A 72089-nucleotide genomic window follows, 5' to 3' on the forward strand; every position below is an offset into this window, starting at 1 on the left:
CAGTAGTGTCATCCCCACTGCATTCATTTGTTTGTGATTGATTGTGTTACTGCAGCCGACGCATTTGTTGGGCGATAATCGATTGCATAGAGGTCTTCCGCTGCATTTGAGATCCAAAGCTTGAAGAGTGTCTTCAACTGGTATGGATACTCTTTCCCTTACATTTTAGTATTCAAACCATGCTGTTAATTACTGTATATTTGCATAACTGTATGTTCGAATGTATATGGTGTATTTCAGTCACGGTGAAATTGGAAAGATCCGAATGCACTCATGGATGCTCTTTATTAAGAGATCCTTCATGGTTATGGTTGTTCTTCTTCTTGATCACACTCTTCAAATTCGTCTTGCTCTCTTCTAGCTCTTTCCCTTCATAATCTTCTTCCCTCACGGTCAATAACCAAAATCAAATCACAAAGCAAATTTCGAAAGGAGCGGGTTATACACAAAAGAAAAGCTTAAAATGAACTAACTATTTTTTTTAATTATTATTTCTAGAAGGAATTCAAAATTCTAAAAGACCAATTGCATGGGTCCTCGGCAATGAAGTAGGTGTTGTTAATTCTATGTACCCAAAACAAATGAAATTTATTTAAACTCTAACTACAACTAGAACTAACACGTAGTAATAGTGGAACTAAGAGGTCGATCCTAAGAGAACCACAAATAATTGGCCTTGAAAATGACTATTTGAATTCTTAAATGCAAAAGATTAAATGGGGGGCTTGTTTATTTTAAGAACTAAAGGAAACTAACTAAGCAAAAGACGAGAGTTGATATAGGAAATTTATTGATGAGAGAAATAAGAAAGAGACTGTGAGATAAAATTCAATGGAAATGAAATCTTGAGAATTCTATATAACTAGGCAATTTTATCATTGACTTAATAAGAAATCATGCAATTAGATTATTCAATAGTTCATTAAGAATAAATTCCTAATGTCCTAATTAGCTAATTTTACAATTAACCTTAATCTAGGTCTTAATTGCTTCCTAAAGACATTTCACAATAATCCCTAAATTGCATTGAACTCATGAGTTTTCTTACTATTCCAATCTTGAAATCAAAAGACTGAAAATTCAAGATTGATTACATGAATGTTCTGAATTAATAGATTATTTAAAGAAGAGAGGAAAAGAAGTCCACATTTTCTATTAAAACTACTAATTCTTGCAACTACAATTACAATTTTGTTATAGAATTATGTAATTTTTGCATATTAAAATTGATTAATCTTGATTTGTCAATTCAATCTGAATCAATTTCATTCTAAATCTGAGCAAGAACATTCAAAAGAAAGTAATTACATGAAAGAAAATTCAAGAAAAGTCTCAAGAAAATGCCTAATTACATAGTACCCCAAGAAAAAAGATTTACCTACTCATGGAGATTGAAGTTCTTTAAGCATTCCATTGATAGCTGCATATTGATACAAGTCTGAGTACAAATCGACTTAATCTCACAGAAAATGACAAGAATTGCTCTTGAAAATCGAAATCTCTCTCTAAAAAAAGGGGGTTTTTCTTTTTATAAGTTTTTCTCTCAAGAAAATGATGGATTTTTCTAAAAAAATGATATTTCTCCCTGTCTTTTGAAGAATTGAACTCATTTATACCAACATGAAATCATCGTGAAGTGCGCGGATGGATCGCATCATAATCCGAAAAGAAGAACGAGCATGTCGAGTTTTTCTATTTAATACTCGCTCCTCGACACTCGGCGGTCAATACTCGATCCTCAATGCTCGGGATGCTCTTTACTCGATTGTCTTAACTCGATGGAAAATGAATCAAACGAAACTCGATGACTAGATGGAAGATGGTTGAATACTCGATAGTCTTTACTGGATGTTATTTGACAGTATTTCTCAATGGTTGATGATCCAACAACCTTACTTTATGCTCTCCTGGGTGTTTACTTGATTCTCTTCAATTTATTGATTTTCTTGGTCATTTTTATTTTTTGGGCACAATTTTCTTGTAATGACTCCAAAATGCTTTGGGGATCGTTTAGTCCTATAAAATTAGCAATTAAAGCAAGTAATCAATACAATTTTGGGAGAATTAACATAGAAAATATACATTCTTTAAAAACCTAATACATGGCTGAAGAAATTTTTTCGCCATTTATGTAATTCTTTTTGGGTTCAATATATTTGTAAAAAAGTTAACCCATTTTTCTATATATAAAATCAGTTATTAAACTAAATAGGAACACAAATATTAATATATATAGCTTATTTTTTAAGTGAAAAAAAAAAACTTGAACTATTAAATTATATTTTATCTGTATATATGATATATCCGTAAAATTAAAATCTCAATATCTACATCAATAAGTAACTTTGATAAAGGACTAAGAGATGATGAGTTCAATCCATGATGTCACTTACCTAGTATTTAATATTTTACAAGCTTTATTGATACCTAAATATCAAATGATAAGGTAGATTGTCCCATGAGATTAGTTGATGCGTAGGTAAACTGATCCGAACACTCACACGTATAAAACACAATCATTGTTTAATAGTTGCACTCGACAAATTAGCCATTGAAGCATAAAAACGAAGGCATACATTATATTATTTATATTCATACATGGATTAAGATCATTGTAATAATTTATTTTATCTCAAAATATATTGCATTAAAGTGAACTTTACAACCAATTTTTACACATTAGTGGCAATGTCAGCTTACGTGAATATTATGATGTAAATCAAACGATGTGTCGTGTAAAACTTTCAATTTTTTGATATCAACCATTGTATTAGCGACATACGAATGTGTTAGGGACTCAACTGACATATGAATGTGTTAGCGACTCAACTGACTATGGTTCGAATTCCCTTTTTCTTTTACACTAGAAAAACATTATGAGAGAATTTCAACGTGACATTTTGGTTGGGATGTTTATGTCAATCTATTGAACTAAAATAATGAAAGTTAATTTAATGTTTTTTTTTCCTTTGATGAAGCCAACAATTAACAAATAGGAGTAGTTTCATATGGGCTACAAATAAAGATATTCATGAGACAGGAGCGGGAACGGGAAGCCTCGTCCCTGTCCCTATTTCAATCCCCACCTCCTAAAAATTAAGAATTTTTCATTTATTTATTTTTTTCAAAACAACCATTCTCAACTAACTTAAATTTTCTAAATTAAATGGTCCACTTCCAATACATTTTTAATTTAAAGAACTCTATAACATTTATATTATAACCCAATCTTCAACTTAAATATTGCAACATTTATAGTTTTAAGAATAAGAAAGTCTTACATATTAAGACACTTATATCTTAGAAATGTATTAAAATATGAAAAGTTTGAGATGAAAATTAGAAAATGGCTAATTATTGAATATATGATTTTTGTAATGTATTAGATTTATATATAAACTCACATTATTATGTATATATATTATAAACATATATGCTATACTCATCCGTTGGGGAGGAAGAATAAATTTCCCATCCTCGTCTCCATTTAGTAAATGAGGAGAAAATTTTGTATGCTCCCTCTCTCATTCTCGGTCTATTTAGAGATTTTCTACCTTGTTCAAGGTGGATTCCAATGGACTAAATTGACATCTTAAGTTATAAAGCACACAAAATAAATAATAGAAACAACACTCCCAAACCAATTGAAAAAGCTAATCTAATTGTCTTGAAGATTATTATAATAATATAAGAAAAAATATTTAAAATTACCTTTTAAAAACATATAATTATATAAATAACTCACAAAAAGTAACCAATAACTAATCAACCCAATTCAACTAATATTAAAATTATATCATCAACCTTGCAGAAGTTTTGAATGACAAACTTTTTGATTATTAATACACATTGGTATGTTAATTAATTAATTGGTCGGATAATACATTTTAGATCAAAATATCACTACGTCCTTTAATTAAAAAAGCACAGGGTATTATTTTGTTTTTGTTTTTGTTTTTTAAATTTTATTAATCTAGTAAATTATTATTTAATTAATTCCTACCAAATTAGGGTTCTGACTTTACGAAATTAAAACTCAATAAAACTCGTATAATTACAAATCAGAAAAAAAGGAAAAAAAAAAACAATATACTTTTTTCCCCACGAACTACGAATCCTGAAAACACACAAAACCTCAGATAAAACTCCATCCTTTACAAACACCGTCCTCCTGTTTCCTCGCATAGTTCTCAGGAAAGTAAGAGCCGATTGAAAGACAACCAGATAGAAGCGTAGAAGATTTTCCCAAATGCTGGAATCATGAAGTTTATGGCTTCAAATGCACTTAATTTCATGCAATTTTCGCATCCAATCCTTCCTTCAACTACATCTCTCGGTCGAATTCAGCTAGTTCCATCATGTTCTTCATCGTGTAGCAACCATAGTTCAGCTACCAAAACTCGCTCCAGAGACCGAAATTTTACTTTCCACAAGTTTCGGCAGCACAGAGTTTTCACTCCAAAAGCTTCAAATTCGGACACAGACCTGGTGGTAGCCTCCCCAAATGTAGAGGAAGACGTCGAGTCTGCTCAGCTATTCGAGGTTGTGTTTTCTTCTCATTTCTACGTTTAAATTCTGATTGATGATTCATTAACGAGATACGAGGACCTTAAAGAGTAGTGTGATTTTGATATATGTATTTGGTGTCGGCTCGCCGAATAAGTGGAAGAGGCAGAAATGCTAGTCGAGGTTGATTGAGAGAGTACTTTTCTTCAGTTCCTGAAATTGAAACTTATGTTTAGAAAACGAACTTTTACTTGACGATTAAAACTTAAAAGTAACAATCACTTGTATTGGCGGTCTTCTAATTTTTGACAATGACTCTGTTTGTTGAGAAGACATCATTATGTTTAATGACAAACAACAGATTAGTCGTATGTTTGGCTCTCAGAGATTCAATGCGTGACTGCACATATATTTATCAACAGTCGAAGAACTTTATTTTCTAGGTGGTGACAGTCAATACTAATTTGATTCTCTAACCTTTTGTCATTATTAATCTCATATATGCAAGTCTTGAGTTTTTCAGAAATTAAAGGATGCTGAGAGACAACGGATAAATAAGTTGGAAGAACTTCAGAGGAAGGCGAATTTACAATTAGAAAGGCAGCTTGTAATGGCTTCTAGTTGGAGTAGGGCCTTACTGACCATGCGTGGAAAATTAAAGGGAACGGAGTGGGATCCTGAGAATTCGCACAAAATTAATTTTAGCGATTTTTGGACACTTCTTAATTCGAGCAATGTCCAGTTCATTGAGTACTCAAATTATGGTCAGACAATGTCAGGTAGTCACAGTATATCTTCTTTATATTTTAGAATGCCTGCACGTTTCTTCAAGTTTATCTACAAACAAGAAAAAGAAAAAAGAAAGACTACAATTAGCAAAATGGAAGGGGTACTGTGTAATTACAAATTTCTTGAGCCTTTAACGATATTTTGTTGTAAATTAGCTTTCTAAGACATTCTTGCTGTTCTATGTCTTCAGCAATTGATTGTTGGTTATGTATTCAAGAAGCTTTCTTTCAGCGACCTTGGTAGTAGGGTATAATAGTTGTTTTCTGAAAAGTTTCTGATGGTTGATTGTGATACTTGTGCAGTTATTTTACCATATTACAAGGATGAAACAAGTGGAAGTGCGAAGAATGAAATAATTTTCCGGCGTCATGTGATTGATCGTATGCCTATTGATTGTTGGAACGATGTTTGGAAGAAGTTACATCAACAAGTAGTAAACGTTGATGTAATTAATGTGGATGCAGTCCCTGCAGAAGTCTATTCATCTGTTGCAACTGCAGTGATTTGGTCTATGCGGCTAGCACTCTCTGTTGCATTGTATCTTTGGATTGATAACTTGACGAGACCAACATATGCAAAGTTGATACCTTGTGATTTGGGAGTGCCTAAAAAAATAACTAGACTACCACTCAAGCGCCGTGCACTAGGATCTTTAGGAAAGAGTCGGTAAGTAGATATCCTTGATCAATTTTTTTTTTGAACATTTCCCGTCTGATTAATGTAAATTTTGTTCCATTCCTGGAATTTGGAATCTAATACTTTACGGCTTTTTAACAGGGCAAAATTTATATCAGCAGAAGAAACTACTGGTGTTACTTTCAGTGATTTTGCTGGGCAGGAGTATATAAAGAGGGAGTTGCAAGAGATTGTACGAATTCTCAAAAATGATGAAGACTTCCAAGACAGGGGCATCTATTGCCCAAAAGGAGTACTGCTCCATGGGCCTCCTGGAACTGGTAAAACGCTGCTAGCTAAAGCTATTGCTGGTGAAGCTGGACTTCCATTCTTTGCTGCAAATGGAACGGATTTTGTAGAGGTGAGGTTTGTTGCTCATCCAATTTGAAAAGGCAAGGGGTTCACAAAAAGACTAAAATTAGGGGGAAAAAAAAACAAAAAAGATGATGAAGAAGAAGAAGAAAGAAGAAAGGAAGAGCAACTATAATTTGAAAGGGGAAGGGGTTCACAAAAGACTACAATTAGCAGCCAAAAAAAAAAAAAAAAAAAAAAAAAGTAAGAGCAACTATAATTACAAAAATTTGAGTGAAAAGTACGCATAGAAAAGGCCAGTCATCTTGTTTGCTAAATCCCACGCGGTTTGTTTATATAAACTCCTGGCATTTCCCAATCCTTTTGCTATTCTTTTTTCTTTGTTATGGTAAATCGTAACAAGAAGAAGATGTGGTTATTTGAATACACATTTTATTTAAAGATCAAATGATACTATGACAGTATAAATATTGCATATTGAGGTCAATTGAAAAATGGTTATTCTGCCCAAGTCTCACCATTCTATTTAGCGGTGTTCAGGCTTTTGGATGCAGCATCTGAGTTCGGTCTGGTTACTTTTTCTGAAATGACCTGAGTAGGTTGGTTAATTATAAAATACATGCTGTTGCAACACAAATAAAAATGTTAGATCATCTAGTGACACAAAAACTAAGCTGATGGCTTATGCTAAAAGAAAATTTATAGATGATCTAACAAGTGGAAATCATTAATTATTAATTGGGGAAGAAATGGCAAAATAGGGGTTTGAACACAAGACCTCCTGCTCTGATACCATGCCATGCCACCAATTGACTCGAAAGTATAAATTGATGGGTTATGGTAAATTTAATTATATCAACAGTTTAACAAAAATTATTGTTTAAATGTAATTAATGTACTTGATGAAAGGCAGTGGATTAAAAAACGTTAGCAATTTGTTATTTATTTCCCCAGATGTTTGTGGGAGTGGCAGCCTCCCGTGTGAAGGATCTTTTTGCTAGCGCCAGGTCATATGCACCTTCCATTATATTTATTGATGAGATAGACGCCATTGGTAGCAAACGTGGTGGACCTGATATTGGTGGAGTAAGGAAAACACACTCTTTTCTTCATTCTATTTTCTAAATAATATGTTTTACCTCAAACTTTCCCAGCCGCTTTGTTATTTGGTTTTTCAATTTTTCGGCCATATGCATCTGTGATGACTACATGGAATTGAACTTGAAATTCATTTTATATGTTATCTTCTTATTTCTCAGCTGCAAACAATTCTTGACTTTCCGTTTCTATCTCCCTCTCTCATTGGGTGGTGTAGATTTCCATAAACCGAGAAAGACACGAACTTATTTTGTAAGATTCATAATGGATGCAATCACATCACATATTGGCCTTTTATTCTGTAATCTATTCTCTTGTAGGTTTCAGATTGAGTACAAACTTTACTAGAAGCAGGAAGTGGATGACCTCCTTGATTCTTTGTTCATTGTTCATCATCGATTTAATATATTTGTCATTTTCAATACCAGTTCATGCAATCTGCTAAATATAAATTTTTATGTGGCCTAGAAATATTCATTATTAAAATTTTGTTGTAAATGTGAAGTCTCATAGAATTTCGGCTTTCTTAGGACAAGAAAGTGAGACATTCTGTAGTAAGTGTGAAACTAGAGATACTCATGATTAAAATAAAGCCTGGAAATCTGTGTGATTAGTCACAATAATCAATTTTGCCTTTCATATGTCTGTTCCTTTGCAATCTACATAACATTGGTGAGACCACAGTCAGATATTAGTTTCTCCTTCCTCCGAGTAGGTGAATTTCCAAAACAATTAAGTAGCTCTGAAACTTTCCTTTTTCTTTTACAAATATTTATTTTGTTTAAATATTTTAATTTTAGCATATCATAGGGAAGGGAAGGGAAATGATTGGTTAAGCCATTTGGTCTAACTAATGCACTTGAAACATTCATGATAATGCAGAAGGTTCTCAAATTCTAGTTCGTTGGATTATATTTTGATTATGTGACAAATTTAGTGAAATATGAGATCATTAATCTGAGTCTCTACTACCTAGTAAACTATTCAACCTGACGAAGTTCATATATATAGTTGATAAAGTTGTACTTTTGGGCATGGTGTTTTAGCAGATGAAGCTAAGGTTGAAAGTAATTTGTGATTTGTCTGTAAACAAATCAATAGGATATAGTGAAATCATGTTAGGAACCAAGGTAGTATGGGCTGTCTTTGTCCCACATTGATTAGAATGGGATGACCAATGTGGTAGTTAAGTGGCTTGGCTCTCCCACCCTAAATGCTGGCTTTTGGGGTATGGTTATCTAAGGTGCTCAAGTATCTAACAATGGTGTCAAAGTCGGTTGTTGACGTTCCGAAGTGGAACTGGCAAAGGGTTCTGATTGGGTGTGACCGAGTGAAATACGGCCGGAGCAGTTGTCCGGACGTCAACTTTCCGAGGATGGGGTATTGTCAAGAACCAAGGTAGTATGGGCTGTCTTTGTCCAACATTGGTTAGAATGAAATGACCAATGTGGTACTTAAGTGGCTTGGCTCTCCCACCCCAATAGTTGCCTTTTGGGGTGTGGCTCTCCAAGATGCTTAAGTACCTAACAAATCAACCTTAATGCTCAAACGATAGAAAAATGAGCAACTTGTTAGAAGTTTTGCAGTACTCTTTTTGATGAAATGTCAAGCTGTTATCTTTCTGTATTTGTGGCTGAGAGTTTGAAATGATTACTAATGAATCTGTACATGATTTTGTAACTTCAAATGGATCTATAGAAATGAAGATACTGTAAAGTGGCTTTGTTCTGGAACTCTGCTCTCCACTTAACATGCTTGAACTTGAATATTGATTGCATGCAATATAGATTTATTAGAATGAGCAATGCAGGGTGGAGCAGAAAGGGAACAAGGCCTACTTCAAATATTGACTGAGATGGATGGATTCAAGGTTTCTACTGCACAGGTATGTAGAGAATGTGAATGCGTTGGCATAGGATGGTACCCTAATTGGATATTACCAGCCGAAGATCCTCAGCTACATATGATATGTCCATATTTTAAAATATAGGTTGTTTCCTTTCTAATTTTCTATGATTTATTAATTTAAGTTTTGCTCAATATTCATTATTCAGTCCATATAAGGCCTAAGGAGAGCACTAGTAGTTATTTTGAGGATACGAGAGATTGGAAAATCTAGCTAGTTATAGCCTGCAGAGGTTAATTGAAGCGGAAGTCTTTACTTTTTACATTGTCAATGATGGAAGAAGTTGTGTTGTTATAGAGAGAATTCACCATCTGAGTTTCAATATTTTCCCATTTCGATGTAGTTTTCCTTCTTTTTCTTTCTCCTTAGTCCCTAGCATAGTTTGTATTTCTATGACATTAGTTTCTTTTTTTCATTTCCTGAATGTTCGGTACTTAGTTGAAATTTTTTCATTAACTCTTTGTATCGTGGAAAATATCAACTCTCTTCGGTCAGATCCAAATCACACGAGTTCCCTCATTAAAAAAAGATCATCCAATCAATATTTTTAGGACTGTTTTCTCATTTGTTTTCTCCCTTAAACTTGAAGAGTTAATTTCTGCTTATAGGTTAAATCTGAAATTTTCAGGTGCTAGTTATTGGTGCAACAAATAGACTTGATATTCTTGATCCTGCTTTGTTGAGAAAGGGGCGTTTTGATAAAATTATTAGGGTTGGTTTGCCATCTAAAGATGGAAGATTGGCCATATTGAAGGTATTTTAGATAGTTGGTTTGCTACTAAAGAGTCAGAAAACTATTTAAAATGTTGTGATATCTTATTCGGATTTGTATGTTATTTGTAATGCAGGTGCATGCGAGAAATAAATTTTTTCAGTCTGAGGAGAATAAGGAGGCTCTACTCCAAGAAATTGCTGAGCTAACTGAAGATTTCACTGGGGCAGAATTGCAAAATATATTGTACTAATACACAAATCTTTAAGCTATGCCTATATTCAGCAAAAAAATTTGTGTGATTTTACACTTCAAAGGAGAGTTGAGCTTATTTATATATTTTCAAATGTGGACAGAAACGAAGCTGGAATTTTGACTGCTAGAAAGGATTTGGACTATATTGGACGTGAAGAGTTGCTTGAAGCATTAAAAAGGGTTAGTGCGTGTTTGCCTGTCCCCATTCCCTCCATTCTTTAGGAGCTTAGATATAGCACTTTTCCCCTGGAAAAGGATAATGATATTCGCATTACACTATGTTTTGTTGGGTAGAGGTATTATCAACAATTGTCTACTTGCTCAATGGTTTGCAGCAAAGGGGTACCTTTGAAACTGGTCAGGAAGATAGTACTGAAATTCCGGAAGAGTTGAAACTAAGATTGGCATATAGGGAAGCAGCCGTTGCTATTCTTGCTTGCTATTTTCCAGATACCCACCGTCCATTCATTGAGGTAGTGTTGTCATCCTGTTTCAAAGTTTTATAACACTTCCTAGGTAAAGAAGAAGCATGTTAACTATTTTCAGTCTTATCCTTGCAGACAAATATAAAGTCAATCCGTAGCCAGCCAAATATGCGTTATGCTGAAACTCCAGGGAGAGTGTTCTCAAGAAAACTAGATTATGTTAATTCCATTGTGCGTGCATGTGCTCGTAAGTTATATGTGATGCTTATGCTTTACTTGTATAATTTTCTGTGGGCAATTTTTCATTGGGAGTTTCTGTGTGTGGTGAAATTGAACTTTGGGTAAATTGCATCAACCACCACAAGTAGTTGCAATAATTGCACCCTAACTTTCAAGTGTAAAAATTAAACCCCTAAAGTTTCAGTGTAAAAGTCGCATCCTTAAACTTTCAATGGTCAAACTAAACCCTCAATATATCAAATAGGAGTGTTAAAAAAAAACCGATGACTTGAAAAACCTGATCAACCCAACCCAATCCGTATGGTTCGGTTGGATTATCAACTCATTTGGGTTGGGTTCAAATAAATGAAAATTTGGTTTGGTTCATGGGTCCACCCAAAATAACCCAAACCAACCAAGCTTATTATTAATTTTTAAAAATATGTTTCTTTTACTTATAATATGATTATATATACATCTATTTTTATTTTATTTTATTTTGTTTCATTTTTTAAAATTTATTCTCCAACAACTTCTAAAATTAATTTTTTAGCACTTTGAAAAGAAAATTTCATAATTTAAATGAAATTGAATTACTAAATTTTTTATATATTAACATTTTGCTTATTTTTAGAACACAGATTTAAATAAATACCTCGAACAAACTGAACCAACCCAACCCAACCCTTGGATTGGGTTTATTATTTAATAAGGGTTATTTGGATTGAAGAAACTTACCATCCGAACAATTGGGTTGGGCCTAAATAGTGCTTTCCAACTCAATCTATAAAAAATGTAAAAATCCAGCTGCTTTGGTTGGGTGTGACATGGGGTTGTTTCCTTCACTTTATTTAGGTCTCCCTTTTGCACATAACCCCAAAAACTGTTTGTTTTGGGATCTGATTATGAGTAAGATTCGTAGGAGACTTTAATTAGGTGTTGATAATTCATTTCAAAATGTGAAATTTAAATCAATTATACTTTCAGGGTAATCTCTTGGACGTTGGCATTCACTCTTCAAAATTATGTTAGATTTACTTGTTTATTCACTGGTTTTATGTAAATTTTTAATACTTGCTCTCTGGATTTCTCACAGCACGGGTAATTGAGGAGGAAATGTTTGGGGTTGATAACTTGTGTTGGATCTCTTCAAAGGCTACGTTAGAAGCTTCAAAGTTGGCAGAATTTTTGATTCTGCAGACAGGGATGACAGCTTTTGGTAAAGCATACTACAGGAATCCTGGCGATCTTGTTCCAAATGTTTGTCTGCATAATTGAAGCTTAATACTCTTCAAGTCTTTATGACAGTTATTTTCTGAACAATAAAATATTTCAATAACTCAGTTAATTTGGATACTTTCTACAGCTTGCATCCAAACTTGAAGCACTTCGTGAGGAATACTTGCGTTATGCTGTGGAAAAATGTTTTTCTGTTTTGAGAGAATACCATTCCGCTGTAGAGACAATCACAGGTCATATTGTTTTCTGTAATTCTTTATTCTAGTTTATGCAACAATGGTCGACTGTTGAATGATCTTCATAGTAGTTTAGCTTAAATATCGAGATGCAACTAGAAATTGACGAAGTTGATTTCTTTTAAGTAAGGAATTGGTATCATCTAAGCTCTATCACGTATTGAACATGCAGCATTTGTATTATGCAGATATTTTACTTGAGGAGGGAGAGATTCAAGCTGAGGAAATTTGGGACATATTTGAAAAGCGTCCTCGATTTCCACAGGTGGTTTTTCTTGACTTCAGAAAATGTATTTCCATTATTGGGAAATTATCATAGCTTGCTTACTTTCACATGGTATCTGTTTGATTTTTCTCTTTTGTTTTTCTTAATTGCATATATTAAAAATGGGCAGTCCTTCCTCATTATGTGTTAAATGACTCATCACCCAAAAGCTTAAGTTGATGAGTTGTGGTGAATTTAATATTATATTATTACTCGTACACTACCCCTTACTTGTTTCACCTTGTCAGCCTTCTGTGCGTCCAATTGATGAACATGGAGCTCTGCTGTATGCTGGACGGTGGGGAATTTATGGAGTTACACTGCCTGGAAGGGTTACATTTGCACCTGGAAATGCTGGTTTTGCCACTTTTGGTGCGCCTAGACCTATGGAGGTACACGAAAATCTATAATGCTCAGATTTACTCCATCCATTTTGTTGAAGTACTGATATTCGGATCTGCCCTCTGTGAATTGAACCCTTGTGCAGACACAAGTTGTTAATGACGAAACTTGGAAACTAATTGATGATATCTGGGAAAAGAGGGTTCAGGAAATCAAAGCTGAAGCTTCAGCAGAGGTTGAAGAAGACAAAGAGAAGCCACAGCTTCTGATGGCCAGTCATTTCCTTTGAATGTAATAACAAATTCCTTCATCTGACCCATTTTAGCATTTTCTTTTTCTTTTTAATTGAAAACAAATATTGCAATGAATCATTCAAAATGAGAAGTATATAAAACAGTAGAAATATGTAGAGGGACTAGGTAGCCTCAAAAGACAAACTGAAACTACGAGTCTGTCCTAGTAGAGTTGTTAAGAAGTCATGGCAAATGCTTACATTACATTTTTTGACCAATAAAAAGTATGAAAAGAAAGCTGAACTCTATCCATTAACAACTTCTCATTCATCATTTCTTTCTCAAAAAATATGCTTGTTTGTCTGAGCTTTCTGAACTAATTAAGGGTAGTAATGTTAACATTAATCCTTCACTTGCAACATTATGATAAATATCTTACAAAATAGTGGGTGTAAATCTCCTGGAATTACCCGGCAAACATAAAACTGAAAGTGTAACTTAGTTCATCATCGAAACATTAACTTAGCCCGTGTGAACCTTATCCTGTTATTGTCTTCATGCCTTTTCTCTGTAACACTTAATATCTGTTGCAACTCTAAAATTTCAAAATGGAGGAAATAGCTGTCAATTATTCATTGGAAGGAAAAAAGAGGGAGAAACAAAGAAATTCTTATTTCTAATATGAACTTTGCATTGACCCCATCCAATATCCCTGAAGAAATTGATCTGCCTTTTACATCCCTCTCTCTCATTCCTCTCCGTGTTTGTTGTTGAGAACAAAAAAGAATTGCACAACAAACTATCTTTTATTGATAATGCTGCTAAGCTTAAATAGTAGCTAAACTACATCCACGAAAATAAAGGAGAAAAAATAGCAACCCACTCTTACTACAATTCAGCAAAGTGGAAACAGAAAGCTAAAAATAGAAAACTGTTATAACAAAAAACCTTTCATTCCTCCCTTAAACAAATGCTCAGAAGCAATTAGTTTTCCTCTGAAAATTCACATACTCCCAGCAACCTTCGAAGCTTCTGAAAACTAATAACTTTAAGGGTTTGGTCATAATGTCTGCCACTTTGATCTTGGCTTCCACAATGACCAATTCAGCTACACCATCTTTGTAAGATTCTTAGAAAATGAAACCTCACATCAATATGCTTGCTTCGACCGTGCATAATTGGATTTTTGACAGCTTGATGGTTGAACTATTGTCACACAATAGGTAATGCAACTTTCATCTGGATGGCCCAACTCCTTCAAAATTTCCTCACCCAACCTCCTTGACAAGCACAAATTGCAGACAGCTACAAACTCAGCTTCTGTAGTTGATAAGGTCATAATAGGTTGTTTTTTTGAACACCACGAAACAGCACCTGAACTCATTAAATATTACATACCGATGTACTTTTTCGATCTAATCCAAATCTCAGCATAGTCATCTACTGTATATGCCAACAATCCAACATTTCCTCCTTTTATGTAATAATTCCAATAGTTCACAGTCCCTTTTAAGTACCGAAGTATTCTTTTAGCTGCTTGAAGATGATCTTCCATTGGTTTTAGCCATGTACCTACTTATAAGGCAAGTAGCAAACATCATATCGGGTCTAGTGGCAGTAAGTATATTAAACTTCCCACCAATTGTTTGTAATATGTATCATCAACAGGGACCCCATTTCCAGCTTTACTCAAATTTGGAACCAGGAACAATTGGGTCTGTTCACAGAGTTACTTTCAGCATGCCAAACCTTTTCAAAAACCTATGCATATTTCTTGATATATAAAACATCAGAAACTGTTGTAACACTCTCAATCCAAGAAGAATCGCATTTTTTCCCAAATTCGGTCAATATCAAATTCACCACATGGATTTTTAAAATCAATCATCATAGTTTCATCATCACCAGTAAAAAATTAAATCAATCAACATACACACTTACAATGATAATTTTTCCTTCCAAACTTCTCTTGGTGAATAATGTTTGTTCGCTATCGCACTTTTGAAATCCTTCATTGATGAAATGTGTTTCAATTCGACTAACCAGAGCACGTGGAGCTTGTTTTAATCCATATAAAGCTTTGTGCAATTTGTAAACTAAGTGCTCATTACCCTTCTCTTTGATACCCTTTTGGTTGCTCTACATAAACATCTTCAATTAACTCACCATGGAGAAAAGCTGACTTAACAATCAAGCTGAAAAATATCTCAATCCTTTTGTGCAGCTAGAGCAATAACCATTCTTAACTGTATCCATCCTTGCCATTGGTGCAAAAAACTTCTGTGTAGTCTACTTCCATATCGTTGAGAGTAGCCTTTAGCAACCATCGAGCCTTGTACTTATCAATTTTCCCGTGCTCATTGTTATTTGGTTTTGTAGACCCACTTTACCCTCAATCTTTTTAGCTCCAATTGGTAGTCAACAAGTGTCCACGTTTTGTTCTTCTCAATGGATCTGATTCATTGTCCATGGCAACCTCCAATTTCCATCTTGTATAGCATCTCAAATAACAATGGATCATTGTTGAATCCCTAGTGCCATATGAGCTTCATCCTCTAAAAGACCTTCTCCCCACTAATATAATCATCCATCCATGTAGGAGACGTCCTCTCACAAGATTCTTAATTCCTCACATTTTGCCACCATCACAAAAATGTGATCCTCCTCCCTAACTCCATCTTCTCTATCACTATCAAGTTCATTTCACTCACATTTTCTTCCTCATCTGCATCATCACCATACACCACAAATCTAAGTGTACTGCTAATAAATTTGTTTTGCATCCCAATCCATTGTTTTTCTTCCTAAAAAATTACATCTCTATTCACAAAAACCTTCCACCGACCGGATCATATAGTATGTAACTTTTGATCCTCACTAACTCCCATAACACACAGAAATGCTTTTATTGTCTAATTTGTTCTTTTTTACATCTAGAACATGTGCATGTGCTACACATACCATAAAACCCGAATAATGATCTACTGGGGTTTTTATCCCACTCAAAGCCTCCTCTGTGTGATATCTTTGACCCACCAAGGTAGACAATCTATTTAAGAACATAGATGGTCCAATTTACTACTTCCGGCCAAAAGGTTTTGGGTATATTTTTTTCCGATAGCATTGAACGAACCATGTTCATTATCGTTCTGTTTTTCCTTTCCATACAGCAAACATTCTGTTGCGGAGTATAGATGGTCGTTAATTGCCTTTTGATCCCATTTTGTTTGCAAAATCATTGAACTCAACTGAATTAAATCTCCTCCTCTATCGGTGCGTAAACACTTAAATAGGCAACTCAGCTTCTTCTCAACCAAGGACTTAAAGTATTTGAAAGAGTTAAAAGATTCTGAACTTTTCTACAAAAAATATACCCATGCTTTCTCTGCTATAATCATCAATAAACAACAGAATGTACCTTTGTTGCTATTAGATGTAGGGGTGATTGGGCCACAAATATCTGCATGAATAAGTTCTAGCTTTTTGTGTTGCTCTCCAAGTGCTCCTCTTTGGAAAGGGATCTCGATGTTGTTCCTTTGATACAATCGGTGCATGTAGCATTTAATGCACTAAATTGGAGGAAGCCCTATACCATGTTTTGCACCTGTTAGAGTTCTCAAACCTTTGTAACTCAAATGTCCATATCGTCGATGCCAAAGTGAGATAAACTTCACTTCAGCTTTGTTTGAATGGTACTAGATCAACTTGTGTTTGGAAAGATATTGGGTTTAGCAAAATAAACTATCCTGTTGTTGCCATTTTTGTTTTTGAATAATTAAGCCTTTCTTTGGATGAAATTATTCATTCCCCTCCCTTGATCAAAATAATCAAACCTTTTTCTTGCAATTGTCCTATGCTCAAAGAGATGTTTATTCAGTCTGGAATGTAGTATACTCAGTAACAACATGATTAACTCCTTCAGAAACAACTTCACATTTCCTTTGGCCCATCACATCCATTTTAGTGTTGTTTCCCAACTTCATTGAATGTCGGAAATTCTCATTGAGCTCACTAAACATGGATCGATCACACACACATATGATTAGAACACCCGGAATCAAAAAAACCATGTATCTTCTCTTTTGACTCCATGCAATTCCTCATAGGACATTAGAACCATTTCTTCTTCTTCATCGATCTGCATAGTTTGCTTCTTATTTTTAGGACACTCATATTGGGTAATGCCCAAGTTTTTGGCATCGGTAACACTGCACATTTGCTTTGTTGAAATTTGCTCGACCCTTCCTCTTCTCCTTCTTGTAGCTGCCTCGACCTCGACCTCTTCCTTCATCATTCGTCACCTTCAAGGCTTGCTCCTCTCCGCTTTGGTGCGCTGAAACTTTGTTCATGTACTATCAAAGAACTTTGCAACTCATCAATAGTGAGAGTATCAATATCCTTTGACTCTTCAATAGAACAAACGATATAGTTAACTTTTCTGTTAAAGAGCGTAGAATTTTTTCGACCACTTTCCACATCTTGCATATCTTCTCCATAAATCCGCATTTTATTTGCACCGTCATGACTCTGGAGAGGTATTCTGTCCACTCCTTCACCAGACTTCATCTCAAGAATTTCAAAGTCTCTACGAAGAGCTTGTAGATGAGACCTCTTGACCCTTGCATTGCCTTAAAACTTTTTCTCATTGCATTCCATATTTCTTTAGAGTGTTCTTCTTGAGAATGGTTTCTAAAATTGTACGATCATGGCTTGAAAGAGATAATTCTTTACTTTCAAGTCTTTTAGCTTCATCTCATCATTTTTCTTTCGCTGGCTGCTTTCTGTTGCAAACAATTCGCTAGCTGGTTCAACAATACTAGGTTCGACCAACTCCCAGTATTCCTTGGATCGAAGGAAGTTTTCCATCAACATGCTCCAATGATCATAATCACACATCGAAACGTGGAATTGCCGCCTGTACAAAACTTCCTTCATTCTTCTTATTTCCTTCCGTAGTCATTTTGCTGCAAAGTTTCAAAGACTGCTGCTTTGAAAAATCAAAACCACCTTGGCTCTGATACCAGAATGTTGAGAACAAAAAAGAATTGCACAACAATCTTTTATTGATAATGCTGCTAAGCTTAAATAGTAGCTAAATTACGTCCACGAAAATAAAGGAGAAAAAATAGCAACCCGCTCTTACTACAATTCAGCAAAGTGGAAACAGAAAGCTAAAAATAGAAAACTGTTATAACAAAAAACCTTTCATTTGTGTCATAGGATCTGTACAAGGGTTTGAAACTTTATTAACGTGTCATCTTTTCATTGAGGGTTCAACTTGGACACTCTTGATAACTCTTCCCTTATATTTTTCATTTGATGCTTTCGTCTTTCATGTGGGGAAGAAATTTTGATGGCTTCTGTTTACAGTCTTGCAGATCATAGTGGGATCCTAAATGTTTGCAGTAAATGCCAGCCAGATTCCTGAAAGTCTAGAAATTTGCATCCTTGATGACTATGTATTTTGGTGACTTTGTGGGTGCTTTTATTTTACGCAGATGATGATGGCTTGGAAAAATTGCACATTTCAGATTTATATTGCTGGAGACTTTGTGGATTCTTATATGCCAGTAAAGATGATGCAATAATTTTGTTTTAGGCTGTGAGAAGTTGCTGAAGTTACGTGGTTTATGCAGACTATAACTGAATTACTGGAATTGTCTTTCAGCCTGAGTTAGCATCACTGAGAAGAGGCAGTTGTTTGTAGTAGCCCCTGTAAATTGTACCATTAGTTCATCGGGTCGTTTAAATTTTTGTCGATCACAAAGTTCTGTACACACCACATCATAACATTTACCAATGAGAAATATTATCTTCCCTTGATCAACTTGGAAGAAGGGGATTGTGATAACTGGAGAAGTGGGCAAATAAATATTGAAAAAAGAATTCATTAATGCATTGTTTATTTGTTGGTTATCGTTATTCAACTATCATGAGCAATGTGGTATTTTTCTAGATTCTGAAGTATAATAGAGAGGATTCAATGTCCTCGTGTAACTTTCTCTCAGGAGGGAACTTGGGGAGAAGATTGGCAATCTTTTTGGCAGATTCTAAATATGATTTATGCTTGTATACTATGGCTGCTAACTTTGCTTCTGCATTGGTAAACTGGTTTTTGAATGCAAAGATGTGACCGTCACTGTAATTCTCCTTCCCGAGTAGGTCGGCGAGCTCATTTTTCTTCAGTGTCCAGCTACCAATTCTCAAATTGAAGGCATACAAAGGAAGGAATCTTTGTCCATAATCAGCTATGAATTCCAAAGCTTTTAAAATGAATTCGAACTCCTCATTTGGCATGTAGTAGGGAAAGCTTACTCTTGTCCATCCAGGTTTTATTCCAGCATAGCCCTATTAGATTATTAAAGATTTAGTTCAAAGATGGGAACAAATCTCACTAAATTGAAGGACCAAACTGATTATACCTTAGCAATGGCAGATCTGTAGGCATGCGAACATGTTTCATCAATGTCGAGCAGCTTGTGACCATAGGGACCGGCACAACTGCATCCTCCACGAGACTGAATGCCGAACAGATCGCTCAGTAGTGCTGCTACGAAAGGACCATGAAGAGGTTTGGCTCTCATACACCCCGTCTCTTCCCACAGGTAAAGCTTTTCAACCTTTTCTCTGCTCTTAGGTTTACATAATTTGTCAGTTGTACAGTTGGGCGATGAATTAGTCGAAGAGTAAATGATAAATGATAATATGGCTTGTCGCTTAGAAGACGTGCTCCCCAAAATGCAGATACTTCTATTTGGGAGAAGTCTCTTCAAAGCCCTTTCTATGTATTGGTGCTCTTGCTTCTCTATCTCTTGGTAGCTGATATATTCTTTTACCCAAAAAGCCAAAGCTGCTCTTATTATTCCTATTATCTGTGGTGTTCCACCATTTTCCCTCTCTTCTATTTCTTCATTATACAGTGTGTCCTGCAGAAAATTTTCCATGAGCAAAGGTATAGGCGTCAAAATAAAACCTTTCAGTTTCATTCTATCGGTTACCATTCGAACAAAACTTGAAATTCTGTAAGCTTTTCATTTACCTTTTCACTGAAGCCATTGACATAGCTCACGGTGCCACCCCCACAAGTTGATGGAGGAGATGATTTTAACTTATACAGACTTTTGTTCATTAGAAGGATTCCAGGTGATCCAGGCCCTCCAAGAAACTTGTGTGTACTTAGAAAAATTGCATCATAGCCGTCAATTTCCCCTGACTGCATATCAATTTGCACATAAGGACCACTGCACCAGACAAACAGATTCAATAGTCATCCTTAGTGAATGCTTTAATTCAAGTAAATAGGTAAAAATTTCAGGTACCTTGCAGCAAAATCAAAGCAAACATGGCCTCCATATTGATGAATCAGTGTAGCAATAGCTTTTGTATCTGAATAAATTCCTGTGACATTACTACAAGCTGAGAAAGAACCCAAAATTGGTCTATTTCCAGTTTTCTTATATGCCTCAAGTTGGGATTTGAGCATCCCAATGTCTAAAAGTCCATTCTCATCCATTCCAATTTCTACCACCTCGGCTAAGCTCTGCCGCCATGAGAGTAGGTTGGAGTGATGCTCATAAGGCCCAACAAAAACAACCCACCTTTCTTCTTCCTTTAGGGTTTCTATAACTCTCTCTCTCAGAATGGATGGCACTGCAATGCCCATCACTTCTTGTAGTCTTTTAATGGCGGAAGTTGTGCCTTGTCCACAGAATATAAGTGCTTCTTCTCCACCTCCCAAACACCTCTTGATGTACGTAGTTGCATCGTTCACCATCTTTGTCGTATGGTGTCCTACATAGCTGTCGCATGTGTGAGTGTTGCCTGCAAATATGGTAACTTTAGGGTTCTTTTTCCGTTATTAGGATGGGATCAAACTATCGACTTTTGAGGTGGTCATTGATCGAACTATCGATTTTTGAGATGGTAGTTTTAAGGTTTGTTTGGATTGACTTGAGAAAAAAATATTTTTCAAAAAATTCATTTTTATTTAAACACTTAAAAAAATATTTTGAAATGATTGTCAAACACTCAAATTTCTTTTAAAGTAACTTATTTCTTAAAATTAAACATTTGAAAATACATTCAAAACACACTTTTATTCATTGATATAAGATTGGCCGTTGTCAGTTGTTTTGTTGGTGCTTTACTCTATGGTAGAATATTTTATTATACGTCACACATATTATACTAATACTTGTTATTATAATTTGTACATGTCAATGTTCTTTTATATATCCATATATATTTTAAAAAAACATATTCTATTATATATATACATGTTTAAATACTATTTTGATTCCTATACTTTAGATTTTGATTCAAAACTTTAAAAATGTTTATTTTGGTCCTTTATCTTGGTCTTTATACTTTTTAAAAATGATAATTTTGGTCCCTTTCATTTTCATTTTTAAGAGATAAAAATGGTTATTTTTTGAAAGTTCAAGGACTAGGATGAATCAAAGTTGAAAGTATAAGAACTAAAATGAATGCTTTGAAAGTATATGGATTAAAATGAACCAAAGTTCAAAGTATAGAGACCAAAATGATTTTTTTAAAAGTAGAGGGACTAAAATTCACCAAAGCTAAAAGTACGAGGACTAAAATTAGTATTTAAACTTATATATAGCATTTAAAAAATGTTCTTTCATCTCTATAAAAGTTCCTTTTTATATATTGATAGATTATATATGTAGCATATGTTAGTCATATAAAACATCTCTAAATTTTGGAGCACATTTTAATTAGTTACGTTTAGATTTTGAAAATTTTCATTTTTACTTTGAAATTTGTTTGGCTTAATTTAACATGTATTCTATCCATCACGATAGAAAGTCTACATAGTAGCCAACCCTTCTAAGTTCTAAATTTCTAATATAATAAAAATGGTAGATAGAGAGATAGAGAGATAGAGAGAAATTAACCATAAAATGGAAGAACGTTTCTGAGGATGAAATCTTCAATATAACGAAGAGAACGACCAGAAGCTGTATGATCAGCATAACACATTCGTCTTTTTCCAAATGGAGAATCAAACTCTGCTTCTCCACCTATAATCTGAGAACGCAGCCAAGCCAGCCTCTCCTCCGCCCTGCCGGAAAACGGAACGCCGTCCATCTCCACCGTCTGAAACGACCTCGACCGCCCGCAAACTCCATAGCTTCCAGTGCTTGTGCTTTCTGCCTCTTCTCCGTCGGCCTCTGCATACACTCTGACACTACTGTAAGATTCTCCGACGAAGTTTTCGGGTTTTCTCCACATGGGGTTCTCCACCTTCAACTCCATAGTTTTAGCTTTAGAGAAGAAAAGATAATGAAGTTATAAATACGTGAAGTTGTGGACGGTGAACAAGGTTTTCAAAAGGTGGGAATATGTTTGTATTTCCGGTGGGTTTATACATTGTTGGCTGTTTGGTTGGACAGCAAAACAGATATTTGGAAATAACGAGTCACACAATAAGGAAAATAATATATCGGCTAATTGTTTTAAATAAAACCCAAAAATATTATCAAATTTAGCAAAATGTAGTGTTCTTAATTATTATTATTTTTCAGAAATAATGTAGTCTCAAATTATTATTATTATTATTATTATTATTATTATTATTATTATTATATAACGATCTAACTCTTATTAGGTTACCATTTTAGTTCCGATGGTTTCTTTTCAATTTTTCTGTTATGATTTTTATCATGATTAGAAAACACTAGAATTTCTCCTCAAATTATAGAAAGAAAAAAATACTTTTTGAAAATCATTTTTTAGGTCTTTCGGTAATGATTTCGTTTTTTATTTTTTTTTGGTTAAATTTTAAATTAAACCTATTTACTTTTAATATCTTAATATCCTAAATTGATTTGCATTTTACTAAGTACAAAGTTATATTCTTAGCGAGATTTCAAAAATAAAAACTAGTTTTTAATTTTTTTTTTAGTTTTTGAAATTTGACTTAGTTTTTGAAAACTTGTTAAAAAGTAGATAAGAAAAAAAAACATTTAGAGGTGGAAGGAGTGTTTAATGCTTAATCTTTAAACACAAAAAACAAAAACCAATGATGACAAAAAATGGTCTTAGTTTTTAAACCTTCACTTGATTTTTTGAAAATTTCGTAGGAAGTGAATAAAACATAGAAACTTATAATGTGAGTAATGTTTATAAGTTTAATTTTTAAAAAAACAAAAACTAAAAGCCATGTCATCAATAAATATTTACAAGCTTAATTTTCGAAAAACAAAAACTAAAAACCAAATGATAATCAAACATGACTTTGTTTTATGTTTTTTTTATTATTTATAATTATGTTTATTTTCTCACACTTTTTGTTCCATAAGTTCTTCACTTTTCTGAAAAACATGGATTTTATACTAAATTCAAAAGAAGTTTTTCTGATAATTTTTTTTCTTCCTCTGATTAATTTTCAAAATTTGACTTTGATTTTTAAAAGGGCTCCAAAAGAAAAGCGATGCTATATTTGTATTTGATATTGCATGAGAATGTATATTTATGGCCTATGTGTTTGTTTTGTGTAATTAAGACTTGAAAGGTATATGATTTCAAGCAAAAAAAAATATTTTGAGATTCATATATAATTATAAAATGTAACATTCAATAAACTAATAAAAATTTATTAGACTAAGTGAACATAACTCAGTTGTAATTCGAAAATGTACTATTCCCTAAAAGTCGAAATTCAAATCTCTCACCATCCTAATAAAAAATTTATTGAGTATTAAATGTTAACTAGTCATTCTAAAGGATTTATAGATAATATATCAAATAACCAAATATAATTACAAAAAAATTAACACTTCTACCAAATTATATAATTGAATAGGTTTGTTTATTTATTTTGAGTATTTATGATTCGATAAGTCTAACCTATTCTATTTTGTTTACCATGAATGGAAGTTGGAGAATTGAACTATGTCAATAGTACAAAATATGGCAATTAAGGTATGTTTATTTTGACAACCTTTCTAATTTTAGTTAATTACTTAATAGTTTTGATGAATACATTTTGGAGTAATTTTGACAAATAATTAATTGAAAAAGTATAATAAATTAATATTCGGTACTTATGGATTTATTACATTACTTTCTAAAAAACCAAAAGAAGTTACATTGAAAAATTAATTATATTAATATCACCGCATCGTAATGAATATTTAAGATTTTTTTTCCATACAAGAAAAGAAAATTCAAGACAAATGATTAATTTATATTTTAAATTAATTTTGAAAAATAAAATAAAAAGAAATAAAAAAAGCATGAAAAGAAAATTAAATAAATATATATTTTTTAAGATAAATTCATTTACAAATAAATAAAATGTTTCTTGAGTAGTATTATTATTAATTTCAAAGTTACCTAATTTTATTGTGAAGGTGAACTCGTGAAGGGCAAATCAACCGGCGACGGTTGAGGAAAAGGTAAAGAGGCAGAACGTTGGAAATGCAAAATGGGTCCAACTTTACAATTGGAAATTATTTAATACAATGAAATAAATAAATAAATAAATAATAATACAAAAGTGAGAAATTTGGAAAATTGGATCCATTATCATCATCATCTCTATCTTCTTATTTTTTTAAAGTTTAATTTATTTAATATATATATATATATATATATANATATATATATATATATATATATATATATATAATATAAAATAATAAAAGAAATGTAAGAAACAATTGTCGAATCAGCTTTGAACATTGAAAATTGAAGTTTTGAATTTTGACCAATATCTTTTCAAGCCTTCACTTTTGTGAGTTGAAATACTGTGGTTCCTTGACTAATTGGTTAATGGAATTATCCATTTTTTAACTTTAAAATTTTAGTTACCAAGTTTTGGTTTCAAATCTTAATAATATTTAATAGCTCTATACATTTCCAACTTTTATGTCCCTAAAGTTTCTAAAAACGACTCATAATTTCTAAATTTTCAATTTCGTATTTTTTTTTACGATATATAGGAGAAAAGAATTGAATATTTAATCTTGAAATCGATAGTATAAATTTATGTTAGTCGAGCTATATTTGTATTGACTTCAATTTTGTATTTAATAACTTAAGTCTCATTTTGTAACCATTTCATTTATTTTTGTTTTTAGTTTTTTAAAATGAAGTTTATACCCTCTTATATTCTTGCAATGATCTGCATCTTTTTTAAGTATAAAAGTTGAAATTCTAAGTCAAATTTCAAAAATAAAAATAAGTTTTTACAAGCTGTTTTTTAGCCTCCATTTGGTAACCATTTCATTTTTAGTTTTTTATTTTTGAAAATTAAACCTATTTCTTTCCAATTTCTTATAATGATTTTCATAGATTAAGTATGATTGTTAAATTCTTAGCCAAATTCCAAAAACAAAAACAAGTTTTTAAAAGCTACGGTCTTTGTTTAGTAACCATTCCATTATTGAAAATTAAGTCTATAGATACTACTACTTCTACCTATAAATTTCATCATTTGTCATTTACCAATGGTTTGAAAAACTAAGTCAAAACTTGAAAACTAAAAAAAGTAACTCTTAAAAATTTATTTTTGTTTTTGAAATTTGGCTAAAAGTTCAACTATCATACTTAGGAAAAATACAAATTATTGTAAGAAATGGGGACGAAATAGGCTTTATTTGCAAAAACAAAAAATAAAAATTAAATGGTTACCAAGTGGACCCTACCTTTTTTAGTTTTCAAATTTTGAATTAGTTTTTCAAACCACCGATAAAAAGCAGATAACAAATGAAAAATTTGGATGTAGAAATAATATTTATAGGCTTAATTTTAAGAAACAAAAAATAAAAAATCAAATGGTTACCAAATGGGGCATTAGTTTTTTTTTTTCCTTTTAAATTTATGGGACCTTAGTTTTTTTAAATTTAACTTGCATTTTACAAATATTGGTAAAAAGTAGATAACAAATATGAAATTTAGATATGGAGTGAGTGTTTTTAGACTTATTTTTTTTTAAAAAAATACAAAAACTAAATAATTGTTGAACAAAATTTTAAATTTTAAATTTTTAATTTGGTATCTTATACGTCTTTTAAGTTTAGAAAGTATTTCATATTTTTCTATGGTGATGTATCCCATTTAACTTGACGTCTGTTTTTATTTTGTTTTTGCTTTTCAAATTTTTGCAACTTTTTTTTATAAATAAACCTCCGAGACTGTTTTAATTCATTTAAATTTTATTCTTAAGGAAATGGACAAGAATAATTATGATCAATTTCTTAATTTGATTGTGTCAACTCCTTCTTATTTGCTTGCTTAATATTTTTATATAATGGAAATTGATTTTGGAAACTTCCAAACTATGGTTGTGACGTTAACGTGTTTGCTTGATCTCTTGAAATTCTAAATCAAATGGAATCTATTTTTAAAATTGGAGAAAATAAAACGTTTCTTATTTTTCCCTCTCTCTCTCTTTATCATTATATTGGTTGAATAAGAAAAATCAAACCTTTGACAAATTCATTGTCATTCAATAGAATGGTTCCAATTAAAATGGTACATATTATTCATGAAACTCATTAAAAGTATACAATTTTTGGTTTAAAGTCAAAGGTGCAAAGGCCATTAGAATCCTCTCTTATTTTTTTCTCTTCTTTTTCTTTTGTTATAAGAAATATCGACAAGTTGAAGAAGAAAAATGGGAAGGCAATTCCCTTCCATCCTTGTTTTGATGTAAACTTTTTAATTACTATTTGGTTTTCAAAAATCAAACTTATTAATATTATTTCTATCTATTGATTTCTTTATTTTGTTGTTATCTGCTTTGAGGTGTTTCAAAAAACTAAAAAAAAAATAGTTTTTAAAATTTGAAACTTGGCTAAATACAAATGTTTAGTTAAGAAAAAAAAATGAAAATCATGGTAAAGAAGTTGTATGAAAACACGTATAATTTTCAAAAACAAAAAAACCAAATTAATATTTCAAAGTTTTCTATCTAAATTCATCCTCCAAAATTTTTGAAATTTGAAAGAGTGTGTATATATCAAGTTTGAGTGTCCTTTCTTTTGCTATTTTATACTCTTATCTCCATTTATTTACTAGCTTTAATTTTCTTACCTTGTTTTTGTGTTTTTAAAGAACACTTATAAAGATGAATTAGAATAAAAAGAAAAAAAGGGAAAATGAAAAGAAAACTTGAGTGCAGAAAGATTGTATATATACCTGGAAAAGAGCTTTTGTTTGCTTTGAAATGGGATTTGATCTTACTCTTAGATGGCTTTATCCCCATTTTTGTTTAAATATATTTTTGAGAACAATAATATTGTAACTCTCTCTTGATCTCTACTTCTCTTTTTTCTTGGAAACTTTATAAAATGAATCTCCCTTGAGCATTTACGAGAGGTATTTATAACAAAATGTTTGGAATTTGGACAATGATGAAGACGTGTAGCTTTCCAAGTTTGACAATGATTTTTTTTAAAAAAATAATTATTATTAAAACAATGATGGGAAGGCTTAAATAATATTAATTTATTTTATCACGTTTATAATATTTACAATTTGATACTCTTTTGATGTGGATAGGAGTTTGTGAGTAATGATTGTTTTGAGTAGAGATTTATCAAGATAGGTTGAGAATAAGAGTTTAGAGAGATAGGAGGTCTATGAACAAAAGTAATTTAGAGGACCTATGTGAGAGTCTAGAGATAGTTTAGATGACTCATGATGGAACTTAGAGGTAGCTCACAGGATTAATGAGAAGCTTAAAGGTAGCTTAGAGGACCCATGAGAGAGCTTAATGGTAGCTTAGAAGGCCCTAGAGAACTTAGAGGTAGCTCTAAAGATCTATGAGGGAGCCTAGTGGAAGCTAAGAGGAATCATGATGGAGCTTAGAGATAACTTAAAGGACCCATGAGGGAACCTGGTGGAGGCTCAGAGGACTCGTGAGGGAGCTCATTAGTACCTAGGAAAGACCTAGAAGTCACATGGAGGACCTTAGAAGATTCATGGAAGATCTTTGTAGGAACATATTGGAGAATTTAGGAGTCATATGAAAAACCTTGGAGGACCCATAAAAGACCTCTGCAGAACCCAAGGAGGACCTCAAAGGATCCCTGAATAGCCTCTGAGTGATTGAGTTTGAAACCGTCTAAGTTATCAACGAATGGTCCATAAAAGAACCATTGAAGAATTGATGGGTGGTGCATTTAAGCATCGATTACAACATCAAGTGGTGGTAATAGTGAGTATTAACTCAACAATATTGAAACTTGAAGAGAGGCAGTTATGAATCCAAGCGTCAATGACATATTACTATCTTGTATAAATAACCAAAATCAATGGTTGAGGGTATATGCCTAAAATTTGTTACTATCTTTCACTGTCAAGTTATTCGTAAACCTGAGACTAACTTGAGCATCAGAGTATGTGTGACTTGACATTGTATTGATGCTCATTTTATTTTGTATTGCAGGCAGTTGAACTATTTCCCTCCCAAAATACAAATTTATGATTGACCCATTTTTGGCATCAATAATGATCGTAATGGTCAAAGTAAGCCTAACTCAACGGTAATCAACACGTAACACTTTTCTTGAGCTTGATGGGATTCAAATATCCTTTGCTCCTATTTTGTTACTAAAAATGTGCCAATCTAATGATCATCTACTTTATTCTTTTTAGTATAATAGGGGTGGAGGACATGCAAATCACAAATTTTTTGGTTGCTAACATCATGTTGGATATGCCAATTAATCTATGCTCAATTTGGCCTATAATCATTTACCTAAGGAAGGATTAAGGATTTATTTATTATTATTTTTTAAAAATAGAAATTGTTGTAGATGGCATAACGAGGCTCTCTTCCTATTGTTTGAGTTATGGGACGACTATTATTTGCTTTTGATTCCACTTAGAAATACCTTTCATACATGGAGATGTTTTCTACCCTTTATATATAGATGGATCTTATTCAATATCTATTTAACGTAGGACTTTGGTTACATTTTCAACGATATCTAATAGTCAGAGGTATTATATAGTTCTCTTATCTAAATTCAACAATTATGAATAGTGTTTACAATGGGATGGTTTTATTCAATAATTGTCCTTTTTTAACATACATATGTTTGAGGCCCTTAAATTGAAAATTTTGCACCTATACATTTTTTGTGCTCTTATAATTGTTTAGGGGTGTTCACGGTTTGGTTTGGGGCTCAAACAACTGAACTGAATCGCAAGTTTTAAAAAGTATATTTTCTGAAACCGAATCGAATCACATGTTCGGTTCGGTTTCATGGTCTTTTTTTTGTTTATTTTTATTTTTATTTTTATGCTTTTTCATATTTTCTAAATTATAAGTGGTACGGTATGGTTTGGTTTTAAGGCTTTTTTTTTTTTTTTTATGCTTTTTGTTGGAAATAAGGGACTTTGTCGATAGTTTATAGCCCCAAGGGTATTTTAGTATTTTATTTTACCCTAGATTTATTTCCTTTTTTATTTTAGGGCTTGCTAGAGCCTATAAATATGACTTCTATTGTAAATTTCATTGTGTGTTAAAAATAATAAAAGATACTCTTTATCATGGTTTTTTCTCCTTGTTCTAGAGTTTTTCATGTAAACCTAATGTTCTCTATTTTCCATCTCTTAACATGGTATCAAAGCGTGGTGACGAAACCCTAGCCACCATTGATGAAAACCAACCGGTGCAAGATAATTTTAGTTCTGCACTAGTCCCGCTACTACCGATTTTGACCATCGACACTACTGTTGTCGCCACTGCCGATTCTGCCACTGTCGATACTGTCGCTGTTACTTTTGTCCAAGCTGCAATTAATCTGTACCTTCAGTCTTTGTCCGTCCAACTCTAGCGCAGCCGCAACCCTTTGATGAAAACCCTAGCGCCACCACCCTTTTTCACAATGCCGCCGACGTTCCTCCCTTGTTAACGAGAGCTATTAGTGTCTATCCCTCCAACCTCACTGCTAGTAGCAAAAACCTACACCTTGAAGCCGAGATTGGTGAATCGTCTGCCTACCACAGAGGTAAATCGTCACGGCAACACTGAGAATCCTCGACTTCTTTCTTTTTCAGCTGCAAGCAACCTATTTGCAGCTGTCAAGCCTTCTTCATCATGAGCCGCCTAGTTATGAACATCAAGGTTTGATTGGTTTATCGCCGGTAATGGCTCAACAACAGTCGACTAATCTTCAGGCAAGTTTTCAGCAGAAAATTGTTGCTCTTTGGGCAGCTGTAGGTGCTTCCACAAACTTAAATTTTAGTACAGTGAATGATGATATTCCTTTCGGTCTACTAATATATCCAGAAAATCCAACAACCTCTTTCACTACTTTAACTACTGTAAACTATTTGTTTGGATCTATGAGAAATTCCATAGGGTTAATTGCAGGACAAAAGTTGAATCGTCGGAATTATTTCTCCTGGTCTCAGTCCATTAAAATGACTCTTGAGAGGCGTCACAAGTTTGGGTATCTAACTGGTGAGATACCAAGATCTAGGTCAGGGGATCCTCAAGAGCGCATTTGGAAAGGAGATGACTCCCTGCTCTGCTGATTAATAATATAGAACCTCAGATAAGGAAATCGTTGTTGTATGTCGTGACTGCTTGAGATATCTGGGATGCAGTTCAAAAATTATATTCTAAGAGGTAGAATGTGTCTCGTCTTTATACTCTACGTAAATAGGCTCACGAGTGCAAATAGAGGACGATAGATGTCACTTCATACTTTAACAAATTGTTCTTAATTTGGCAGAAGATGGACTTGTGTCGTGAAATTATTTGGGATTGTCCTTGTGGAGGTGTTTAGTATTCCAAGATTGAGGTAGTTGATTGTGTCTATGATTTCCTAGCTGGTTTGAACTCTAAGTTCAATGAAGTGTAAGGCCATATACTGGGACAGAGGCCTATACCTTCTCTTATAGAAGTGTGTTCTGAGGTTCGTCTAGAGGAAGATAGAGCCAGTGCTATGAATATCACGATTGTATCTGCTACTGATTCTGCTGCTTTCAATATAAAATTATTTGGTTCTAATAATGACAAGCAAAATGGGAAACATACCCCGATGTATGAATATTGCAAGAAACCTTGGCATATGAAAGATCAGTGCTAAAAGTTACATGGTAGATCACTGAATGGAAGAAGACGTCCCCCAAATGACATGTCCAATCCTGGTTGGCTCTTATGAGTGAATCTGCAAGTGCTTCCCAGTCACAATCTTAGGTGAATTGCCAAAGTGACCCTGATGTCTCTTCCCTTGAGGCTGTTGCTTAACCAAGTACCTCTCAATCCTTAGGTTTCCTCAGCATAAATGGTAAGAAACCATGGATATTGATTCAAAGGCTACAGATCATTTGACTGGATCTTCTGCTAATTTTTTCATCATATCTTCTGGGTGCTAATAATGAAAAGATCCTTTACTCCTATTGTGAGCAAGGGTCATACTTCTCCTTTTGATGGTTTAACTTTACAAAATGTGCTGTATATACCCAAAATATCTTACAATTTACTATCTATTAGTAAGATAACTAGAGATCTGAATTGTCTAGTTGCTTTCTCATAGATTAAATGAACTCGTTTTGAAGAGATCCTTGAGCGGAAGTGGATCGTCCAAATTTCATTAATTATTGAAAACATAATTTGCAGTAAACATACATTAGATATGTATTTAAAGTTAAACTACAACATGCTTTTACAAGAAATAAAGGGTTCAAGATACATTACCCTTGAAGAACCTTTCTTCACGTAAAACTCCCTCGAACAAAAACAACAACTTTTGAAGACTTTCTTCAAGATATTTCGAACAGAAACAGGGACACTACCACAAAGAGCCTCTGGTATTCTCGGGGTGAGAACCTAGGAGTGGTGGGCTCTGACTATTTTGGTTAGGAGGTTGGGTGGAGGAAGGAGATTGAAAGAACACACAAAATTTTCATGCAACTCTCAATTGTTTTTGCAATCTAAAAAACGTTAGCTGTTTAGGAAGAAAAGAAAACCAATTTTCTTTTATTCGTCTTGCCATAAAAACAATAACCACCAACTAAGGTGGTTGGAGAGAAAAAGAGAAGCTATTATTCAAATAATAATAAAATAATATAAATAAATATAATAACTAAACTATCATATATATATTTATTTTAAATTATATCAAATATAACATATAATCTATGGTTTTAATATTGTATCACATACAATATAAACTGTAGTTTATTTTCTCTATTTTATGACATTTAATATAAATCATATTTATATTAAATTTAACAACTATGAATCACATTCATAGAAAATATATTTGAATCTCATTCAATTATATTTGTAACAGAGCGGGTCATCATTATTTTTGGTGTTTCGATCCAAATTTATACGCATTTTGAGTCGGGATTATGATCTATTAGTTTATGTGGATTTTGGCAGGGATGATCTTGAAAAAAACCCATCACTTTTTAAGCTTAATTTTAATTAGAAGTAAGAAGGGGCATTTTCCAATAATTGAATATATTTTTTTAATGGCTTTAGCGGTAAATAGTTCATAATATATTTCAATTTTGGAACTGTTGCAATATCAATAATTCATATTTTAACAATCTTATTAACTATTGGATATTTGTAATAGATAGTATAATTAGAGAAAAAATTTAAAAATATATTACATTTTCTTTCTCTCTCTCTTTTTTTAAAATTTTTCTTTCATTTCTCTGGTTTTTTCTTCCCTTTTTTCTATTTATTTTTCTTTCATTTCTTCAATTTTTTCTTCTTCTCTTTCTCTTATTTAAAATTTTTTCCTTTATTTGAATTTTTTCTTTGTCCATTTTTTTTCCACAAGAATTATGAAGCTGAGTTTTGTACCCAAGACTTGAAAGTACTCAATTCATAAGTGACTTAACACCAACAAGCCAATTATCAAGTTTGATTATTCTAATAAATAATAAATATAAATAGCAAATAAAAGTCTATCAGTGATAGCCTCTAATATTTTCTATCATTGATAACTTAATCTTTGATTATATTTTCATAGTTAATAACCACTTATAGAAATCTATCATTGATAGCCAACTTGGTGAATTTAATTAATAAAGTTGAATCTCGAACTAAAATGTAAGTGAAATGCCTAGAAGTTGTAACGACCCGACTCTGTAGGACTCAAGCTATGCCGTTACTAAATGCATGAATGCATGGAAGTTAAAGCGACATTCTTTTTATAGTGAAATAAATGCTAATAAAATAAGGTAAATAAAAAGATTTGTATTAAATTCAAATATTTAAACTCAAAGGATAGGGTACCCATAAATCATAACAGAAAACAAATAAGTCTGAAAACAAAACTTACACAGTAGTCTCAAATCTCAAAATTGAAAAATTTAAAACATAAAAGAAATATTAAATATGAGCGGAAGCATTTAAATTGGTTCCAGTGGCTCGATCACGGATTCCGCTTGTCAATCGTTGGTGCATCTCTATCCTTACCCGAAACAACAACATGAGAAAGGATGAGTATAAAATACTTAATAAGTAACCCCATTACTAGGGTCAAACTAGGCATTTATGTAACGACCTGACCCCCTAGGACTCAAGTTAGGTTGTTAAGACACATGCATGCATGGAACCTAAAACGACACCCTTTTATAGTGAAATAAATACTACATATATAAGGTAAATTCAAAAGATTTTCATTAAATCTAAATAATAAATTCAAATATTTAAAATCAAAGGATAGGGTACCCATAAATCATAAATGATAATAAATAGGTTTTAAAACAAATCTTAGCAGTAAGTTTCAAACATTAAAACTAAAAGTAAAAAAAAAAAAAAAATCATGGGTGGAAGCATAAAACTGGTCCCAGTGGTTCGATCACGGATTCCACTTATTAATCGCCGGTGCATCTCTATCCATACCTGAAATAACAACATAAGAAAGGTGAGTATAAAATACTCAGTAAGTAACCCTACTACTGGGGTCAGGCTAGACATCTATGTCCTCTAGATGCCTACTTCTGGTGGAACATATAAACTTCTTTGATTCTCATGGGGCACATACATACATGAATAACTGAATTTCATCCTACTGTAGTTAAGTATGCCCAATACCTCTAGTAAGTCCCGTAGGACTCACAACCTCTAGTGAATCCCGAAGGAAAGCACCACCTCTAATGAATCCCGAAGGAAACATAACCTCTAGTGGACCTCGAAGGAAACACCACATCTAGTGAATCCTGAAGGAAACACAACCTCTGATGAATCTCGAAGGAAACACAACCTCTGATGAATCTCGAAGGATAACACCACCTCTAGTGAATCCCGAAGGAGACACAACCTCTATTGAATCTCGAAGGAAATACAACCTCTAGTGAATCTCGAAGGAAACACAACCTCTGGTTAATCCCGAAGGAAACACAACCTTTGATGAATCCCGAAGGATAACACCACATCTAGTGAATCCTGAGGGAAACATAACATCTAGTGGGCATCTAACTAATAAGTGAGGACACTATTGAAGGAAATCAGATACGAGGATTTCCATGAGCAACGGAAGGATCTTTCCAAATTTCAATCGTATATGAACTTTACAATTACAATCACAAACGGAAACATGCAGTTAAGCATAAAATAGAAATTATAGCATGCTTTACTATAGATCAAGGGAAGAATCAATAAACCTTTGTAGACTCATCTTCTAGTTCCTTGATCACGAACGCTTGATCACAGCAACATAACAACACATGAACATTCGTCTAACACGATTGTTACACTGCACGAACACCGCGCACTCGAACTAAGCGATCGTCAAAGTCACGAACACTCCAAATACCATGAACGACCTCCACAGAATCTTGACTATGTCGAGTTGAGTATGACACCACCAAGAAGGTTATCTCGGTATTCTCGATGTGAGAATCCAGAGGGTGGCCTCTGTGTGGACTTGGTTAAAGGTAGAGAACTGGAGGAACCACAATCTGTAAATGATTGAGCAAGTGGAAGATGGAACAACCTATCGTATAGGTCGATGCCCAATCGTTTAGGAAAAGCTATGTGATCGTCTAGCAAAAGCTATGCAATTGTTTAGCTCGCCGTCTAGTTTAGTGTCTATCGTGTAAGAACACTCCATGATCGTTTAGCTAACTCCAAGCTGTCGCTTAGTAAATCTGATTTACTCGACAACTTCTCCGTGAGAATTTTTCGAGAATGGAAATCTCAAAAACACAATTTTTCAAATCTTATTTCTTTTATTTTCTTACTAAAAATAGGAAAACATTTTTCCTTTTATCTCACGGTTACCATGAAACTACAAATAACCTCCCATTCAATTAGTTATTAGAGAAAAAAAAAATAATTATCCAATAATTAATATTATTATAAGTATAAATGACAACTAACTTACCATAATATATTTATACCTATAGTTTTAATATTTCATCTCATGAAACATATAAACCATAACTCTTTTTCTATTCCATGGCACTTAATGTAAATCTTATATATAATCAAATTACCTCTTGTCAGTTTGAACATTTCAAATCAACACGAAGAACTGATCCTCAACTTGAATCCATTGAGCTACCAAGGGGATCTTATGGACCTGTAGCTCGAAGCTCCAACGATACGTGAATAACTGACTAAACTCTTTAGTCAGGGGATCCACCATTCGTTAACTGCTAGGAACTCCACTAAAGACCGATAGCTGAACTCTCTTTACTACAGATATATTATGTGTCCATCTTAACCAATCAACAACGTGACAACCCTTCATAGATTGCTCGTAAGTACAGCTCGGCCAATAACCGTTATGCCCCTATAGTTACATCTAACTCCTTAAGTACCACTGAATCCTCTAATGAACATAAGTAGTCCTACTATGACTGAGTCCTCTCTTCATAAATGGTCAGGATCTACCATCTTTGTATAGGACACCCCCACTCACATGTCTCCATATGAATGGTCAGGATCTACCATTTTTAGTAGTTTACAACACTTGCAAACCTCTACAAAGCAGGCCGTATCCGTAGTGTCACTAGATCAGGTATCCCACCTTAATCCTTATACTATAAACCTATTTAGGTTATCACTTAAGGCATGATCCACTTTTATATCACATATACATGCTTAAGTTTACATAAGATAACCATGGAGCTTTGTTTATTGGATATGAGTAAATGTCAGAATGAAATAACAGTTATTTTATTCATAAAACATTGTGTATAATTACAAGCAATGAGACTCTTGGAGAATTAAGACACTAATCTCAACAATCTCCCACTTCTTCTAATGCCTCAGGAGACTAATGTACAATAAAATATAAAACATGTACAATATACAATAAACTAGGGCATACCCCAGTATCATCTCCCACCTACCCTAGACAAGATGTCGCATGTCCCACAGACCCAGGCTCTCCACGTGACCTTCGAACATTGTAGCCGTGAGAGCCTTTGTAAAGGGATCAACAATGTTGTGCTCCGACGCGATCTTCGTGACTATCACATCACCGCGATGCACAATCTCCCTGATCAAGTGGTATTTTTGCTCTATATGTTTACCCCGACGATGACTTTGAGGCTCCTTTGAATTTGTCACAACCCTACTGTTATCACAATACAGAGTGATAGGAAAATCCATATTTGGAACAACTTCCAAATTTGAAAGGAATTTTCTCAGACAAACAGCTTCCTTAGCCACTTCACAAGTGGCTATGTATTCGGTTTCCATGGAAGAGTCTGTGGTGCATCCTTACTTGATGCTTCGCCACACTATAGCCCCTCCATTCAGAATGAAAACTGACCTCGATGTCGATTTACGAGAATCTCTATCGGTCTGAAAGTCAGAGTCCATGTATCATGTAAGAATCAGGTTCTTATCTCCATACACGAGCATGTAGTCCCTCGTTCTCCAAAGATACTTAAGGATCGTCTTGACCCCGTCTAGTGATCAAATCCTTGATTGGACTGATACCGATTGACAATCCCTACTGCATAGCAAATGTCGGGTCTGGTACACAACATTTCATACATTAAGTTTCCTACAGGTGAAGCATAGGGAATCCGTCTCATCTTCTCAACCTCTTGAGGTGTCTTAGAACAGTGATCCTTAGACCAAAACGATTCCATGCCTGAAGGGTAATAAACCCTTCTTGGAATCTTGCATTTTGTACCTGATCAACATTTGATTGATGTACGATGCCTGAGACACGGCTAACCATTTGTTTTTACGATCCTGAATGATCTGGATCCCTAGATAATACTATGCCTCACCCAAAAAAAAAAAAATCCTAGCCATTTCTTAATGTCAGTCAGATACCCTACATCATTCCTAATGAGTAAGATATCATCCACATACAGTACCAGGAAAGCTACTGAGCTATTGATGATCTTCTTATAGACACAAGGCTCATCAACATTCTGATTTAAGCCAAACGACTTGACCGCAATGTCAAATCTGATGTTCCATGATCTAGATGCTTGTTTCAGCCCATAAATGGACTTATTAAACTTACAAACTTTTTGCCCTTGATCTGGAACTATCAACTTCTCTGGTTGAGTCATATAGATGGTCTCCTCAAGATTACCATTAAGAAGGTAGTCTTGACGTTCATTTGCTATATTTCATAATCATAAAATGTGGCTATGGACAGAAGTATCCGGATAGACTTGAGCATGACAACAGGTGAGAAAGTTTCCTCATAGTCAACTCCCTCAACCTGGGTATAACTCTTTGCCATGAGTCGAGCCTTAAAGGTTTGCACCTTTCCATCTATACCTCTCTTTCGCTTGTAGATCCACTTACACCCAATAGGTCTTACCCCATCAGACAGATCAACAAGCTCCCAAACGTTATTGAAGTACATAGACACCATTTCCTGGTTCATGACTTTAACCCATTCATCCTTGTCAACATCCTCCATTGCTTTCTTAAAAGACAACGGATCCTGGACCCCATGATTTGAAATGACGTTTTGGGCTTCAGTAAAACCCATGTAGTGATTCAGTGGGTTCATAAACCTCCCACTACGTCGAGGCAGTCTCAACTCTTGAGCTGGTTAACTAGATGTTCCGACCTCAACATCAACAACTCTTTTTGAACCCTCAATAGTCTCAGTCTCACTAGAAATCTAACGCAAAACGAGCTTATTTCATGACTTATGTTCCTGAATGCGGTATTCTTCCAAGAAGATAGCATTTATAGAAACAAATACTTTGTTCTCACTCGAATCATAGAAGTACCACTTCTCGTTTCCTTAGGGTAACCTACAAAGAGGCGAACCTTAGAACATGGTTCCAACTTCTTTGGGTTAGTCATTAGCACATGTGTCAGATAGCCCCAAATCTTGAAGTGGCGTAAACTACCTTTACGGCCTCTCCACAACTCAAAAGGTGTTTCAGAAATAGTTTTTGAGGTAACGTTGTTTAGGATATAGCATGCAACCTCCACTGCAAAACCTCAAATTGAGTCTGGAAGATGAGCATAACTCATCATAGACCGAACCATGTCCAACAAGGTTTTGTTTCTCCTTTCTGATACACCATTCTACTGAGGTGTACCAGGGTTCGAGAGTTGGGATGCAATCCCATGTTCTATCATATAGTTCTGGAATTGGAGGTTCATATACTCTCCACCACGATTAGGTCATAGTGTTTTTATTTTCGTACCTAACAAGTTTTCAACTTCAGCCTTATACTCATTGAATTTTTCAAGGGCTTCAGACTTACGTTGCATTAGGTATAGATACTTGAATCTTGAATAATCATCTATGAAAGAAATGAAATATTCATACCCACCCCGAGCTCTAAGATTTATCGGAGCACAAAGGTCTGAATGTATAAGCTCTAAGGCTTCCTTGGCTCTGTAACCTTCTCCAGTAAAAGGTCGTTTGGTCATATTACTTTCGAGGCAGGATTCACACACTGACAAAGAGTTTTCTTCTAAACTCTTTAGAAGTCTACTTTTCGCCAACTTCTCAATCCTATTGTGGTTGATGTGACCTAACCTTAGATGCCAAAGATGGGTGTTTTCCTTAGGAGAAACCTTTGGTTTTTTAGCTGTTGTTGCCATACTGAACATTTCAGTGTAAAATAAGGCTTTTATGACTAACGGCCTTAGTACATATAAGTTACTTTCCATTGAACCATAATCAATCTCCATGCCATTCTTAAAAATAAATACTTTATTCTCAGAAAAGAAGACAGTATACCCTTGTTCAATGAGACAAGAAATTGAGATTAAGTTCCTCTTAATATGAGGAACCATGAAAACATTATCCAGTAACAGAAAATGTTTCTTGTCAAAAAATAACTCTAGCCTGCCTACAAAAAAAGTTGAAACAACCTTACCAGTACCAACTCATAGAGTCATCTCTTCCTGTAGCAACGTTTGCCAGGAACTGAATCCTTGGCAAGAGGAACTGACATGATTGGTAGCACCCGAATCTAAGAACCAGGCGGAATCATCATTCTCTATCAAAAACGTCTCCAAGACCAATAAATATGATTTAATGTCTTTCCTCCTTTTTTGGGGGGTAGTGGGATCAGTGTCAGAACAACTGACACTACTGGATTCGTCATCTATCCCTTTGTGTTCAAAAAGTAAGAACTGACGTTCAAACAAATCTTGCAATGAGTCCATGATATTGCGTGCAATGATCATGTTCTCAACCCTTTTGACCAAAACATCAGGTATGTTAGACAAAATGTGAAGTCTGGCCAATGAATTAGTCTTCATCTACACTTTATATGCATGAAAAACACTTCGCGGTGCATCAAGGGTCGGGACTTGAGGACATTCCTCAACCATGACAAATTCGAGGTTGTTTGCCACGAAATACGTTTCACACGATTCTTTCCAATGTAAGTATTTAGTCATATTAAAGGCACTAAACGGAAATACAAACGAGTTGCTGAAAAGAAAAAACACATTGACCTACGTTAGGTTTTAAACAAATACCCATTGTAAAATAAATAACATCCAATAAGGTTTTAGAAAAACTAATATGAACCCCGTGTGATATCTAGTTTCACAATGACGCTTCAAAGGTTTAAGACAAAAGCTATCGAAGGGAGGTCAATTATCCTTCCTTTGAAATGAGAAGTTCTCAACTAGTCATTAATACTAAAACAATTCTTGTTCCTATAATGACTAGCCATCACTGATTTGGTTAAGAGATCATTAACTTACTTATCAATCTCCCGTAAGTGTGACCCACCATTTTAGGCCCTAGAGATCCACCCCAAGCAGCTAATTCGAAGGGAAAAAATCCGATTGGGGAAAAACCTAAAGGGACCCTATCCATTTCTAGAGTTCACCTTGATCTTGACCAACTGCACAAAACCCATCTGAAGGGGGACGCTCCTATGTCACCACGAAGGAGTACAAAATGATCTCACGGTGTGAATCAATGACAGAGACTAGGACATGTTGACAAACACCTTTCACCCACTTACTATAAATATTATCTCCGTCCACCTTGATATTGACTCAAGCAAACATCATCCGAAGAAGGATACTCTTAGGGCACCACGAGGCCAAGCATGAATCTCACGGTGTGAACATTCAGAGAGAAACGTGAATGGAATCATAGACATATCAGATACATCTCTTCTTCCCACTGAGTATTTTATAACCTAGGGTTTAGTTTACTTAGAAAAAACACAGCTAAGGATTTTAATTAAGTGACTTTATGTTTGCCCAAGAGTAACTTTTACCTTGGATAGTTAAACAACTTTTGATCATCATCCATTAAACTCTTTAACGGAGTCTTTGATCAATTGTTGTATGCTTGTAGAAAATTTATCTAATTCACCTTTCCAGGTAGGTTTCTAGGTAAGGGTGTACGATTTTTGTTAGCTTAAGAACCCCAACCTAGACAGAACTCGCCTTAGACAAAAGGTCCCTTATAGATAGATTTAAAACAAATTTAATCTTTTATGCCAATCAATTCAATCCTATTAAACCGATTTTAAAAGATTAATCTAGGTCACTAAACTCTTTAGAACCATTTGACTTTAGGTCTATCTCAATCTAATTTTAAAACCCTTTTTAAAAACATGAGTTCACCCTAAAGTCCGCATGCAACTTTTTCTTATTGATTTTAGTTCTAGTTTACTTTATAACAGTTATAAACGGAAACAACCAAAACCACAATGCAAAGTTAAGACATGCAAGGCATTCATAACAATTACAAACAACTAAGTGTCATGCTCAATGCATTGTTCATTCATTGCTACTTCTTTTATATAATGCCTATACAAAAACAAAAACGAAAAAAGCACAACATGCTTCCATTCACCCTTAGACTATAACACTTATAATAAAAGGATGATGCATGATAATGTTCACTGCATGCAATATATAACTCTTATATTTCATGATGCATGCGTATGCTTTCATGTAATTTCTTCATGCTAGATTATAACATTTATAATAGATGATGCATGAATAATTTCATAACCTAAGGTGGGTTTTTATACTATATGTCAAATACTTTGCCATATGAACACCATACATCACATGTATAATAAACAGATGTTGATGAACCGGGTAAAATTGACTCAAATCCACAAAACTAAAGCTAACTATTATAAAACCAAGGAATCTCCGGTTCAAACAGGCGAACCAGGTCTTGAACCATCCGAGCGAAGCAACGCGTCTCCAACCATCGTGCACTAAACTCCCTGCGATCGTCTACACGAAAGAACAAACGCTAGGCTTGATCGTTTACCAACACCCCCAGAGCTAAATGATCGTTTAGCAATGATCGTGTACCTTTTACTAAACNACGCTAGGCTTGATCGTTTACCAACACCCCCAGAGCTAAATGATCGTTTAGCAATGATCGTGTACCTTTTACTAAACGATGAAGCCTGAGGTACGCGATGGTCTAGCATGCTTCACACAACGCAAGCCTTATACAATTGTTTAAATGACTACGATGCGGCAAAGCTCCATTGCCTAAATGATCACTTAGCGAGCACCTTCGTATCGTATACCGTGTGATCTTGTAGGTAGTAACTAAGCAAGGAGGCATGCTAACTATACGATCGTCTAGCGTGCGCCTTCTTTTAAATGATGAGCATCAAATGCTCCCACTATGATCATCTACCTTCAGCGCCTATGTGATCGGGCAACCAACGATACGTGATAGAATAAACGATTTACCCCATCGTTTAGCATCATTTAGTAAATACTACACGATCGTATAGAAAAATCTATATGATCGTTTAGATAAATCCCAATGATCGTTTACCTTAGGCTACACGATACGACCAACTTTTGGTCTTCTTCCTCATTGAGAACTGCATCAGCATGCTTCGAAACTTCATCACGAACGACTCGACTAACTCAAACTCTTTGAATTACAAATTCGATAGCATGTTAATTATGCCCAAAAACACAGGGACCCTTACAAATTAACACTTTGTAGTTGAAGAAAGCTTTAGCAGAAAGGCAATTAAACCTGTAAACATCCATCAAGGCCATCCACAAAAGCATTTAACAATTAAACACAAGTGCAGAAAACCCACAAAGACTATAAAAGAAATTCAAAACAGAATTGGAATTTCAAATATCAGAACAACCTGGCTCTGATACCAATTGAAGGAAATCAAACACGAGGATTTCCATGAGCACCTGAAGGATCTTTCCAAATTTCAATCGTATATGAACTTTACAATTACAATCACAAACGGAAACATGCGGTTAAGCATAAAATAGAAATTACAACATGCTTTACTACAGATCAAGGGAAGAATCAACAAACCTTTGTAGACTCATCTTCTAGTTCCTTGTTCACGAATGCTCGATCATAGCAACACAGCAACACACGAACGTTCGTCCAACAAGACCGCTACACTGCACGAACACCGCACACTCGAACTAAGCGATCACCAAGGTCACGAACACCCTGAACATGGCGAACGACCTCCACAGAACCTCGACTGTGACGAGTTGAGTATGAAACCACCAAAAAGGTTACCTCAGTATTCTTGGTGTGAGAATCCAGAGGGTGGGCTCTGTGTGTACTTGGTTAGAGGCAGAAAACCAGAGGAACCACAATCGTATAAAAAATTGAGCAAGTGGGAGATGGAACAACTTATCGTATAAGTCGATGCCCAATTGTTTAGGAAAAGTTATGCAATTGTGTAGCAAAAGCTATGTGATTGTTTAGCTCATCGTCTAGCTGAGTGTCTATTGTGTAAGAACACTCCACGATCATTTAGCTAGCTCCAAGCTGTCGCTTAGTAAATCTGATTTACTTGAAAACTTCTCTGTGAAAATTTTCGAGAATGGAAATCTCAAAAACAAAATTTTTTAGATCTTATTTCTTTTATTTTCTTACTAAAAATAGGAAAACATTTTTCCTTTTATTTCAAGGTTAGCATCAAACCACCAATAACCTCCCACTCAATTGGATATTAGAGAAAAAGAGATAATTATCCAATAATTAATATTATTATAAATATAAATGATAACGAACTTACCATAATATATTTATAACCTATAGTTTTAATATTTTATCTCATGAAACATATAAACCATAGCTCTTTTTCTATTCCATGGCACTTAATGTAAATCTCATTTACATTAATCCTCCACTTGATGTATCTCATACACCATACCGATCATATCATATATAATCGAATTACCTCTTGTCAATTTGCACATTTCAAATCAACACCAAGAACTGATTCTCAACTTGAATCCATAGGGCTACCAAGGGGACCTTATGAACCTGTAGCTCGAAGCTCCAACGGTACGGGAATAACTGACTAAACTCTTTAGTCACGGGATCCACCATCCGTTAATTTCCAGGCACTCCACGAAAGATTGACAGCTGAACTCTCTTTACAACAGATATGTTATGTGTCCATCTTAACCAATCAATAGTGCGACGACCCTTCACAGATCGCTCGTAAGTACAACTCGGTCAATAACCGTTATGCCCCTATAGTTACATCTAACTCCTTAAGTACCACTGAATCCTCTAATGAACGTAAGTTATAGTCCTACAATGACTAAGTCATCTCTTCCAAAGAGAAACTATGGCCACTATGTTCAAGCCTCGGAATCAGCCCTTAAGGAAGCAATTTATCTACTTACCCCTGCTTCGGGGAAGGAGTGAATTCCATCTTGTATAATTGAGTTCTCAGCTCCCAGATCAGACAAGTCCCCAAAAAGGTAGGCATGTTGAGTTGGCAATTTGACCACTCTCACCCATACTAATCAAAGGACCGCCTTCAAAAGTAAGAGTTCCCAAAACACTCAGGATTGAGGTCGTGTTACCTATGGTCGTTTAGTTGAGATGTAAGTCTCCAGTATCAACGGTGTTATATACAGACTCTAGTCATCTCGTGGTTCAGTCTTATACAAACTCTTTATATAGGATACCCCGCTCGCATGTCTCTACATGAATGGTCAGGATCTACCATCTTTAGTGGTTTACAACACTTGTAAACCCTCTACAAAGCGAGTCGTATCCGTAGTGTCACCAGGATCAGGTATCCCACCTTAATCCTTATACTAGAGACCAATTTAGGTAATCACTTAAGGCATGATCCACTTGTATATCACATATACATACTTAAGTTTACATAAGATAATCATGGAGCTTTGTTTATTAAATATGAGTAAATGCCAAAATGGAATAACAGTTATTTTATTCATAAAACAATATGTATAATTACAAACAATGAGGCTCCGGGAGAATTAGGACACTAATCCCAACAATTATCACAATCTCCACATCACAAATATCACAAGATGGTTCTATAACATACATATACACCTTAACATCATGGCTCTACAACATACATATACACCTCAATACCCTCAGATCAAATACAACCTCATGGAATTAAATATCATATCATGCTAGCATTCAAGTATCTATGTGCACAATTAATCTCTCAGATCCTCATACAAGAACATACATCGGTTATACTAAACTATCAGTCTATCATGCTATCGTTATGTCATAATATCAATCTGTCTTGCTAGCATACATCTAGTGCCTGACCGTGGGCAGTTCCAGTAGTAAGATTACTTACCTCAAATAAAGTCCAAAAATTAATTCAAGCGAATAAACTCCTTTCTAGCTTTCCACAACTTTTGAATGAGATCCTAGAACATGGATAAAAATAAATCTTAACCTTTAAGCCCAATTTTAAATATTAAATAATTCCAAGATTACCAACACAACTTACCCAATAGTGGTTTGACCATGATTAACACCAAAATTCTTATCGGAATCAAACCCAAGTTGTTCGCTTCTAAATTCAAAACTTCTTCAAAACTTGAACCTAAAGCCCAATTAATCTGAGTAAAAAAAAAAAAGAAAATTCCATGGGCATTCAAAGCTCTTTGAAGAGAGTTCAATAGTAGCTCCAAGATCTACCCAAAACCTCACCTTTCAAGATCCAGTGAGGCCACAACGGTGGCGCTCGACAGAGGGCGGAAGAGCATGCGGTGGTGACTAGAGCAGTGACGGGTGACCAGCAGCTAGCTGATATGAGGGAACGGTGACACGCGTAGAACTTATGGCGTGAACAGATCTGGTGGCGCACAAGTGGCTGAAGAAGAACCAAACTGGCGACGCGACCTTTGAACAACGTTGGTGGCTTCGAAATGTAGACGAAGAGCGGCATGTGGGCATTGAAGCGCGACTGACTCAGATCTAGCGTTCGACTTCAGCTCCGAATAGGTCCAGACAACGGCGAACAGCGGTGGGCTCAATCTAATAGACGAGAGGTTCCTGGCTTGCTGGACGCATTCGACCATTAGGATTTGGAAAAGGAAGATGAAGATTGGGGGAGGGGGTTTCAGGGGTTGCTACATGTGAAGTTGATGGGAAAGGAAAGGGAAAGAAAAAGAAAAAGAAAAGAAAAGAAAAGGAAAGAATTGAATAAAATAAAATAAAATAATAAAATAGTATATTTTATTTTATTATTTCTTTAATCCACATTATTTTCTTTAAATTTCCTTCCTTTCCAGGATAGAATTTATTCTTGCCACCAATTTCCAACGTCAATAATTAAATTCCCACAATTACACTTAAAATCCAAAATTAAAAAAATACCCTCAATTAATATCAATTACTGAAATTATATTAATAATAAAAATTCGGGGTGTTACAATCTATGTCCTCTAGATGCCTCCCTCTAGTGGGGTATAAGTGCTCCCTCTAGTTCGCATAGGAGACATATCATCATGCAAAACTAACCTTTCATCCTACTGTAGTTAAGTATACCCATTACCTTTAGTAAGTCCCATAGGACCCACAATCTCTAGTGATCCCGAAGGAGACATCACCTCTAGTGAATCCTGAAGGAAACACAACCTTTGGTAAACCCCGAAAGATAACACCACCTCTAGTGAATCTTGAAGGAAACACAACCTTTGGTGAACCCCAGAGGATAACACCACCTCTGGTGAATCCCGAGGGAACACAACCTTTGGTGAACCCCGAAGGATAACACCACCTCTGATGAATCCCGAAGGAAACATAACATCTGGTGAATCCTAAAGGATAATACCATCTCTGGTGAATCCCAAAGGAAACATAACCTCTGGTGAATCCCAAAGGAAACATAACCTCCAGTGAATCCCGAAGGATAACACCACCTCTGGTGATTCTCGAAGGAATCACAACCTCTAGTGGATAACTAATTAACAGTAAGGATGCTACTACTACTGCAACATCATAGCATGGCTCTATAACATACATGCATAAACACCTCAGATTCTCAAATCAAACATAATCTCGTAGGATAACCTATACTTATCTCATACTAGCATTCAAACATTATCTCATAGAATACACATACTCATTTCATGCTTGCGTTCAAACATAATCTCATAGGACAACTCATACTCATCTCATGCTAGCATTCAAACATAAATAACACATACTCATCTCATGCTAGAAATCGAACATAATCTCATAGAATAACACGTACAAATCTCATGCTAGAAATCAAATATTTATATGCGTATTTAATCCTTCAGGTCCTCATAGCGAAGAAGACGTATATCAATCCTACCATCAACCAATCGTGCTATTAATCAGTCATACTATCAACTTATCTTACTAGCATACACCTAGTGTTTGGCCCGTGGGTAGTTCTAGTAGTAAGATTACTTACCTTAATCGAAAATCCATAGATAAGATCAGACAACCAAACGATGATAGCGATATGAAGTAACGACCCTAACACAGGAATAAAACCATTCAATTCCAAAACAACTAAATTTAAATCCTTGGACCCAAATTCATAATACCCAATCCAGCACAACCCGCAACGATTACCAAAACTTAAATGCCCAAAAGCTTACCCAAATGACGATACCAAAACGGGTCCGACGGCAACCACGATGGCGGCAGGGGCTGGGCGGCCGGTGGAAAGATGCGGCGCTGGGGACGGACGAAAGGGGTAGCGATTGGCGGCGCGGACGGCGAGTAGAGGCTCATGGCGATGGGTTACGCGGCTCGAACGAATGGATAGAGGAGGGTGAGATCGGTGCGACGCGTGGCGGAAGAGATCTGGCAAGCGGCAATTGGTGGATCTAGTGAGCGGCAAAGGACGAAGACCAGTGCGGCGAGATCTATGGCGACGAGGATGAAGACTGGTGTAGTGTCGAAGGTGAGGAGAGTGAGAAGAGATACGAGAGAGAGATGGAGATCGGGAGGGGGAAGGTCTTAGCGGCGTGAGGGTTTTCAACGGTGAGGGGCCACGCCTGTAGCATTTCACAAAAGGGGGGGGGGTGGGTTTCTTTTGTTTTTTATATAAAAAAATAATAACTTAAAATAAAATAAAATATAATATAACACATGGGTGTTATGGTGATCAGCCGCATGTGTCCATCGTATAGGAGTTGCGATCGTCAAGCGATTATGGTCATCGTGTAGAGTTGCGGTAATCAAGCAAATGCGGTCACTGCACAATTACGGCTACACGATAACGCATAATAGTGGGATGACCGCAAGATTGGTGGAATGGACGCTTCAACGCATATCTTGGGAAAATCAAAAGATGATGTTGACATTTCACCTACCACACCGTTAGCAGCAGAGATTCAGAAAAAGACTTATGTGCCGCGAATGTCAGAATCAGAGCAGTCTATAAATGCTGTCGGCGATCCAAGCTCTAGAAATAGAAGTCGTCGAGCATAATTTCAAAGCATCTAGGGTTTTCACCCAAGGTTTCCTACCTTCGGGTGGATCCTTGTGATCCAGACGAATGCGTTAGAAGAAAGCTTGAGAGTTCTTCATCTTCTTCATCCATTCTGAGTGACAACCGTAGCCTTCGCCGGAGTTAGATCTCGAGAGAGTCAACTTCACCACCCTTCCATGACACCATTGACAGCCTTGACACACATCTGCTGGAAGCAAGACATTGTTTCCAACTGGTCTTTTCATGTTCTCTTCTTTTCTTATATTGTATTGTATTACATTTTAGATTAAGGAATTAATACATTATGTGTTCAATGCATTTCTGTGTTTCCTTCGATTCCATCCCCTATCTTTCTTTACTTAGCATCCTTAGCTTTCATTGTATCACTTAGTGAGATTGCTAGAGTATCACATACTTAGTCATGCAGATTAGAGATATGAAGCATGTAGCAAACCACCGGTAGGTGTGCGTTGCGCGAGTGTATGAGAAAACCTTATTTGCTTGGTGTGAAGCTATAGAAACGCCTATCTATAGGCAGATGCAACGTTTGTCTATGAGTAAAGTCAGCAACAACTAATTATCGGGAGGGTAAGTGATTGGTCGCATTAAGCATTGTAAGCATGTATTCACTAAAGATAAGAATAATCTTACGTCAGCCAAGTTTATGCGGTTACCTTGTCTTATGAGTGCATCATTCATCATTTAGGCATACTTGAAAGAGTAGTCTAAAATCCAAATCTAAGACTCGAGAGAGCGGATTGGAACGCATAAGCAAGAATAGAGAACTTAGGAATATGCTCCGTTTGCTATCACACATCGTATGCACCCTACGGAAAGGATATTGCATTCGTCCAAGAAGTAGGATATGGTGGCTGTATGCGGTCATCTCGACCCTTTTACATATACATTGCATGCATCCTAAATTAGACTCTAGTGTGTGTAGCATGATTGTTTAGCTTGCATTGGCTGAGGTTGCCCTTGTGGTCACTCTTAAGGGTTTCAATGAAGACATCTTCACATTTTATCTATTTTCCCATCCATTTATTTCATGTCAACAGTTGTCGTGTCTCTATCTCTCATTCATACTTCTCATTGCGTTGTCTATTAGTTAGGAGTAGGAGTAGTGCTAGCATAAAAACCCCTCCATCATTCTTTTATTCAACCGCCGCATACACATTACCACATACGTCTAGCTACAAGTCCTTGAGTTCGACCTCGAATCACCTGAGAAACTTGCGTTCGCGTTATACTTGGCGTGAGCGCAAGAAAACTTGTGACAGGAATGCATGGTCATCGCATACATTCGTTAACGCATAGTTCATTCCAACGCATGTCCACCGATGTATAATAATCAATGCATACTTTAAGACATGCATCAGATATTGCGTTCAACTAATTTTAGTCATCAAGTCCTTGACGGCTTAGTAATTAATTTTTCATCATAAAAAACCCCACATAATTAATTTTTCGTCATAAAAAACCCCACATAATTTTTCTTCATTCCCTTTTCCCTTTTTCAAATTTAAAACAATTCCCCCACATAACATCTCAATAATCAAAATTGAATTTCCAAAATTCCAAAAATGTCCTAAAATATTAGAAGATACTGAAATTATATCAAGAACAAAATTTCGGGGTGTTACATTCTTCCTCACTTACAAAACTTACGTCCTCGAAAGTTACTCCTGGAGCCCTGGTTCCTCATCTCATCCTCTCGCTCCCAGGTTGCTTCTTTTAACTGATGATTCTGCCATAACACTTTCACAAAAGCTATCTCCCTGCAGTGCAATGTCTTTACCTCTCTGGAGATAATTTCTACAGGCTTCTCCTTGTAGCTCAAGTTTTCATTCAACTGTAAAGGCTCAAAATCCACTATATGGGACGGATCTATCACATACTTTCTTAGTATTGAAACATGGAAGACATTATAGACTGAATACAGTGCTGGAGGCAATGCCAATCAGTAAGCTACTGGGCCAATTCGCTCCAATACCTCAAAAGGCCCAATGATCTCAGACTCAGCTTCCCCTTCCTGCCAAACCTTAGAACACCTTTCATAGGTACCACCTTTAAAAACACCTTATCACCAGTCTCAAATTCCAGGTCCTTACGTCTCACATCGGCATAACTTTTCTGTCTACTCTAGGTTGTCTGTATATGAGTCCTGATTTTCTGTATTGCCTCATTCGTAGTCTGCATTAGCTCAGGCCCTAGCAACTTTCTTTCTCCTACCTCATCCCAGAACACAGGAGACCCGTAGCTTTTCCCATATAGTGCCTTAAATGGTGACATCCCAATAGTAGACTGGTAACTATTATTATAAGCAAACTCTATCAAATACAAGTGGGCATCCCAGCTCCCTGAAAACTCTATGATGCATGCACGCAATATATCTTCCAATATCTTATTTAGACGTTCGTCTGCCCATCGGTCTGTGGGTGAAAAGCTATACTAAAATCCAACTGAGTTCCCAAAGCTGTCTGAAAACTCCTTCAGAAGTTAGACGTGAAACAAGGGTCTCTATCCAAAACAATGGACACAGGCACTCTGTGATATCTCACCACTTTTTTCATGTAAATTTGTGTCAACTTATCTATTGAAAAGGTAGACTTTCCAGGCATGAAGTGCCTAATTTGGTGAATCTATCTACCACAACCTAAATCATAATGAAACTTTGCTGTTTGATAACTGGTAGAAATACAAGTTATTATAGCTAAAATAAGTAAAACAATGAGAGAATGCAACGGTAAAATAAGCAATATCATGTCCAAAAGCGCTAAACTGAAAGGAATTGTGATCGCATGCACCTATCGCATAAAAGCAGTTAATTTACTTCTTATGTACAGGAAAAATGCGATAGTGCAAGTAAAATTGCGATCCAAAAGAACTAGGCGTCAACACACTTGAAGAATGCGATTGCAAAGTCATGCGATCGTATGCGATCGTGAGAAGTTTCTTAAAAAGGTGGCCGCATAAAGACTGCACATCAAGGTGACAACATAATAAATCATGATGGAACGGAAAGCTGATGACGGTCGAATCTGAATTTAGTTGACAAGCCTTAAAGCCACACTATAGCAAGTACACTTAACTTTTGGTGACCATTAATCGGCGCATCAGAGCAGGAGAATTAATATCGCCCATCATTGCAATCATTAGAAAGAAAGGTTGCTTCACCTTGAGCTCTATAAATACCGAAGGCCACGAGTGTAAAAAAGAAGTTAGAGAATTAGTTAGTCTATTCATGCACATACTCGTAGATATACTTAGAAGACGAAGACGAACAAGGAGATGAGGAAGTCGAGAGATCATTCTCGGATAGATCGATAGACTGTCGAAAAGCATTATAAAGGAGAGAGGGCCAACACTTACGAGAGCAAGAATACTTATCGAGAATAGAGTTGGAGTGAAAAAGAACTGTGTAAAAGGCTATGGGAGGCAAGACATTGCTTATCGGGCTTCTTATCTTTCAATTCCTTGTTATTTTGTATTCAGTACTTTATTTATAGAAAATAGAAATCTCATTTCAATCTATGTTCAATCTCTTCATACTTCGCATGAGTAGCTAAATTTCTGAATGGGTTGAGAAGTATTTAGCTAGCATGACTTAAGATTTATATTTTGTGCGATCATCTTGTCTTATGTATGCGTCATTCACCCTTTAGAGATACTTGAGAAAGTAGTCTAAAGATAGAATCTAGACTTGAGAGAGTTAGATTAGAATCTGGGCTTGAGAGAGTCAGATTAGAACTGCATAAGCAAGAAATAGAAACTTAGACAATTTCTGTTGCTATCTACACATCGCATGCACCCTAGAAATAGTTATGATTGTATGCAGTCACCTTATTTTATGTATGCATTACTCATCATCGCATAGACAAGAATAGAGACTTAGACATAAGTCCCATCGACTTTATCGTATACTCATCGTATGCATCCTAGAAATAGGAGTTGTGGCATTCTGCATTGAGAGATGACGTGTTGTTATTTTTGTGTAGCATGATCGCATAACTTGTGCACAATTTTAGAAAATGTTAGCTAAACCTCTTCTCAACCCTTTCATCGTATACTCATTATAACTCTACGTTTTTATCAACTCTGCGTTCAACTCCATCGCATAGGAAAAATTCTTAATCCCATCTACTTCATTTGTTTTTACTACCGCAAGAGAATCAAAGTGGCTGTCGCATATTTTCTTAGTAGTCCTTGTGTTTGACCCCAAACTTACCAGGAAACCTAATAAGGCTTATACTTGGGTCTTGTTAGGAAAAATTGCATGATCACTGCATAATACACATCGCTGCAAAATCACATCATAATTGCAGGCATTACTGTCCAGGGAAATCCCACAACGAAGTCCATAGACATGTGCTCCCACTTCCATTCTAGCACTCTTAAAGGTTGTAGCAAACCTACTGACTTCTGTCTCGGGCCTTAAACTTGTTGGCACACCAGGCACTTACTGAAGAATTCAGCCATCTCTCTTTTCATATCATTCCACCAATAATAATGCTTCAAGTCCTGGTACATTTTGGTGCTGCCGGGATAAATCAAAAACAAGGAACGATGAGCCTTTGACAACAACTCATTCTTAAGATCATTATCCGTTGGCACGCACAAACGCCCTTGATAGAGAAGACCACCTTCCGCTGAAACAAAGAATTCATCACCCTGACCCTACTCTACCTTACGAACTCCCTCCAGATAAGGGTCACACCACTGCACATCGATAATTATCTGCCTTAGACTCGGTTGCACTAACAACTGCGCTAACTGGGCCGTGACTTTTCCCACTGCTATTGCAATCTCAGCCCATTCTAGTTCCTTGCACAAATGAGTCTGTCTGGTAATGAGGGCTGTTGAATGGACTACCTTTCTGCTTAGAGCATCTGCTACTACATTCGTCTTCCCTGGGTGATACAAAATTTTGCAGTCATAATCCTTCACCAACTCTAACCACCTTCGTTACCTCATGTTCAACTCCTTCTGAGTGAAGAAATACTTTAAACTCTTGTGGTCGGTGAAAATTTGTATCTTCTCTCTATATAAATAATGACTCTAGATCTTTAGAGTGAAAACCACTGCTGCCAATTCCAAATCATGGGTGGGATAATTCTGTTCATGACTCTTCAGTTGACGAGAAGTATAAACAACCACTCTACCTTGTTACATCAGCACACATCCCAATCCTTTCTTGGAAACATCACTGTAGATGACGAAACCATCTGATCCATTTGGCACTGTAAGAATTGGAGCTCAAACCAACTTCTGCTTGAGATCTTGGAAACTCTCCTCACAAGCTTCACTCCAAATGAAAGAGGTTTTCTTCCGGGTCAATTGAATCAAAGGGGTGGCTATGCCAGAAAAATCCTTCATAAATCGCCTGTAATAGCCTACTAAACCCAGGAAACTGTGCACCTTGCTGACTATGGTTGGGTGAGCCCAACTTGTAACTGCCTCAATCTTCGTAGAATCCATGGAGACTCTTTCCTTCAATACCACATGCCCTAGAAAGAACACCTGCCTCAACCAAAACTAATATTTAGAAAACTTGGCATACAACTTATTTACTCGTAGCGTCTTTAAAACTTTTCGTAAATGCTCTGCATGCTTTGCCTTGGTCTTGGAATAAACCAAGATATCATCAATGGAAATAACAAAGGTGTCAAGGAATTCCTTGAACACCCTATTCATCAGGTCCATAAACATTGGCTGGGGCATTCGTCAGACCGAACGACATCACGATGAACTCATAATGCCCATATCTCGAATGGAAGGTTGTCTTGGGTACATCACTGTCCTTTATCTTCAGCTGATGATATCCTGATCGAAGATCAATCTCGAGAACACCGTAGCTCCCTACAATTAGTCGAAGAAGTCATCAATCCTAGGGAGTGGATATTTATTCTTTATGGTCACTTTGTTTAATTTTCTGTAGTCAATGCACAGCCGCAATGATCCATCATTCTTCTTTACAAAAAGTACTAGTGCACCTTATGGTGACACACTGTGTCGTATGAAGCCCTTATCCAACAACTTTTGCAATTGGACTTTAAGTTCCCTCAACTCTACTGGTGCCATTCTGTATGGAGCTTTCGAAATGAGAGTTATGCCTGGCTTCAACTGAATAGAAAAATTTATCTCCCGTTGCAGAGGCAGTCGGGGAAGATGCACTAAAAAAACATTTGGAAAATCTCTTACTACTGGCTCTGAAGTGAAGGTGACTTCAACCTCTCTAGTGTCAACCACACTGGCCATAATACCCCAGGCTCCTTGGTCAAACAGTCTACTGGCCTTCAATGCTAAAATCACTTTGGGTAGGACTATAGTCCCAACCCATTTAAACTTAAAACTAGCTGCTGTAAGAGGGTTAAAGATGACCTTCTTATGGGATTAATCTATGCTGGCATGATTAGCAGCTAGCCAATCCATGCCTAATATCACATCAAAATCACACATATTTAGAATTATTGAGGTCACATCTAATGCATGATTTGCTACCTCTACTTGACATGCCTTTATCTTTTTAGTAGCTAACATGATTTCTCTCGATGGAGTGGAAATTGACAGAGCATACTGTAAGGGTTTTGATTCTAACATGGCATGCTTTACAAATGCTAAGGATATGAAAGAGTGCGAAGAACCGGAGTCAAACAAAACTAAATCATAGTGCCCCAAGATGGGAAGCGTACCTATCACAACTGTCCCTGACTTCTCGACCTCATGCCAAGTAGTAAAAAACACTCTACCTTACTGCTATTGACGGCTCAGGACCCCCTGAAACGAGCTTACGGGTTGGCCCCTAATCTTAAACACGTTCCTCATTAGGAATCAACATTGATCCTCACGGCGGCCCGTAGTGTTGCAACATATATCTTGAGGTCCAAGGTATGTATCGTACCTCACAATCCACTCCTCAGACCCTAGATGAACCTCTCTGTCCTTGCTGCCTCAGTGGGTACCNCTAATCTTAAACACGTTCCTCATTAGGAATTTCTTTGACATATGCCCCTTCTGACCCCACCGAAAACAAACTCTAGTACCGGCTAGACAATGCCCTCAATGACATCTACCACAGGTTGTACAAATCAACTTATCTTTCTTGACAGTTACAGCTTGAGAGCCTTGTTGTCCCCACTGACGTGGAACATTAACTACATTCTGGTTCCTTTGCAGAGGCTTCAGAAGCCCTTGGCTCAACCTTTCTTTTCTAATCTGCAGAGGTTTCAATTCCAAGCGACTTTCTGTACTCTTCTCCTTTTTGGGAGTCAACATTGATCCTCACGGCAGCCCGTAGTGTTGTGGCATATATCTTGAGGTCCAAGGTATGTATCGTACCTCACAATCCACTCCTCAGACCCTAGATGAACCTCTCTGTCCTTGCTGCCTCAGTGGGTACCAGCTCAGGGGAAAAGTGGGACAGCTTATCAAATTCCTACTCTTATTCCTTCATCGACATAACCCCTTATTTCAAATTCAAAAACTCTATCTGCTTGTTGTACCAAGTGTTGGCTGAGAAATATTTCTCGTAAAAATGCTCCTTAAACTGCTCTTAGGTTGCAAGTCTTCCACTGGTATCAATCATTTTTTCCGCTGATGCCACCAAATTTTTGCATTGCCAGTCAGTAGAAAAATCCTTCACAAATCGCCTGTAATAGCCTGCTAAACCCAGGAAACTGCACACCTTGCTGACTGTGGTTGGGCGAGCCCAACTTGTAACTGACTCAATCTTCGTAGAATCCACGGAGACTTTTTCCTTTGATACCACATGCCCTAGAAAGAACACCTTCCTCAACAAAAACTAATATTTAGAAAACTTGGCATACAACTTATTTGTTCGTAGTGTCTCCAAAACTTTTCGTAAATGCTCTGCATGCTTTGCCTTGGTCTTGGAATAAACCAAGATATCATCAATGGAAATAACAAAGGTGTCGAGGAATTCCTTGAACACCCTATTCATCAGGTCCATAAACATTGGCTGGGGCATTCGTCAGACCGAACGATATCACAATGAACTCATAATGCCCATATTTCGAATGGAAGGCTATATGCAGACCGGTGCGGCGAGATCTATGGCAACGAGGACGAAGACTGGCGCAGTGTCGACAGTGAGAAATGTGAAGAGAGATGTGGGAGAGAGATGGAGATCGTGGGGGTGGGGGGTCTCGGCGGCGTGAGAGTTTTCAACGGTGGGGGGTCACGCCTGTAGCTTTTCACGAAGGGAGGGGGTTTCTTTTGTTTTATATATAAAAAAAATAATAATAACTTAAAATAAAATATAACTTTACTTTATATTTTATTTTTATTGATCTTATTTTATTTTTTAAAACCCCACATAATATATATATATATATATATTAATTTTAAATCTTCATTCCTTTTTCCCTCTTTCAAATTTAAAATAATTCCCCTAAATAACATCTCAATAATCAAAATTGAATTTCCAAAATTCTAAAAATGTCCTCAAATATTAGAAAATACTGAAATTACATTAAGAGAAAAATTTTCGGATGTTATAGAAGTTATCACTAATAGCATGTTATCAGTGATAGAAGCTATCATCGAAAAGAAAAGGGACTTATAAATGTTTGGAAAGGACAAGAAATGGGTAAAAAGGTGCTTAGTGGCTATGATTGTTAGAAACTACTACTGATAGCATGTTACTGATGATAGAAGATAATACTAATAACATATTATTGATGATAGAAGCTACCCGATAGCACGTTATCAGTGATATAAGCTACGCGATAGCACGTTACCGGAGATAGAAGCTACCACTGATAGCACGTTATCAGTGATAGAAAACTATCACTGATAGCATGATATTAGTGAGATCATTGATAACATCTTATTAATGATACTATCAGTGAAAGAAACTATCATTGATAACCACAATATGAGTGATGTTAGTAATATCGGTGATAGAACTTAGGTGATATCTATATATCGAGTTTCTTTCAAAGATGATAACCAATTATAGAAATCTATCATTGATAGCCTTAAGTGTTAATATTTTAAGGTTGATTCTAATTAATGAAAGTCTATCAACGATAGCGACTGATAGTTGCTATCAGTAATAGCCACGATAAAAGATTATTAGTGATAACTATTGTGGTAATCAAAGTTGTTATTCTTCTTTAAAAGTTGATCACTATTTATGAATCTATTATTGATAGCCAGTGATAGTCTTAAGTATTGATATTTCAAGGTTGATACCAATTGATGAAAGTGAATCAATGATAACTACTGATAATTGATGACAAATTTAAAACTAATATTTCAAGAGTGTATTAATTTTTCTCAAATTGAAAGTTATCGCTGATAGCAACTATCATCGATAACAATTTATAGAAGCTATCAGCGATAGCAACTGATAGCAGCTATCAGTGGCTATCACTAATAGATGCTATCAATGATAGCTTTTAATTTGAGAAAATTGGGAAGAAGCGAGCAAAATGGTGGTTAGGCATGAGTTTTTTAGTCTTTTACCAATTTTTTTTTATCTATATATGCAATTATTTTATCCTTATACTACATATTTTCTATTATTTTGGGTTTGAATTCTATTTATGCCACTAGTCCTATTAAAACAGATTTTGACTTTTTCATAAACTAAAAAAAAGAGGCATTGATTGAATATCTATTTTAGCGCACACATTTTGGTTATTGATTTTTGCGGAGAAAGTCTATACACGTTAATTTCGCCTTTCAAAGCACAGGATCTTGATAATGTTAGATTTTTCTTACGCATATAAATTTGTATTGTAATACACAACTAAAATATGAGAAATGGTCATAAATAACTCTTTTTAAGTTTTCACATTATAACATTAGTTTTAAAAGAAAATCATTAGAATAGTTTTTCTTAGTCCATCTTGCGACAATCGAGATTTAGTTTAAAAATAACTTCTTCTAATTTATAGATTGTTTTGGGCCTTCTCGGTATCTCGACAGATTACACATGGAGATTTGCTAATTTTATATGTAATCTTTCCAAATCTTATATATTTTCTAATTTTCTCCAAATTCAGTTATCTTTACTAAATATTATACCAAATTCTTACGTAATTTTTCAAATATTTAGCATAATTTATGTTTTCACAATGGTGCGAATTTCTAAAATTCCAAATAGGTTTTCCAGTTATCAGAATAGATTTTCCAAATTGATTTAAGATGATTACACTGTCACTTTTAAATTTTGGAAAAGATATAATTTTGTAAAAAATTGGGTAAGATTTGGGATTTATATTGAATCTTGGTGTTATTTATGTCGAGGTTCTACCGAGAAAGCTCAAATATATTGAATTTCGATGTTGTTTATGCCCAGGTTTCACCGAGAAAGCCCAAATATATAGAGTTTTGGTGTTATTTTGCCCGGGATTAACATCGAGATCCACATAATTACACAAATTTCTAAATTGATTTACTGATTATTTAAATAATTTACCAATTATCTTTTCAAATTTTTCCAAATTGTGTAATATTTAGTAGTCTGATTTTTTCATTTTGGAATGACTTGGGAAGATTACATAACATTTGGAAAATTAACAAATCTCATTGTGTAATTTTAGCAAGATGTACCAAGAAGGTCCAAAACAGTTCGATAAGTTCAAAAAAGTTATTTGGCCGATTTCGGGCGAGATAGACCGAGAAAAACTATTCTAACGAGTTTTTTTTTTTTTTAATAAAAAAATTTGTTAGTCTTGTAAGATGAAAACTTAAACATGTTATTTCTGACAATTTTTCATAAAATTTACTTACAATTACGAATTAAAATGGAGGTATATAATATATATTAACAATTAAAAGGTATATACTTCAAACTTTATTAAAAAAAAGCATATGAGCTTGCAACCACACATTAATTAACCATATATTATTCTTGCTATTAGTCAAATTATTAAGTGATCGAGTTTAGGCCACATACGTAATAAAAATATACAACCAATTTTCTAAAATGCCATCTTGGAATATTTATTAGAAGTGGAGTATTTTGTGTCGTTTTTATTAAAATATAAAGCAACACCAACTAATTTAGAAGATTTTTTTAAGTATTTACAAAATGATATAAAAAATTAAATTAGTTTTTTTCTAGAATTATGTTGAAATATATAAATTGTAAATCACAAAAGTACTAATCTAGACTTGTCCTTGGTTTTTTTTTTAGGTTTAAGGCATCCTAGAGACTTCATTTAGATAAGAATAAACCTTGAAAAATCTAGAATATTTAAAATCTAAAAAAAGTCTAGAGAGATCTTTTTACTTGGGCTCCAATGATCTCATGCCTATAATAGGAGGTGTGGCTCCATATGTGAGCCACGCAAAGTTAGAAAGTTAGAAAAGAAAAGTGAGTGTTAGAGAGTAAAAGAGCATTCTCTCAAAAGTGTCCATCTTTGTTCTTTCTTAAATAAAAGTTTCTTTCTTCCAAGCTTGTCTCTATTCTTTTTTTTTTGTCCGTTTCTTCAACAAGTGGTATCAGAGCTAAGTTAGCATAGCTTGCTATGGAGGAGCTTTTGAAGATTGAATACATTCTAGAATTGTGAAGATTATTGTCTGGGATACAGCTACTCACAGAGTGCATTCATCACTACAAGATGATGGAAAACCTTCAAGTTGTTGGAGCAATCAAGAAGCTCAACACTCAGAACTACAAAACATGGTCCACATGCATGAAATCATATCTCCAAAGTCAAGACTTGTGGGATGTTGTGGGAGGCCCTGAAGTCACGCCACCTAAAATGCTACTACTTTGAAGATATGGAATATCAAGGCAGGTAAGACCATGTTTGCAATTAAAACTACAGTTAATGAAGAAATGTTGGAGCACATAAGTATAACGAAGACATCAAAGGGTGCATGAAACACGTTTGCCTCACTTTTCTCGAAGAGAAATGATGCAAGATTACAGTTTCTAGAGAACGAGCTCATGTCAGTTGCTCAAAGGGAGATGACTATCAACCAATACTTCAGCAAGGTAAAAACTCTATGACGTGAAATCTCTGAGTTAGATCCTACTTCTGCTATTTCAGAACCGAGAATGAGAAAAGTTATTATTCATAGACTTAAACCTGAATATAGAAGCTGTATTGTTGTTATTCAAGGTTGGGTAGTCCAATCTTCTTTGATTAACCTAGAAAATATGCTTGCTAGTCAAGAAGCATCGGCTAAACAAATATCGGAGGTCATAATAAAGAGCAATAACAAAGAAGCGCTCTTTAGTGGCCAAAGAAAATGTCAAACAAAATCTCAAAAGAAAGTAGGATCAAAAGGAGATGAAAAAACTCCAAAACGCTCTCAAGTAGGGGGAGCTAGTAAAACTGATAAAAAACACGAGTATAGAAAAAATAGTGAATGTTATAACTGTGGAGAGGTAGGCCGTTATGTAGAGACTGCCGCTGAAAGAAAAAAAAACCAGTAGAAAGTAATGCAGTCTCCTCCCAGATTGAGAGCATTAATGAAGAAGAATGGGATGCAAATGCATGTTTTGCAATGTAGATTCAAACCTCCAATCGACATCCAATGCAATGAAGAACGAGTGTTGGCTCTCCATGCAGAAAAGGTAAATTATGAAAATGATTAGATTGTTGATTCAAGCCACTCTAACCATATGATAGGTGATATGAAGAAGCTACAAAACACATCAGAGTATAATGGAAGCCAAGTTGTTCACTGCAAACAACTCAAAGTTGCCAATAGCCCATGTTGGCAAAACTTTGATAATGTTTCATTCCAATTCCAATCAAGTGGAGTTAGAGAATGCATTTTATGTGCCTGGGATGGAGAAGAATCTGGTGTCAGTATCTCAATTGACATCAGCAGGCAACTTTGTCGTGTTTGGACCTGATGATGTGAAGGTGCACTATGATTTAAAGTCAATGGTGTGTCGTTGATGGAAGGGCAAAAAATGGACTCCATCTATGGCATGTTAGCGGAGGTCGCTGATTAGGTCCTTTTTTCAGTATCATTTAATTCTCAAAAAAAATCCACAAATCAAAGAAAATTTATATTAACTGAACTCTACAACTACTACTAAAAAATCGTAGCAATAGTGACAAGCACGGGTTGATCTATAGGGAAGCACTAAATTTGTTTTGTTAAGTTAATTCTCCAGATATAGCAGTAAGCGATGGGTTGCATGTGGCAGAGAGATAAAGTGCGAAAAAACATAAAGATAAGTGGGCAAAAGTAATATATAGTAAAAAAAATTCTAGTTCTAGGAGCAAGAAAGGGTCCTATTCAGTTTTCGATCATCGACTTCTCTTAATTGAACTCATATTTGATATATATGTGCATAACAACCTATTTGGCTCAACCAACTCGTCAGCATTACAGACAACCAAAATCGTTAAATTAAATCAAGCAAGCGCCCTAATTATCAATTAAAGCCTAAGCCCTAATTAATCCAAATCCCTTAGTCCTATTGGATTCGATAACATCTATTTAAAGCTAACACACTTGCATTAAGATTAAGAGTTCCATTGTGCGATTGATCAATTAGAGTAGCCCAATTAATTAATCATAATATCCTAGAATCTAGGTTAAACATACATTTTAAGGTCTATGGGTACCCTATATATTCCATATCATGCATACAATCAACCTTTGCTACTTGGGATTCAAGCTAGACGAACAATCTGTGGTCTTAACTTAATTATTTGAGCAAGTAATCTTGCAAATGGAAGATTTCGACTTGATAATAAGCACATGTGTGACTATCTACTGAATGCGTCTATTAATGCCATAAAAGATCTAAATGGTCCATTTGGTGGATTTATAGGTTCACATATATCACCAAGAATTCGTTCTAAAATGCAACCGATTCAGTCCTCACTTTGACTAGTGATGGTCTAATGATTAATTTGCCTTTTGAGCAAGCATCACATGATAATTCATTAGATTGAAGAATCTCCTAGCTCTTCAATGGATGTCCATTTGAAATCTCAATAATTCTTCTCATCATTACAGACCTTGGATGACCTAATCAGTCATGCCAAATTGTAAATATGTCTGGATTAATTAACTTCATGTTCATTATTGTATATGTTTCAATTACTCGTATATGAGTATGATATAATCCAGAAGATAAAGCAGACAACTCTTCTAATATATGTTTTTCATATAAGACAGTAGATATGATATAAAGATACTCCATATTATTCTTTCTATCAGTCTCAATATCATAACCATTGCAACATATATCTTTAAAACTAAGTAAATTTCTCTTTGATTAACTAGAGAATAATGCATTGTCAATTGTAAATTTTGTTTCTCTAGGAAAAATAATATTTGATTTATCAAACCTTTCAATTAGGTTTGCAGAACCTGATATTGTATTGACTTTTGCTTCCAACATTGTCAGTTTGGAAAAATATTTTTTTTACTTGTAAGTATTGTATGTGTAGTTGCACTGTCTAACAAACATAGATCTTTTTTACTCATTTTTTAGTCTGCCAACATATGAAAATGATCCAAGTTTCTTCATTAGAAGAAAATAATAAGAAGAAGAAAAATAATATTTGGAATACATAAAAGTTAACATCTATTAAGAGGGGGAAAATGGAGATAAATAAAAAAAAAATATTAAGTCTAGATATTTTCAAAGTCAAAGGAAACACTTGATGTTCCATTAATTCTACTGATTTTCTCTTTAGAAGATTCAAAAAAGTTAGTCACATCCAAATTTTTCATATGGGATAGGTCAAATATATCATTATCCTGGTATGCAAAAATTTGCTTCCATATTTTTCTCTTTTTCCTTCAAAGATGTATGATAGAGATCAACTAAGTGTTTTGACGTACAACAGATACGTGACCAATGCTCAGTCATTCCACATCGGAAGCATTTATTTTCAACACTTTTTCAACTTTTATCTTGTGGAGTTTTTCCTTTGTTATCATTATTTTGTGTGGTTCTTTTGAAATTTGAATGATTATAACGACCACCATGAAAATAATAATTATTTCTTCCTCTGCCATAGTCACGACCATGACTTCGACCACGATTATTATTAAAATTCACAGCATTCACTTCGCGAAATGGTGTCGTCCCAATTGGTCAAGATTCATGATTTTTTATTGATAACTGTTATTTTGTTCGGTCCCGAGAAGACATGAAATTAGTTTATAATATTTTTTAAAACTTTTCTCTCGATATTGCTACTGTAGGAGCATATTCAAGACATAAAATATACAAAATGTCTTCTCTAACATATCAACATCAGTAATTTTCTCTCTACATAACAACTTTGAACTGATTTTAAATACTGCGGAATTGTAATCACTTATTGATTTGAGATTTTGCAGCCTCAAGTGCAATCACTCATAATGAGCTTTAGGAAGAATAACTATTTTTTTATGATCATATCTCTCTTTCAAATTTTTTCACAATATACAAGAATCTTTTATTATAAGATACTCCATTTTCAACCTCTCGTGGAGATGACGACGAAGGAAAATCATAACTTTTGCTTTGTCTTGACTGCATGTCATATTTTCTTCTTTAATAGTCTCTCCAAGATTCACAGCATCCAGCTAGTTTTCAGCATCAAGTACCCATGAAAAATAACTACTGTCGTTAATATCAAGGGTGACAAATTTTAATTTTGTGAGATTTGTCATGGCAACACTATCATAAAATATTATATTTATGGTAGAAATTTAATAGATATGAAATATGAAAAATAACGTTAAATTTATAATTATAATGAAGAGGAAAAAACCGACATACCTTTAGGACTTACCTTGGAAAACGATAGGAGCATTGTGCTGATAATGTTTTGTGAACTTGGGGAACAAAATGAGAACACGGATACCAATAAAATATACTATTAAAATAAATATAATGTAATATAATAATAAACTAAATAAATTAAAATAAATTAAACATAATATATAAAATAAGAAATTTATCTAAATTCTCCACTTTCTCCAATTTTCATGGATTTTACTTAATGTGTGTGTCTTTCAAAACCCATCAAATGCTACTATTTATATGCAATTTGGCAAGTACGAGGTGGATTATATGGATATTAATAATGTGTAATCTTGAGATACATAGACAACACTTTGAAAAATAGGAGTATGATACATAATGAATGGACACTAAACATGAGTATCTAATGTACCAATTATCATAATATTTATAATAGTTTCATATTAATGAAGGCTTCTTTTATTGTTGGCCCCATAATAATTCACTTGTAGAGAGGTGGCCATATATGTATGGTCTCAATCTATTTATTGAACCGTCATTACTTCTTTTGAAAAAGAGATGTGTTGCGTCAGCAATTAACACTATCATTAATTTTTTCATCTATAAATATTGCATTCATGATTTCACTAGAAAAAATGTATATACTTTTATGTCATGCAAATTCAAATTCAAAGTGTCCACAACTAAGAGCGAAAGGAAATTGAATTTGCATAAGGACCATTCATTTATGAACTCAATCATATAAATTAATTATTTTTTTTCGAGTTAGTCATCAGTCATAATCTTATGGTTGAAGTCTCGACAATCAACACTTAAGGAAACTACACTCATCTATCTTTTATAGGAGAAAATGTGAATTTCATTTATACGACTCTTATATGTTTTTAACTTCCTATTTGCTAACATCTCCAGAATGGTTAAGATTATTTTGAATTGATTACAAAAGTCATTTTCACCGTACCCATACAAAAATAAAAGACAACCTTTAACATGTAAGTATATAATACACTCAATTAGGATTAAGATTGAATCGCATATGCTCTCTCATTTTGTAAAATAATTATATCCCCTCAACTAATTAATTTATAATGGGAGATTATAATATTTTGTGATCAAGTTTTACTGAACTTTTTTTTTTTTTTTTAATAATATATGGAAGTAAAATAGATCAATAGATGCAACAAGATATCTCAACTAGATTGACACATTCCAAACACTCCCATCACTACTACAAAACTGGGCTTTAATGTCAGTTTAAAACTAACATTATAGGGGTACAATGTTGATTGAAAATCGACATTGAAGAATGTATTACAAAAAGTCTTCAAGGTCGATTGTTTTTAATGTCGACTAAAAATCTACATTATAGATGACCAAGATTTCAATGCCAATTATTTTCAATGTCAATTACCAACCGACATTGAATACTATCTTCGACCGACATTGAACATCATCTTTAATGTCAGTTTTCACTTACTTTTTATCGATAATTGTTCGTCATTAAATGTCTGTCATGCTTTTGTTATTGGAAAAATAAAAAAAACATTTTTTTTTCTTATGCACGTGCAAATCAATAATAATATTTTTCTTTTACTTGTATATACACAAAATAAAACCTTAATTGATATTATATATACAACTCAACTTTCAGCCAATACAAATATTAGCTAATACAACAAAGAGAGTGAGAAGTTGTAATAATTAAGTAACATATCAACAAGTTACATTGACCAGTGTATACATAAAGCTCAAAAGCCTAAAGATCTAGAGAGTTGGTCTACTTTGGAGGGTCATATAGATCATCCAACAAAAGCTGGAACAAAACTAAAATAATTGTATAATTAAATCTCATCATACTAACATAGTTTTGCTAATATGGAGTTTTACCTTCGAAACAAAATCATTTTCTTAGCTAATAGAAAATTGTAGTTAAAAATTAAACATCAATGCAAAAATTTAGATTATTCAACATGATGTTTTCACCAAGTGATATATTGTAAAATTTCATCTTCATTTCTTTAAGAAAAGTCTTGACTAATTGATCGGAAAGGGAAGTGAAAACATAAGTTAGCATAAATATTTTTGTTCTTATTATAAATAAATAAAACCAGTGTCACACCCTCTCTCCAATACTCTCTTGATCTAGAAGAGGATGTGAAGATGAAGAATGTCAACCCTTTAATGACACTCGTCATCTACCTATTTCGTGCTTTAACTTGATTGACAATAATATATGCTTAGAATCATATTGCATCACCACTGCCAAAACCTTCTATACATATACATGCATAATAACCATAAACAACCCAAGCATAAAGTCTACAAACACATACATACAACTACCTCTCAAAATAACCACAAGATGAGCCAATAAACACGCCAAAATATTTAACTCTCAAACCCTTCGATACATGTACATGTCAGACCAAAACCTAGGTCTAAATAAGCGAGCTTGCAGATGTGTTGGAGCTGTGGCAGACGTAAGACACGTTTTTGTAGATAAATCATACTTCAGGTAAGGCATTAGGGAGAAAAACTCGTAAAACCCATAATATTAAATCATGTTTATCACGCCTTAAAACAAAGAGTTCATGCCATAGAAAATTATGCTTTGAATTGCAAAAGAATTTATTTAAAATAATATTTTGTCACTCACAGTCAAAGCGAGAACTACTTGGATTTTTGTCCTGAAATAAATTTAACTCAGGTATCCACACAATTTTCTTTCCTAATCATCTAGCTTATTCTAAACTTTTAAATTCTTCCTATCCCACACTTTACAGTTACCCTTCTATGTGTTGCTTGTTTCACATTTTAGGCGATTGTTTTGAGTTATTTTCTTGCTCAACTATGCCTATTTGTTCAAATAACAGTTACTCTCAAAGAATGATATCAGTATATGCTCCATACCAACCAAAAACAGTAGCTATAAGCCCCATTGACAGCACATGACAACAGCTATTTCTACATGATTTTTCATTCTTTGCTGCTAAAATGACTTACTACCAGCTTAGTTATAACATACTCTTCAATTTTAAGATGAATATTAAAGAGTAGACTCACCAAGGATTGGTTTTATGTTTTATCCATCCTCCAAATCATCAAAAACCAACCGTCCAAACTTCCAGCTGTTCATTACTCTGTTTAACCAAACTATTTCAAATATCTTGCATAAAACTCATAGTTACTCTCTATACTCATAAACAAATTATTTAATTGTAGCTCTTTTAAAGTCTTCATTTTCTATATTTTTCACATTCTATTGTAATTGATCACACATGAATACCTTTTACCCAGTGGCAAATCCCTAAAATATTCTAGTCAAAACTTAGTTGCTAAATACAATGCAAGTTAAAGGGATGAACTCTAGAAATACAGGTTGAGGACTCAACTGCAATATCGTCCTGAAAATTCCACCTTCTGTTCTGGTCGAAAGTCTCCAGCAGAACCCATACAACTTTTTCTCTCATCCAAGCCAGATCAGTAGCTGGAGAAATAAATGGAACAACAAATTCATATTCAATTGGAATGCAAAATGTTTGAAGTTCTTACAGTTCACTACATTAAGCCAGAAAACTATGAGTGAAAAAACTGAGATGCTAATAATACCTGTGTAATGTGCATCAAGAACAGACAGTGCTTCCAATTTTGGCATATTTCAACCTTTTTTTTCTTTTTCAAAAGGGGAAATCTTCATTAATGAAAAAAAGAGAATAAATACTTGGCATTATCTCTAACTCACACACAACATTCACATATATTGAGCATGGTTTCTTACGTTTGTGAAATTAGCATTGTCATTTACAATAAACATGTGATTCGTATGCCTAAAGTTTGGAATCGAAACGTTTAAGCAGCTGATCAAACCTAATAAATAAGAAAACTCAAGGCATCTCTTAGATAAAGTAGGAAAAGATTTCCAAATTCACATAATTCACCGCCAAACAGTACAGATCATATAGAACTCAGAAATGAGAAAAAATAATCGAAATCCACAAGTAGAACATTAACCATTTTTCGGTAATCGCTTCACTCATATTCCTACAGAGAAAAATTCCATTAAAAAAGAAGAGAAAAAAAATGATCTAAAATATTTGAGGTTTGAGATTTGCAGCAAGGAGTTTGTTAGAGACGAAGGAACTCTAGATATCTCCATAATGGTATGATATTGTCTACCTTAAGAGTATAAATTTTTATGACTTTGCTTTTGGAACCATTTCAATAGACCTCGTACCATTGGAGATAGTTTGGAGATAGTTGTGCTCCCTTATAAACCCATGATCATTCCTTATTTAACAAATGTAGGACTTTGATTGCATTTCCACCCTACAGAGTTGATGAAGAGAATCGTAACCACAAACGGAGCTATTGTTAATGGCATTTTTTCATCGTTGAGCTCTCCATTTGTAGAATCAATGTTTGAGGTCTTCCCCTTGTTGATTGGAGAAAGATAAAAGGTGTGATTAAATACAATATACAACTCGATGACCTAAATTTTAGGTCATTAATACCTAAGAAAGTCACCGGAAATCAACATGTTTAGGAGCTGGAGTGACGAAACGCACGGGAACGAATAGATCTAAACCCATGGCAGATCTGACAAACGAACGCAGATCGTCTAAACCCATGGCGGCGTCGATGCTCTACAACTTATGAAATCTAGTGGCACGGCTAATCGGAGTGGCCGAACTAATAGGCAAACGAACGTGACCTCATGCGTGCTCCGACAGTGGCGTGTGGCGTGGGTGATCGAAGCGCTCAAACTGATGGGGAGATGAGAAAGAGCGGCATAATTTTTTTCCTTTAACCCTAATATATATAAGATGGCCTATATATTTGTTTTCCTAATTTCCTTCTTAAAAAAACAGATCTTTAATGTCAGTTTTAAACTGACATCGTAGGCATACCTAAATTCAATTTAAAACCGACATTAAAAGTCCACATTTTTTTTTAAGAATCCGATCTTGTACAACCGTTTTTAGTTTTTTCCAACCAACATAAAAACCCATATTTCTTGTAGTGCATCATACTTCAAGATCAAAATAGATTTAATTAATAGATAAATAAAGATACAGAAGAGCTAGAATAGAGCTCTCAAGAGTCAAAGGAACAACAAAGAGCATATATTAGAGGAAAGCCTTCTAGAGATATCACAACTACCAAAATAGGGGCGACGTTGAGCATCAAAGGGCCACTAAATGCATAATATCATCCCATTGCTGCCTTGATGATTTGCCATCATTCTGGAAGGTTCTGTCATTCCGCTCAAGCCAAATACAGCACGTAGAGGCACCCAATAGATTGCATAACATAATACTCTTGGAGATAACTTATTTGAGATTTATCGTCTACGTTAAAAGGTCCTCCAAAGATTGAAGAAAACCAATGGCTGGGTTGCAAAAATTATTCCAGATCTGCTTAGAGAAGGAACGTAAGGAATAGATGATCCATAATAGGGAAACACATTTGTCATTTATCAGCGGTATTCAGTCCCTTGTTAAGGAGCAACCATATGAAGAATTTACACTTTTTAGGAGGTATGACATCCACAAAAGACCAACCTCCAGAATTGGGGAATGATCTGAGGTTGGCAAGCAACTTTTTGAGGGATTTGACAGAGAACTGATCATCGGAAGCAGGGATCCATTAGAATTTTATCACAGCCATAATTAATTATGGGAACGGTCCAATTACACGAAGCTTGATTCCATAAATCTCGTTCTCTATCCAAGAGTGGTCGTCTAAAAACAGGATTCCATGTATTCAAATTTTCATCCCAGGCTTCCTGGACGGTAGTTGTCTCATTGGCAGATAGGTATATTCATGGGTTGAGTTAGATTAGGTTGAAAGATTTTTTAGATCCTAAACCCAATCCAATTGTTATAAATTTTTTCAATCCAAATAATTTTTATTAAAAAATGAAGCCAACCCAACCATGAGTTGGGTTGGTTCGGATTAATCGAGTCATTTATTTAAAATTTTGTTCAAACAAAATGTAAATAGGTAAAAATCTAATTTATTTATTTTCATATATTAAATTAAGATTAACTACTCGACTTCAACTTATATAGGGCAAATTTTCTTTTTAGAGTGCAAAGAAACTATTTTTAAGAATGGTTGAAGAATAAATTATTAAAAAAATATTGGAATTAAATAAAATTAAAATCAATATATGTATAAATAATCATGTTATAAGTAACAAAAAAAAATTAAAATTAATAATAAATTCGGGTTAGTTCGGATTGGTTTGGATTATATTAAGTGAACCCATGAATCAACCAAACCCATAGAGTTTTAATTTATTTGAACCCAATCCAACCAAAATGAGTTGATAACCCAATCCAAACCGCACGGGTTGAATTGGGTTGATCGATTTTATTGGGTCATCGGGTTTTTTGAACACCCCGAGCAGATATAGTATAGAATCTGGGAAGAGTTTGGTTTAATAGACCATTAGGGGTCTATCAATGAACCAAAATAATGTGTTTAGTTTGTCCCTCACCTTCCACTCTAAGAAGCACAGACATAGATACAGATACATGATACCGATACGATACGATATGAATATACGTTAATTTCTAAAAAACTAAGATACGGATATGTTGAAGACACGTATTATAGTATATATATGAAGAGAGTGAAAACTTGAAAAAAAAAATCCAGTAATGTTGAGTGATTAGAGTAGATGGTAGGAAAGAAGTAGAAGATGAAGATTGAATAATGAAGCTGAAGATAAAGGAGGCGTGAATCATGATTTAACTAGTGAGAGAGAATGGAAGAATAAAGATTTATTACGTTTCGGGGGTTTTTTTTTAATTTTTTATGTTTTATCATTTTTAATTTATTTTGTTTTGGATTGCTCAATTTAAGTGGACTTATATGTTTGGAAGTAATTTTAAAATGGTTGAAATCACTTTTGTCATTTTCAAAATTAAACATGTTTAATTTTTTAAAACTAATGTTGATATGAAAATTTCATTTAAAAGTGTAAAATTAAAAATTAATTTTAAGTAATTAAAAGTGTGTTTTTGAGTGATTTTAAAAATGAAAAAAAAAAAAAAAGTGAATTTTGATGATTTTAAAATCACTCCTAAACATGCACTAAAATAAAATGGGTTGTAGGTTGGGTTTTTTAAATGGTTGGGCTTAAATTTGAAACAAAAAATTGACTCAATACGCCTATCTAAAAATAAAAAATTAGATACTTCAAATCACGTATCAGACACGTCTGGACGTATCTATATCGTATCCGTATCTGATACCGATTCTCTACACAATTAGAAGTATCTCTGCTTCTTAACTTCTACAGAAAGGCCTCCATTTTAGAACCATGCTGCTTTGCTACTGATGTACTTTCACCTATTAGGAATAGAGAAGGGGTCATCTCAAACTCATCATTAATCAATATTCTTCATTTTCCAAGTAAAGCATCGATAGATATCCTAATCTTGTCAATATTAAGACCACCCTTCTCCTTTTCATGAGTGATGAGATCCCATTTGATGAGGTGTGAGCCACTCTCATTATCAGTATTCTCTCGTAGAAAAGCCCTTGTCTTCTTCTCAATCAGCTTACAGATTGCAGCAGGAGCATATCTAGACAATCATACCCCACTCACATTTATTGAACTCATTGCATGTATGATATATATCCTATACAATCATACCTCACTCACATTTTTCCACATAAATGATTTAAATTAGGTAATCTTTTGCAACTGATACAAAACGAGCCATAATATTAACATGATAAGATACTCAACCTTATCCATGTATACTATAAATTCTTTAGGTTATTACTTGAACACAATCCTTTTATACGTTAATTACATACTTTTCAAGATTACGCTAATAACATTGTATTCTCATAAAATAGATAATACTAAATTGTAAATAATAAGTTATTAAAAACATTAATAACAAGGCATTGGGACATAGATCCTGACAACACAACAATGAATGAATCTGCCTGATTCGCAGAATTTAAATGCTGATGATTTTTAAGAGATGAACATATAAGCAAAAAAAAAAAAAAAAGAAACTATATA

The 72089-nt window shown here is 34.6% G+C and overlaps 2 protein-coding genes and 1 long non-coding RNA gene across 5 annotated transcripts; 1 reads left to right on the plus strand and 2 right to left on the minus strand.

Annotated features, from left to right (window-relative positions):
• Nucleotides 1-4099: 4099 nt before the first annotated feature.
• LOC120073226 (probable inactive ATP-dependent zinc metalloprotease FTSHI 4, chloroplastic) lies at nucleotides 4100-19098 on the plus strand. Of its 3 annotated transcripts, none has more exons than XM_039025941.1 (17): nucleotides 4100-4542; nucleotides 5030-5285; nucleotides 5598-5961; nucleotides 6073-6331; nucleotides 7237-7368; nucleotides 9191-9265; nucleotides 9915-10040; nucleotides 10135-10244; nucleotides 10355-10433; nucleotides 10589-10726; nucleotides 10814-10925; nucleotides 11994-12157; nucleotides 12264-12369; nucleotides 12561-12637; nucleotides 12886-13029; nucleotides 13125-13270; nucleotides 18583-19098. In XM_039025941.1, the coding sequence occupies exons 1-16, from the start codon at nucleotides 4261-4263 to the stop codon at nucleotides 13266-13268; spliced, it is 2568 nt and encodes an 855-aa protein (XP_038881869.1). In that variant the 5' UTR covers nucleotides 4100-4260; the 3' UTR covers nucleotides 13269-13270; nucleotides 18583-19098. The 3 variants fall into 3 exon arrangements, with proteins under 3 accessions (XP_038881869.1, XP_038881871.1, XP_038881872.1); XM_039025943.1 differs by having other exon boundaries at nucleotides 18591-19098; XM_039025944.1 differs by having other exon boundaries at nucleotides 18711-19098.
• Nucleotides 19083-27520, minus strand: LOC120073227 (probable cysteine desulfurase). The gene is made up of 6 exons (XM_039025945.1): nucleotides 27385-27520; nucleotides 22134-22502; nucleotides 20532-21033; nucleotides 20252-20453; nucleotides 19635-20138; nucleotides 19083-19560 (listed from the first exon to the last, which is right to left on the minus strand). The coding sequence occupies exons 1-6, from the start codon at nucleotides 27449-27451 to the stop codon at nucleotides 19165-19167; spliced, it is 2040 nt and encodes a 679-aa protein (XP_038881873.1). The 5' UTR covers nucleotides 27452-27520; the 3' UTR covers nucleotides 19083-19164.
• A 39738-nt stretch (nucleotides 27521-67258) lies between these two features.
• LOC120072873 lies at nucleotides 67259-68867 on the minus strand. The gene is made up of 2 exons (XR_005480617.1): nucleotides 67652-68867; nucleotides 67259-67529 (listed from the first exon to the last, which is right to left on the minus strand). It is a non-coding gene; the product is annotated as an uncharacterized LOC120072873 (long non-coding RNA).
• Nucleotides 68868-72089: the final 3222 nt, after the last annotated feature.

The sequence above is a fragment of the Benincasa hispida genome, chromosome 3 (genome assembly GCF_009727055.1).
Source record: "Benincasa hispida cultivar B227 chromosome 3, ASM972705v1, whole genome shotgun sequence".
NCBI classification, from domain to species: Eukaryota; Viridiplantae; Streptophyta; class Magnoliopsida; order Cucurbitales; family Cucurbitaceae; genus Benincasa; species Benincasa hispida.

Bases quoted from the DNA above. Each gene is read 5' to 3' on its own strand.
- LOC120073227 (XM_039025945.1), bottom strand. From the start codon at position 27,451: ATGGGGATAAAGCCATCTAAGAGTAAGATCAAATCCCATTTCAAAGCA. The intron at 20,139-20,251 runs GTAAATGAAAAG...AATTTTCTGCAG, and splicing joins TCAATGGCTTCAGTGAAAAG to GACACACTGTATAATGAAGA. The intron at 19,561-19,634 runs GTATAATCAGTT...ATAATCTAATAG, and splicing joins ACAGATCTGCCATTGCTAAG to GGCTATGCTGGAATAAAACC.
- LOC120073226 (XM_039025941.1), top strand. From the start codon at position 4,261: ATGAAGTTTATGGCTTCAAATGCACTTAATTTCATGCAATTTTCGCAT. The intron at 10,926-11,993 runs GTAAGTTATATG...GATTTCTCACAG, and splicing joins CATTGTGCGTGCATGTGCTC to CACGGGTAATTGAGGAGGAA. The intron at 12,158-12,263 runs GTTTGTCTGCAT...TACTTTCTACAG, and splicing joins CTGGCGATCTTGTTCCAAAT to CTTGCATCCAAACTTGAAGC.